The sequence below is a fragment of the Alosa pseudoharengus genome, unplaced genomic scaffold, assembly GCF_046254945.1.
Source record: "Alosa pseudoharengus isolate Yale_2024_CS ecotype anadromous, Long Island Sound unplaced genomic scaffold, YU_APseudo_1.1 YU_APseudo_1.1_scf_22, whole genome shotgun sequence".
In the NCBI taxonomy this organism is placed as follows: Eukaryota; Metazoa; Chordata; class Actinopteri; order Clupeiformes; family Clupeidae; genus Alosa; species Alosa pseudoharengus.
The window spans coordinates 13,091,028-13,163,116 of record NW_027468680.1 but is presented as its reverse complement, the minus strand read 5'-3'; the positions used below and the strand labels follow the sequence as shown (position 1 = coordinate 13,163,116).

The window sequence follows — 72,089 nt, the reverse complement described above, 5'->3', positions numbered from 1 at the left end:
CTGTGTGGATCTGATGATATGCAATATATCATCCACTGATTTACCTCACACATGGGTGCACGCATGCACGCATGCACGTACGCGCACACACGCACGCACACACACCTCACTTGAGCATGCTCCTCATGTCTCTGTGCCAGCAAAACCTTGTTCAAGCATTCAGATCGATGGAAATTTCCCCTATGAACAAACGTCAACAAACATGAGGCACATCAGCAGGTGGAGAGTTGAGGGATCACTGGTCTGTGGACTGATGGACTGGGTTAACCGGAAAGGAACCTCCTGTTGTGTCATTGCCGAGTAATCCCACTTTTTTGTGTGGGGAAAGACAAATATCACTCAATAATGCTTTAAAACAAGTGGAGAAATGCACTGGTAGACTGAACAGCTCACTGTAAATAAGTGTAACACATACAGTACCCTACATCATTTGTTGTGACTGTCAAACCGTCAACTGAGATCTTGTATCATGTAGCTACACTACTACACTCTGGGAGCATGTTCATGAACCCCCATGTTCATGCCCCCAGAATGTAGCGCTGTAGCTGTCTGGCAGCTCTAGCTGTTGGCTGCAGCAACTCAAGCTAGCTAATAATAATAATAATAATAATAATACATTTTATTTAAAACGCCTTTCAGGACACCCAAGGTCGCTTCACAGATAAAACAAATAGAAGAAAAAATATCAAAAAAGGAGAAAAATTATCAAAAATATATAGTCCATTTAGCCATATCATAGTCCATGGGCTAGTCTGAAGGCTAGGTAGAACCGATTATTTTAGTACCGACAGTACTCATCTTGGTAACCTTACAGTACAGTACAGTACAGTGCATTAGGGTAACATAGTACTTGGCAGTTAAGTACAATGGGTGTTGGAGGAAGTTTCCAAGCGTAGGTAAGTTTAGGGCCCTATTGTTTTAGTCTCCTATCAGAAACATCATCAGGCTGTTAGGCCAACTTAAATGAGAAGCATGCCTGCCTCACCCATTTTGTATATAATATTCATTTATCAAACAACATGGAAAGGGTGATGGGGAACATGAGTTTTTTAATATATTAAAGTATTTTTAATCATGTATCATTTCTAAAACATTATTGTTTTTTTTTTAGTATTTTTTAGGATCTAAATTAGTGGCTAACAGTATTATTCTGCAGTGTGTTCTCACTCACAAATTATTTTAAGATTTCATAGGCTAATTAATTATTCAGTCGATTTGATAGATTGCAAAAAATCTAATATATTTCACACCCAAAAGTCTCCGCATGGTTTCACCTCCTCCAGCTCAGTAACGACTTTCTTACAAAAGCAAAGCTATTACTGCAATGGCTTCACCAGGACTTTTTTCCCTCAGGATATTTGTGGGAAAGTATGGAGGCCTGCTTTTATCAAAAATTACAAGATGGACATTTTACCTTCTATCTGTCTCAATTTCTCCTGTACAGAGTATCATAACAGAAAGACTACAAACTCCATAGAGATCTCCATTTCCTAGATTCCCTGCAGCCTCATCCTCGACCAATCAACACAGAGCACATCACACTGCAATCAGCACTCTGGCAGATAACACAGAAAAAGGACTCTGTCCAGCTCTCGCTTGATTCCATTCAGGCAAACGAGTAAATAGGTTCATCACCTCTCCGCAGGCTGAAAGTGCATAAGAGAGGTAGCCAGTCTCAAGGCCATGTAACCTCTCGACCAGGTGCTATTGAGAGATGAGAAACAGAATAAAGATCCTAATTGAGAAGTTAAAAGGTGCCATGTGTAAGAATTGAGGTAAAAAAATCCAAAAAATGAGCTACACGCATCATAAGAATGAGAAGAAATAAGGGTGATGATGTCATTAAAAAAATGACAAGGTATAGTGCTGAAGAGATATCAACCTGAATTAGCATGCTAAATTACTAGCCACAGCCCGACAGGTGTCATAATACCAGTTTCGGCCATGGGAGGCGGTATGCGGGCAACATAACAGCCAGCCAAACTGCAATACATGTGTCTCGGTTGTTACTCTAGGGTAGACCAACTCACTTTCTGGAGGTATACTGCCCCCATCTTTTATGGAATGTGGAGTATGAATTGATTTTTTGGCGGACATTACACATGGCACCTTTAAGAAAGTGGGACATAAGGGGCAAATTCACTGTAGCCTTATGAGGTTTGAAGACACAGCTAAGACTCCCAGCAGGAGACGTGCACCAGGAGAGCTCAGGCAACCTGTGTGGTGCCACTGCCAAACACACAGCCTCAGCTACACTGATGAGTTTCCATGGCACTCTATTGATTGACGGAGCCTGTCTGTCTTCTCAGTGTGTGTGCCATTAGATCTGCACATAAGGATACAAGGATACAAGGATACAAGGAAGTTTATTGTCACATGCATATAGTTACTGGAAGTAAGAAATGCAGTGAAATTATGTCTGGTGTCAGCCTATTTGTGCATTAATGGGGGGGGGGGGGGGGGGTAAAAAGTGCAGTAGAAGAGGGGTTTAGTAGATTAAGTGACAAGGGCTGCATAAGAAAGGTGGGGGAGGATTGGGATTTGGGGGGGGGGCACCAACAAGGAGCACCCAAGAGTAACAGGGGCAAGGAAAAACTCCCTTACCAAGGAAGAAACCTTGGGCAGATCCACGGCTCAAGGGGCTAACCCAACTGCCAGGGGTCTTGGTGTGTGTGTTGGGGGGATGACAGGGGAGATGGGATAGTGTGCTGTGTATGTGGGGAGAGGGCAGTGTGCAATATGTGTGTTGGAGAAGCTCCCTTAATGAGACAATGTGCTGTGTATTGGGGGGGGGGGGAGTGTGCTGTAAGTATGTTGGGGATAATAACATAACCTAACCTATCGACCTGCAAATGTTGGGGATAATAACATAACCTAACCTATCGACCTGCAAAGCCAATATTCTGTATTTCTCCTCTGGTTTAAGTTCACTGCGACACTGATGAATGTAGGTAGGTGACTGACACAAGTCTTCATGTCATGCCCTGGGCCCTGCATGAAAATATGTCAAAACATTAATAGGAATAAGCACTTGACAAATCCATTAGTTGTCAAATGGCTCACAGATCATTTGTAATACATACACTCTTAAAACAAACGTGTTGTCCCTACCTGGACACAGAGATGTGTTAAAAACGCAAGTTGTGTTGTTTTCAACACATTCGTTTTGAGTGTACGTACAGTATGTCCACAGTGATCCACATTCATTGCAGTCATTTCCTTCTTCACTTCTTTAACAAAACCTTTACTATATGATGCTTATACATATTTTAGCCATCTAAGGTTAATGTTTCATGTTGTTGGGAAGTACCAACTTTTAGCCGCAGGTCTTTTATGAGTTGAATGAGCTCTCATGGGTACCAAATAGAGTGTGTTTGTTGTGAGTGTGTGAAATATTAACAAACTGAAAGCTTACAAGATTGTGCTTGTATGACACTGGCTGCACTGCATGAGATGATGTTAATACGTGTCTGGCTTGTCCACAGCTTGTCTTCTTGGTGTTGTTTTCAGTGTCTTCTGTTACTGTCTCTTTCTGGCACGCAGACCGCTTGTCCACGGCGTGTTTTGTCGGGTGGTGATGGATGACGGGTGCGTTGTTATCAGAGGCTCTTCGGTCTTTTCCCAGCAGTGCCCTGAACCCAGGTGAACTCCATTAAAAACGTTTCGACTCCTCGCCGGTCCATGCACTTGCCTCTCTCTCTCTCTCTCTCTCTCTTTTTTTCTCCCTCTCCCATACACTTTCTTGTTTTTTTTCTTTCTTTCAAATAGGGAAGACTGTTTAATCCAGGAGGAAGTAATTAGTTTTCACGAGCTGCACACACAAGATAAAAATGCATGGTTGCCGAAAAGCACTCGAGGACTTGGGGATTGGTGACATTTCTGCATATCTAGTAACAACACTGTTATTAGAAAGAACCTAATTTATAAATTCAATTATGTCTTATTCTTTCATCTCAGAGATGCAAGTGTTGCAGGAATGAGAAGAAAACACACAAGAAATGGAATCTCTAGTACAACACTATTTAATCCAAATGACAAAACTGGGTCTACTATTTCCATATCATTGTTGCTTTGATGAAATACAACAGATGGGAAGCGTTTTTCTGAGACCCCCTCTCATAGCACACTAGATGCGATGCTAAATTGCTTGTGTAGATAATTAGGTGGCTACACACAAAGGCCCGGCACACTCAACAGCCTCCACTTGTCCTCTTGGCCGGACAGAGAGGACATCAGGCGGCAGCATCGTAAATCTCCACAACCCTGGCCCCGAATGGCTTGGCTTGGTTTCCCACCAAACGGCAGTGATCAACAGGGCTGCCAGTGTGGGTTTCCTTTCACCGAGGAAGGGGTTATCACAAGGGCATCTTCCTTTACTGATGATGCTTGTTTCAATTAGAACTAGATGTACCGCAGAGGGGTACAAAATATGACCGCCGCCCAGTCCAGCACATTTTTTCCACAAAAATAAATCACGCTGAAAGGCCTATATGATTCTAACTGTCTCACTAAATTGCATTATCCACACTCAATTCTCACTGGTATCTGCTAGACAACAAGTACCAAAACATGATTAGTTCATAGATTTCACATGTAAAATTAATCTTGCCTGTTCATAATTCTGAGAAATTCTTGAATTGTGTGCATGTGTGCATGTACATGTTTATGTTATGTGTGTGGGTGTGTGTGTGTGTGTGTGTGTGTGTGTGTGTGTGTGTGTGTGTGTGTGTGCGTGCTTGTGTGTGTGCCTGCGTATGTGCCTGTGCATGCAAGCGTACATATGTCTACTGTGTGAGTATGTGTCATACATATGATTACTGTGAATGTATGTGTGTGTGTGTGTATCTGTTTGTGTGTATTCTGTCGGTTCCATGTTATCCATGTGGGGTTACATGCCCACCAAGTTTTGTGTACCCTGGTCTTTCAGTGTCCCAGGAATCCTTGTTGGTGTACGCCACTAAATGTACACATACATTATTTTATTGTAAGGCCCCCCATGAACGAAAGTACACAAAACTTGGCATGCATTCGGAGGGTGTCATAATGATCCTACACACAAGCGTGCAGTTTTGACCTTGTCAGCCAGAGATATTGTGATGAAAACACCTAATTTTTTGCTTTTTAATTTTTAACTAGGTGGCGCTATACATGAAATAAGTGGTCATGGGATGGGTTGACATGCCCCCTTAAGACCAACATACATAAAAAAGGTGGACCTCCTAGGCCCTACGGTTCTCGAGATATTCACAGAAAACTGTCTCCGGCCACCTACAGGCCAGTTGGTGTATAGTAACATAAATTAATTTATTGTGTGGCCCCCCATGAACGGAATTCCACAAAACTTGGCGTGCATACAGAGGGTGTCATAATGATCCTACACTTCCAATTTCGTGCAGTTTTGACTATGTTAGGTCACAGATACCTGCGATTACAACACCTCATTTTTACTTTTTTGTGTTTAACTAGGTGGCGCTATACATGAAATGAGTGGTTATGGAATGGGTTGACATGGCCCCTTGAGATCAACATACAAAAAAAATGGTCCTCCTAAACCCTACGGTACTCGAGATATTCACAGAAAACTGTGTCTGCCCTACCCTCCTTTTGGGGGGTCCAGTCCAGCGGGGGGGCTACAGATCAAAACGAAAAATGATGGTTCCATGCTATCCAAGTTTCGTGTACCCCGGTCTTTCAGTGTCCCGGGAATCCTTGACGGAAATTTGGGCATGCGAAAAAAAAAAAGAAGAAAAAAAAATCTGACTAAACCTATATGACCGCCGCTTCGCTGCGCGGCAGTCATAATTACTAAACAAAGAACTGGGGAAAAAATGGTGTAGTTTTTTACAGAATCGTTGCACAAACTAGAACCTGAGCAGTGAGTAGTGGCAACAATTCAATGATCTTTTCCAATTCTATACCATTTGCATTGGATGGTGAACATTGATAGGAAATGGAGAAGGTAGAATGGCTATTGGTACTAAAAATATAAACTCTTTGACAGCAGGGTCCTCTTACAATTTTTACAAACACATTTGGTTTTAACAACAGTGGCAACATCATTCACCACATGAGCATTGCAGTCGTCATCAGCATGAACAATGACAGAGACAATGGGCCTTATGCAAGAAACGAGATATGAATAGATTTTCTGTTCTTTTTATCCAGGTATTTGATTTGCTCTTGTTTTGTTAGTACCCATCTATTTCTGGGATTCACCAATGCTTTCTTATTTTTGCTTTTCTCTTAGGAAAGAGAAAATGTTAAGCATGGTCGAGAGCACTGTTACTCTTAAGTAGCGGTCATTTTTATTTATATATCGGCTTATATATTGACTAGTTACAAACATGACCAAGGATGGGCACTTTTCATCTACAGTGCACCCCCACTCCCCAACACACAAACACACACACACACAATGTTCCATCTCCCAGGACTGAACTGAATATATCAGGCACCAGATGAATAATGTTTGATTGGGGCATCATTACATTTTCCAATCAGACGCCCCAAACATGCACTGCCTCATGCCCTGGGTCCCAACAGGCTCTCTGTACTTGGTGCCTGCTGCAGTATTGTCTGTGGACATCTGGAGCGGCACAGCCCTGGGGAGCAATACCAACCCTCCATTTCCTTTAGCTTCATTTTCTGCTTATTGCACCTTTGCAATGAAGTGAGCAGCTACATCTGGGGACTGAAAGGATATGAAGCGCCATTGACTTTTCAAATACATTCACCATCACCCTTCCTGCTCCACCTCCTCCCCCCCACCCCAAAAAATGCACTCAGAGTCTCCGTGGAGCTCAGAGATGCAGTGATCTATGTCATATATTTCAACTCACATTGCCTTGAATCCCAAGGTATAATGGTTTTGTTTGTACTTGATCATTTGTTTTCCTCTGTACTACACATGGTAGAGTTGCCTTCCCAGAATCGAATCTAAGTCGCTCTGTTTTAACCTTTTTTTTTTCACCCCTCTACTGCCAAGGCAGCCAATGTTATTTTTAGTTGTGGTGGCTGTTCTTCCCTCCCACAAGATAACCGTTGATTTGTATTCTATCTAATAATGACTTGTTACATAATGCAATGGCTATATCAAAATAAAAGCTCATGAAGAAGCATTTAGGAAAGCCAGAGAACATGTGTATTGGAATGTCACTTAGTGCTGTTCTTTTTGACATGGTTTAGAATTCTTAAATGAGCTGTCTTTGCTCTCTGATGGCGATACCTAAAACAGGCAACACTGTGACAAGAGTTTCTGAAACTCTCTTGAGTTTTCTAATCAGCAGCTAAACATTTCAACTGGATGGAATACATTAACCGATAACATGTCTTTGTGTGCCTATACAGCACACAGAGGGAATACAGTGGATGTCTACACTGGCTGTCTGCTGAACAATTTCACTAAAAAAAGATTTAATCATAATTGAATTAGGTTTTAAAACATCCAGGGAGTCATTCTAAACCATGTCCTGTCTTATACATGGATGAGGTCAAAACCTCCACTTAACTGACATGACCCTAACAGCTATTTGCTTGAGAGGAACATTTTCAGAAAATGTTGTAACCTACTCAATGATCCCTAACTTTCTATCACAGATCCATCAGACACCTCGGGATAAATTACCCTTTAGTGACTGCTTCAATATTACATTTTTTTCCGGACTCTCATTTTATTGGAGTGGCACGGAATGGAAAAAGAGAGAGATGGAGCTGCTTTCCCTTGCAACTGTCTGGGGTGGGTGGGGTGGGGATGTTAATCAGAGTAGATACCCTGATCTCGGGGGCTGATAGGGCTGTGGTATAGAGAATCCTTATCACCTGGCCTTGGGCCTGGAGCTCTCAATGCAAATAGGCAATGAGAGGGAGGAAAAAACATTCAAGCATCCACCTGTAATTTAATACCCAGCTCTAGTCAGTGTGTGATTGAGAGGAGATCTATAAATAGTTCACTGCTGTGGAAATTGCAACAACCCCCCCCCCCCCCTTTTTCTGCTGCTGTGTCGTTTTCTTTTCCCTTCGTGTGTCTTGTTCACAGTTCCCTGATGCAGGGGTACTGAGGCTTGGCGCTGGGCTATTACAGTTGCAATAAAGAAGCCTGCTCTCTCTAGGGACTAGAACCATGAAGCCTGCTCTCTCAACTAGAACCTTTCCTCTTCCCGTCCCCTCCCTCCAAAAAAGATGAAAGGAAGCGAGTCTTGTCTTCCTTGTTGTGGCCATTATCACTTCCTCCATGATTGTGATGGGGGTCAGGATCAGATGGCAGAGAGAGAGAGGACAGCGAGGGGGACAAGGCAACAAGGATATCCTGTAATAAGGCCATGAGCGTCACCAAGAATCCTGACCCAATGAAATACCAAAACCTAATTACAACAAAGCCATCTGGAGGTGCAGCACCTATACCTGAAAACATGAGTTCTGCCTTAAAATTGCCATGGTAGGTATGGCTGTCTGTCCTGAGAAAGTAACTATAAGCACCTGGGAGAATAGTGTGGTGCATTATGGGTCCTTAAGTCCTTAATCTCCAGCCTGCATGTTTGGAGGCTGCTGTATGCTTGTGAGCAGGACACGACTCACCATCACCATTTTAGAGTTTGGTGATGTCTATGAGAGAGATTAACTAAAATAATATTTGGTATAGAATATTTCACTTTCTGCATCCTGAATCTAAGTCTATTATGAGAACAGTTTTTTTTTTGTCTTTTTTACATTTTTGCTTTATAAGCTTTATACATTTAGGTGATTCATAAGGAAACCGTTTTGAATTATCTATGTGTACTTACCCTGTAAACAAAGGAAGGAAGTTGATATGCCCAACTTCAGGGTAGCTCATATCAGATAAACTAATCACTAAGCAACCATGATGAGAATTTCTAAAAAGGATCGTTCCGGTTTGGCTGAATCATGTTCGATGTAAAATCCAGCACAAACATACACCTTGACCACATTTCATTCTATATTACCGCACTACCATAACTTGATACAAAAGTTAAAGTAGCTGCGTCTCGACATTGCTTGGCAACCATTCAGATAGAGGAAATATATTTCTTGTTGGAAATCTATGAATAAATCATCACATATCTCGTTGCTTTGCTTTTATTTTATGAAATCTTGACATATGTGGTAACCGTTTCAGAAAAGCAATAAGCCACTTGGGTCCGTAGGTTATAAAATTAACTTCAAGTATACTTTTTTGGTAAAGGGTGCGGCACTCTCACTCTTGCCATATTGCTTGAACAAAACTTTGTTTTTGCTGATGTACAGTAGCCTTTAAATATTGTGTGTGTGTGTGTGTCAGCTAAAAAGCAAGAAAAGACAGTATCACATGAAGAGGGAGATTAAATGGCAAGACAAAGTGTCAAGACTCGTTGCAGCCAATATTCATTGAGTTCAACCCATTCCTTATTGGTAAACTTAGGCAAACTTGCATGGTGAACACTGTATAACTGTATAAAGTTGTCTGTTTCCTATGTTTTGGGGCGTTCATTCTCCACTCCACTCCACACCAGAGTGACTGTTGGCAGTGTGACTCCAAAGATCTTAAAGTATTAAAATATAATAAAATATTTTTACATTGTATACTCTGTATATGTATTACTGTATAGTATTGCACTGGTAATATCTTTGCACTGTTTACTTTTTGCACTACCTCCATGGCACACACTCTACCATGACATCTCACTGCATCACTTCCACTGATGCATACTGCATCACAGTGCCAATTCCCTGCCAGGAATGTTGAATCTGGTAGATAGACCATCATGTTACAGTCTCCATTGTTTTTCATTCTTATAGTCTGTCTGTCTAGATAGTCCATCATTAAATAAGAAACCATGCCTACTGTACTTCCGAGATTGGCCAAGCTGATAGAATCTTACTCAAGTGTATTTAGGCCTAAATCTCACATTTTCACTTGTCCAGATACAGACGGTATAATAACACAAAGTGTAACTGTGGTCTATTTTTCAGGGGTAAATCGTTCAGCTGTGTCAATATGTCATTGCTCAAAAGAAGATCTAACATCATTGCACCCCCCTCCATTCCCATTAATGTTAATGATTTTTTCACAACCAAATAAAGTCCCTGTGTTGGACCTTGAACGGCCACAAACTCGATAAGTACACAATTGTAAGAAAAACGTTGCTCTCATAAATGTGACGAGATACTGAAATGAAAGAAATACAGTAAAATGTAGACAAAAAATAGTGTATTGATTAAATCTGTCCCTTTTCAAGTAAGAACAACCTTTAATAGAGCTGCATGGTACACAAAACCATGTCCTTTCACTGAAATCTATGCTCAACTGTGGATCCACTTGTCAGATAATGCATAGAGTACTTTCTGTGGGCACTCTTTCTCCAGTCTCCACCAAAGCACTTTCCCAAATTGCCTTCCTCATAATTGATTCTCTTTAGAAGAGGTACATCTGCTCTCCCTTCAATGATGTTCCTAAGTCGGTCTAAGAGCAAAAAAAAAGAGAGAAGAAGACGACGACGACGAAGAAGAAGAAAATGGGGGGAAATTATCTGTCGAATCCTGCTGTGGATTGAGACTCCAGATTCGGAGACGGAGAGGCTGAGATAGGCTCCTGATGGAGTGTCAGGGTCAGACATCGGCACTAAGAGCCTCACAGGGCCAGCCGTTCCACACCCTCCACCCTGCCACTGAAAGGAACTATGGGAAGAGGTCCCATGCCAAGTCAAACTTGCTGCACAATGGCTTTATTGAAAGACAAACCTCCTACACCACTCATTAATAACCCTGAGGAAACAAATGTGCTTCTTTTTTTACCATTTTGAATGTTATATGAGCGAGCATGTGCAAAAATAATACATTGTCAAAACGCTGGTAAATCATTCATTAATTGGTTAAAAAGTCGGTGCCTGAAGATGTTTTACATAATCTAAGAGCAAAGTAATGCTCTTTCTTACAAACGCGATAAAAAAGGTCACCATGTCCCATAGTGATCTCTTATGTTGAGTGTACTACCAAGACTTAAACACTTGATATGAAGGAGTATCGTCAGGACACAGAGAGATTCCAGAGTGCAAATTGTGTCCATGGGTGTCCTTGTTTTTGTTGATTAATTGGTATTGTTTGCATGGGTCTATTGAGTTCACTTAAATGTCAGCATATTTTATTCATGTGTTGTGAGATTTGGACCTGACAGCGTGCTCTCTCATTAGTCGGATCATACTGCTTTAATTGCTGCAGTAGCCAGGTCGTGTCTCGCTACTGAGTGTATGCTCTGTGTCCTGGTTGAGCCTTCTGAAATACACCCAGTATCACGTCCTATGCAGATTAATCTTTTCCCCTATACTAAAAATGAGCAGCCATTTTTTATAAATACTTTTGTAGCTAGAGAGGTGAGATCTCATTTTAATACTGAAAGGCAGGATGTACCCTACCCCCCAGTGCAGACAATACAAGCAATATGACATAGGTAATGAAAATAGATTAATTGGAGGTAGAATTGTCCACTGTATTTCCCTGCAACACAACACAGTCATGGTCATTGGAGAGCACATTTTAAGGACAGAAGTTGCTGTGCGTTCTAGGTCAGTACTTTTCAAACTTTTTTATTGAGTGACCTACATTTTCTAAATATTTCTGTAAGGGTTTCAAGACCATTAATATCCCTCCACATGCACAAATAAACTATTCATCAGAGCTTTTGTTTATAAGATGGATGGGCTTGTCTGAGTTGCATGATGCTATTCCAATATAGCCTATGGACTTTGCAGACTTTGTTTGCCTAAATTTGACTGAAACAAATGATCACCTTTTCTCAATTTGAATGTGTGTGTTGGTAAGTAAACATCTGCTCATAGCCTACAAATGTCATATTATATACGTGCATAAATATTGACCGTATATATAGACCGTAGCATGCCTTTAAAAAATTGGACGTTCATGTTTTTTTTTAATTGGTTACCATTTACATTTATCAGCTTATGTAGATTTCTTTAGATTTGACATCAAATTTATAACATGACAGATGAGTAAATGCTTCACCCTCTAGAGCCAGCTATTAGACCCATTGTGCAGCAGGCTGCTGTACCTAAAGGGAGTCTCAGACCTATTCCACTCTGCAGCTACAGCACTGTCCTCAATCAGTTTCCACAGTATACCCTGATTTCAATGAATGAGTGAGTGAGTGAGTGAGTGAGTGAGTGAGTCAGTCTGTCTGTCTGTTTGTCTAGCTTAAATAATAAAAAAAAACAGGTTAACTCATTGTAGTTTTGTCAGCATATAGAATTGTATTGCAAGTATAATTCAAATCAGGTACATCAGCTCAAGTTACATAAATAGTCCAGGCAATCTGTGATCAATGTCAGCTTTCCTCCTGCTTGCTCAAAATGGCTCAAGATCTGTGCAGTTAAAAAAATACCATCCTATATGAGGAGCCAGATACGGCTGCAGTAACACGTCATTTTCACATGAATGCTTGATAGCAAAATGTCACCTAGCCAAGATTCAAATCCAGGCTATTAGAATGCTCTAAGCAATGTTGGGCAACGTCATTTCTTTTGACATTCAAACAGAACAGAGAGCTAGCTCACTACTCCCTCCCCCTCGTGCAATTGAAACTCTCCTAAATGCGCATCTCATCGGAGATTGGCTGGAACAGTTTTTTTTTTATGCTCCAGGCTGGACCAAGTTGTTTTTGTTGCCGTTTTTGGAGCCTGTGTTGTCCACAGTGACTGCGTTTTTTTTTACAGTGTATTCAGGGCACAGACAGCTAGCGTATGGTGAGGTGATGTTTGCTGTATGTGACAAAAAATGTTTTAGCTTAGAAACCACGTAACATTGCTTAGAGCACCTTTAATTGAGTTTTATTCATGCAAACAGACCTTTTTAATCAAGAATGTTTTGTAGACTGTGCCACAGCTGCTGCAGTCTCACAAAACAAGACGTGTGTGCAGCTTGATGCAGCAACAGCACGCAAATGAACGAATGGCACAACACCTGGAGGTGTTGGAATGGTAAACCATTTGGACACATTCACTTTCCTTCTATTCTTATCAGGATGTCATTTAAAATGTTGCTATTAAGATGTCTTTTTTTCTCTTCTAATGCTGGAAGACGTTTATAAAATGGAGGCATATTGTTTAGCAATGAACTGAGCTCCTGGTGTCTGTATAAATGTGTGGGTGTGAATAAAGATATAAAAAGGACAAGTAACAAAGCGATGCTTTTATGAAAAAGTAATGCAAGAGGTCTCCCTGCCTGTTTTAACTGAAACATTTTCAATCATCTATGAATAATGAAAAGCCTCCTAAAGCAGCACTGTAGCCTGGGTGCCATTCCGAACTTAGTCCCGCCCCACGGGAAGTTCGGTCTGGCATTGCTCCATTGTGGTGGAAGTATGCTCGCCCTAAATCGGGCGGACCAATCAAATCAGCGCCTGGTCTATCACGTCATCTGAGCACACTTAGATTAGGCTTATGTTTGAAACAAAAACGCTGTGGCTAGAAGGATACATGGCTTTTAAGACCCCATATGGAAAAGTCATATTATTTAATGAGGTTGTATCACTGAAAACGATTATTTCTGAAAACTTTGGCCAAAGTTGAGATGTGGGAAAACTGGTGGTTTCACTTTCATCAAGGGAAAACAGCGCTGTTGCGACATGTTCCCTCGTTCGTTTGAAATCTCTGATTGACCACCTGTTCGAGGGATTTGCGACAGCCTTTCCCAGCTGTTTAACATGTTTGTAGCATATCACTGTTCAACAGAATTATTTTTAAAAACGGACGGTAAGCTATTTTGTTGCTCTGAATGGTTAGGTCTATCCAATTGAGTGCAGAGGCATTCCCCCCCCTGTATCGGTTGAAACACGCCCCATAATTACGTCCCAATGGAGCAGTATCAGACTCATATTCTGACTAGAATTTGAGAACGTCAGGCTAGCAGCACTGTGCATTATCAGAACACTTCTAACGTGACTCTATTAGCGTCTATTCTGTGCCTCAGACCACATTTGTAAGAACTGCATGGCCATCGGCTTGGAGCAATGCCTGGTAAGTCACACTTTTGATATGCCAGGCCCGAACACACCCAGACCGTGATTCTGCAGTACCAACTGTCTGGTTGGAAGAGGAGAGAAGAGACGCGGTAAGAAGAAAAGCATTGGACTGAAAAACAGAGGAAATAATACGTGAGAGAAGTGAAACAGGGAGGAGACATTAGAAGACAGAAAAAAGAAATGGGAGGAAAAGACATGAAGAGAAAAAAAAAACTGAAATGAGCTGGAAAGAGAAGATATTACAAACAGAGAGGCAAAGACAAGAGACAGGGATCGTCAGTAACTTGTGCTCTCAACTCTTCCCTCCTACACTCATCAGCTGTGAGGCGGTGTGGGGCGGTGCGGTGCGGTTCGAGGGAAGTCCAAGCCCCACGGCTGAGGCTTCATCTGCATACTAGGGTGGCTGGCTGAGGCAGAGGGAGCAAATAGAGCAGCTTCGGCTATGACTAAGCCTGCTGGCCAGGCCCACCCACCCACTCACCACTACTGCTGCTCCCAAACCTCCACTCAAACATGTCTTCAGTGTGTGTGTGTGTGTGTGTGTGTGCGTGTGTGTGTGCATGTGTGTGTGTGAGTGTGAGTATTATTTGATGCATATACATCAAGCACAAGGAAACTGCTTGGAACTAATAAGAAGGTAAAATTACTCATGCTTTGTTGAAGATTAGTATACTAAACAAGTAATAAATACATTTCCAACATCCATCACATTTGATGCAGCTGTTAAATCTCAATAGTTAAACCATACCTAGGTACAAAATCCAGATACATGAAAATAGGATGGGTGTAAACTAGGGTTAGCAGCACCTTTCTTTGCAACTATTTGTTATAAGAGAGCACATAGTCACTTGTTCATCTAATGGCAATCTGTCCATCAACACAGCCTTTATATCAGAAATATTAGACAAGCATACTCTTAACAATATGTTGCTATGAATCTTTCAATTACGCCTGTTTCAGATAATCTCCCTAATCTGCCTTGACCAGCTGTCTCTGAAATATCTCTATTAGCAGTAGCTAGAATAAAAACAGACAGACACAAAAAACACACACGTGTGGGGAGGATTGGGACAGACAACAGAGAAAGAACAGTCATAGACAAGCATCTGACCTTGTTGTCCTTCACCCTGTCCAACAGAAGGTATAGATGCGTCCCCTTGCACAAAGACAGAGCACTTTCTTCTGTGTCATTGCCTGTCCCCGTGTAGCTCAGCACAACTCCTCCAGGCCCATGTGGGTTTCCTCACCGAGAGCTCCAGCACAGGGGGAGAGCACAGCGACGCAGGCTGCCTGTGGCTGCAGCTACAGCTGCCTGTGCTCTGGCAGAGACAAGCTTGGAAGCAGGCCAGCATTGTTGCACAGGGATCACTGATGCCAGCAGTCACAAACACACACACACACACACACACACACACACACACACACACACACACACACACACACACACACACACATACACATACACATACACACACACACACACACACACACATACACACACAGACACACATACACACACACAAGTGGTGCAGCAATGAGCACCAAGGTCAAAGTGTTGTGAAGTTGCTAAGGATAAAGGCGTCAACCAAATGAATAGATGCAAATGGTTCCTATTGTTTGGATTTTGGAGAAGGTGGCTTGTCTCAAAGTGTTCCTACTGTAACCAACACATTTGAAAACATTTATCACACCAAGCACTCACAGGTGGGTAAAGCATATTACTCCCAACCACCAGGATTAACACTTTTGTATAAATTATAGATTTTGTAGAGGGGTTTTCATGGGGTTTGTTTTCAAATTCAGTGACTTTTGGCCTCAGTGCATCTTAATTATAATGAGTTGGATCATTTGAGGGCACATTGAGGACTCCACACAAGTTCCCTCCTCTGAAACTTAGGGTGTTTCGTGCACTTCCCTTGGCGCCTATCCTCATCAAGAGTGGGACTGATTTTAAATGCTTTGCTGTTAAGCATATTCTCCCCCACAACCACAGCCAGTCTGTAAAAAGTGTAATTTTGCATAATCATCTCCATGAGTCATGCAAGGTTGTTGTAGAGGGGCGGTGAGGACAATTAGCATATTTATGCCTTGCCAGGTAAAGCATATTGATATCATAAGAATTTTATTCAAATGCATTTCTGTCATCATCAGATTATGACTCACCAGTCTCAGGGAACACAGAGTGGGAGTTATACGAGATTCTTTGTGGAGGATTGTGTAACGTAAAGTTAGATTCACTGCCTGATTAAAAAAAAAACTATTTAAAAACCAGTGCTATTCACAGTGAGTGAATATAAGAGTAAAGCTGTATAAAGCTGAACATGTATCTGTAAATATAAACATTTTCATGATTACATCCTGTAGAAACACTAAATAGTTGGCTATGATCAACCCCCCCCCCCCCCACACACACACACACACCAACCCCCCCCTTCCCCCCCAACACACACACACCATTACACTTCACACCCAGACACGCACCCTTCCACACACACACACAATATACCATTTCAATTACTACTTTTAATGTATTTCTTTAAAGTTGAGTTGGCTCTTGAGCACAAGAATTTCATTACTTATGATTCCTTTTTGAGTACATGACAATAAACTACTTGAACTTGAACGGGAAGTTAGACTGCAAACATTGATGAGTCAGTGCAACGCTTCCACATGCTACACTATTATAATTATGATTTGAAAAACGTTGCTTGTTGATAGACTTTGCACTTTGCCTGCCATCTAAACTATGGCCCTTAGTGTGTGGCAGTAGAAGTCTGCATACACTGGGAAAAATAATAAAACTTGTGTAAAACTGCATTAACATTTTGGTATTACATCACTGGCAAGACTGCTCATATTGATTCCACTATTTCAAAAACAAACTTGAGCTTCGATAAGCGAACCGGGTCAACAAAGAGGTACACGAGGACAAAAACAAAGAGAGGGCTCTATGACTTCAGCTCTGACTCATTCTAGTTCTCACCCTATACACACCCACCCACCCTCTCTGGCTCAGTGGCTTTTCCTGGCCCCTCATAATTCCATTTCCTGTGATTTCACGCTCGCACCCGCTCCTCCGACCCTGTCTCTCTCCCAGGCTCGCTCCTGAGTGTCCAGCGTGAGGGATAAAATGCTTCCAGTTCGGCCCTTCTTCCTGCCATTCTCCCGCCACTTCCTCCAGGAAGCATCTGCTGTGCTCCCACAAAGACCTGGACCACAAGGGTAGAATAATACAACCAGAGTTGCAGGGCAGGGAACGGCCCTATATTGTCCAATGAAAGGGAGGGAAAAAATCAGAGACCTTGCTTACTAATGTCAATTGTCACACTGTTGGCATTACCACTGAGAGTCTACTATGTCTTTGATGTAAACTGGACAGAATGTTATTCTGGGTTTCTGATACCAAGGATCATGTTTCTAGCTTTTTTTTCCCCAATCATGACATCCTGTTGGCATCAATATTCTCAATTAAAAAAAAGGCCATTGGCAGTGGTAGTGGTAGTGGGGGTGGCAGCTTTTTTGGACAAAACAGGATATTTAGCTTTCTTACTTTTCCTAAACACCAATCCATTCCATGCTCTGTCCTTGACCATGTTTCCTCCTCTCCCATGCACACATTGCACATTGATTGTGAAGCTGTGAGGGCTCTCCTGGACCATGCAAACACGAAACATCAAAGAGGCCGAGAGTGGCCTGTAAGAGTTGGACCCATCGTTTATCTGACCTGTTATCACCACTGCTTCGATTCTCTCCCACTACTCACTTTTGTGTTTCACAGGACATCCATCATTAGGTCAGCGTATGTTTGGTCGGGAGGGTGTTGCTCAGAGCTTTTGGTTACATTGGGAGCTGATTTGCTTTAGCGCTGCTATTGTTTTTCCGCCCCGCCAACCCCTCTCTGGAGGAAATGGACGGCTGTATCAAGTTGGAGCACACTTCCTGTGCTTGTTGTCTTGAGAGGACCTCTTGGGGGTGGCTAAGAAAGTGGCCGGAAAGCAGTCAGCATTCATCAGTCTCAGGCAGTTGAAACCAGAAAGAGAGAAACACAGAGGGAGAGGCATACCAGCTTTCAATGTGCGCAGTGACTACTAGGCTTTGACATATCCTTGTGCCGTGTACAGGATCTCATAAAATGGAGAGCTGGATATTGTTGCTGAGCTTTCTGCAAGTTGTGTCTTGCTTGGACACTTTTCACTATGTCATTCATGGAGATGAGGCGAACTTTGAGGCTGCTACCAAAAACTGCCAGCATGAAGGAAACCTGACCAGTCTGTCCACTCGGAAAGAGGTCCAAGCGGTGCAACAGGCCTTGTCACGGCATCTTCAGTCAAGTGGGGAGTACACATACTGGATAGGTCTATGGAGACAGAAGCAAGAGTGTGTTGAACACAAAGCGAAGTTAAAGGGGTTCAAGTGGATGGATGGAGGCAAAGAAGCAGAAGAGATCAAGTGGAAAGAAGACCCTGAATCCACATGTACACATGACCGTTGTGTATACATTTCTATCAAATACGATGGGACTTCCGTCGTGGACTGGGGATTAATAGGAAGCTCGTGTAAGAAAACGCACCCTTTCATCTGTAAAGTCAAAGGCGAGAAGCAGACTCCTGCACCCAAAGACTGTACAATACCCACTATCGGGGGGACACATGACCACATACACAAAGTGGGCAATCCCTCCAAACTGGACATAATTTGTGACAATACAAAAATGTACAACCTAACTTGCGATACTAAAACTTTGGAATGGATCACAAAAGAAGGGAACACAGTAAATTTGTCGACTGTTTGTGTTCCATGCCCAAAGGGTTTTGAAAAGTCCTACACGGGTCAATGTGTGGATATTGATGAGTGCAAAAACCAACCGTGTAAAGACAATAGCAAATGTGTCAACTTAAAAGGATCATTTCAGTGCAAGGACTCAACAACACAACCACCCAGTGGCGTACTACCCACGGATCCCCACACTCACCCAACCCAGCCCAATACCCAGGGACCTTTCAACACCCAGGAGCCGGATGGTACTGCCAACCCAGGCAGCATCGTCCTCATAGATGTGACCGAGTCATCTCCGGATTATTCCCACATCTACATCCCCGTCATCATAGCGGTCCTGGCTCTGCTACTTCTCCTGGTGGTCATCTTGACCATTGTAGCATGCTGTCGCAGGAAGAAGAGGAAGCGCTCAAAGAACCTGTCTGGGCCGAAGGCTTCCAAGGAATCTATGGCACTCAGGGACTCAATGGAGAAGATACCTTAGAAGTGACCATACCGAATGGAGGAAACATGGGTGATGACATCCATTAGTCTTTTCTCTATGTGTTCTCAGTCCTGGCAGTCTACTTTACAATGGCTGCATAATGCTCTTCAGCTAAGTGACAGAAATAAGCCACTTGGACAACTGTTCACCCTCATACATGGCCTTAGGGGTATGAAGTGCTGTTATTTTATAATGTGCCAATTGGCTCCAGCTTTCTTGCACTTTTTGTTATCAGTGGCTGTCGAAGAATGTACAGTAAGTGAAGAATTTGATAAGTGTTAAATATACAGAAAGTTCTCCAGGAAAACTAAAAAAAAACCTGAAATGACGTAAGTTAAATACATTCCTGAAATGTGTTCATTTGTAACATAGTCATTCAGTCATGTTTGCAGAGTAAACATCGCTAATAATTTAGAAAATGTAATATAGTTTCTGCAGTTTATTGTAACATCATTTTTTCTTTACTGTTCATAAACGGGCATACAAACATGTGCAACCTCAGAAAAACGGATCATTAAGATCTGAAACATTGTACAAATAGATAATAAACCAAATAAAGGGGCGGGGGAATGAAAACATGAGGGATCTATCATATCTGTTAACACTGATAACTACAGAGAGCACATCAAAAGACATGAAACTAAAACTTTCCCCAGTTATCAGAGAGAAGCCGCTTTTTCATTTGTGGAAATCAAAGGCAAAGGCTGTAGAGCAAGACCCACAATCCCTAAAACAAAAACATTGTGAGAGGACACTAAACAAGATAGCTGAACTGATATCCGTGGGCAGGATGAGGTCATTTTGTGAGCGTAAACAGTACTTTCCTGTAAAAACAGCAGTTGCGTCTGCCCCACCCACCCTGTCGTGATGTAGTCAGTTAGCAAAAGAAAGCTTCTCACAAAAAGGTTTCGTGCGTAAAACAAACTATATCGCCGACCCTGTTCCTGAAACAGACATAAGCGACGTTCACCACAAAAGTGCTACAGTCACAGAATAAGCACTGCGGCCCCTTAGCGTCACTACAGTAGCAGCATAAAATCGCCTCCCTACTAAAGAGTCAGGCATGTCTTACGACTTATATGGATCGTTAGGCTACTTTTAATGATTAAGCTACCAATAAAACGTAGCTACTTCTATTAAACTTGGCTGACTTGGAGAAAGATGCTACTGGGCAATAATGCTTTGTTCATTGGTAAAAAAGTTACTCTGGTGGGACTTCGTCTTCTGATGTACATTTCCAAATACAGCTTAACGAAACAGACAAATACTATTCTGGCATAAGCAATGAAACAGGTAAAGGTAGTACAAAGCTTTGTTCTATTATGGACATTTAACATGTTCCTTCGTTTACAAAGTTGTAGTCCTGGAGGTACAAGTACCATTTCTATAGGTGCTATCTGATTCCATATTGTCCGGTTGAAATTCATCTACACTGTATCCGCGACTTTTCAAAGCAGTTGCGTAGTAATCGATAGGTTCCTCAGTTGCGTTGTCCATCCAGCGGAGACATAATATTCTCTGGAAGGAGCGTTTGAAATTGTCCGACAGGAATCCGTACAGTATAGGATTGGCGCAGCTGTTAGCGTAACCTAAAATTACCGCCAGCTGGCTAAGAGTGGCATTATGTGTCTCCACAAAGACATTAACAAGTTGTACGACGTGAAAAGGCATCCAACAGATCACAAACACGGTCACCACCATCATAACCATCAGAGTGATTTTTCTCTCGGACTTTTTGCGCTGCTGCCAGCCAGCTTTCAGCGCAACCACTCGCATCTTTACTATGATCAAGACGTAACACATACATATGGCAATGACGGGGAACAGAAAGCCCATTAGAAAGGCATATACTATAAACACTGCCATCCACTGCCTCTGTGGTTCTGGCATTTGCATATTACAAGCGACTGATCCGTCCGAGTTCGGTGCTGTGCTGGAAAATATAATAATTGGTAAAATAACCAGGATGGAAAATGTCCAAACTCCCAAGTTAACCATCTTGGCGATTGTAGGTCTCCGGTATCGGGCAGCTTTTATGGGATGCACTACGGCAATGTATCGGTCTATGCTTAGTACAGTCAAGCAATAAATGCTGGTAAACATATTTATAGCGTCCACACTTAGGACGAGGCGGCACAAGAAAGATCCAAATGGCCAGTGGTGAAGTAACGAGGATGTCACCAAAAACGGCACACTCAACATAAGTAACTCGTCCGCAATCGCCAAGTTCAAAATGTATATATTTGTCGCCGTCTTCATTTTAGCGTACCTAAAAATGACATAAATGACCATGGAGTTCCCACACAGCCCGACCAAACAGACCACTGTGTAGATAAATGAGATCAGAATTGCGCTACCGTGAGAATCGCTGTGCGTTTCATTGCCGGAGGAATTCATCAGGAAAAAACTGTCCTCTAAATTAAGAAGCTTGGACGACGTGTTGGGAAACATTCTGGTGAATTTTTTGAGTTCCAAGAACGATGTAAAAAGTGATGAACTGGCTTTTAAATAATCCGTACGAGCATTTTCCTTTGTTTTCCGAATAGATATCCCTCTGGTCGTTTTCGTGTTGCGGCGCACTTCGAGTTTCAGCACCATGGATAGCTACACCAGTGAAGGACCCCCCCTCATACTGGATTTCGCGACGCGCGTCACACGAAGCAAAATGACGCTGCCTGAAGTCTTAATCGATACCGAACTGAACTGATAGACATCTTCACAGAAATGCCTGTCAAAATATGGCTTCGTGTAAGTCTTCTGCCATTTAATTACCTCACTGCAAAGGCGCAGTCATGATTTAGCCTACTTAAGCGATCATTACGCACACAGCTGGGAGCTTATGGACCACTGTAAAACGCACATGTACATTTACAGTTAAATATGAAGACATTTGGTTTAACTCTCAGTGTCCAGACATTTTAAATCTACTCAAGGCCAGAGCAGCTTGTAATGAAGATGTTGATGTAGCATACACTAATTGTAAAAAAGGGAAAGAGAAATCTTTCACAAATTAAGCAATTATCTACAGATACATACAATACATCTATATCTACAGAAAAAAAATTGATACAACAAATAGAATAGATGATATGCTGAAAGTCCAATACTTTCAGCATATCATGTCATCCTTCAAAACTTCAGGTACACACTGGGCAAAATATCACACACACCACACACAAGTGCAGGAAACACACTGGGCAAAATATCCTGTCTGTTGTCAGGTTGACCACCAATGGACTTGAAGTGATCTCCCAACATGCCTTTGCACTGCCAACAAAACCCACACTGCCCTGCAAAACTAGTAAGCCTGCAAATAATAGTTATGACTTAATTTTTCGTATTTGTATTTCAGTTTTATGTACATGCCATAACTCCCAATTTGCTGAAATATGGCTAAAATGGGAAACAATACTAATCTCCCCCAAAGTCTGCTCACAACATCAATTCTTTTCATATTGTCCTATCCTTATTACAGAGCTTCAATCCATCAAATCACCATTCTCACAGTCATCTAATTTCTAGTTCCATCTAGTGGTTGGATTCCCTTTAAATAATGCTTATGAAAATGCTGACTGTTCATTGGTATAGGTAGATCGTTGTTAATAGATACACCACACTTTAAAGAAGGTACACACTGGCTGAACTTTAAAATGAAGCATAAAGGATTTGTTGGTTGAGCAGCTTGAGGATGGAGGCTGGTCAGGAATGCTTACCTCTCTCTCATTCAAGTGTAAATAACTACAGAGCAAACACTGACGTTCATGTATGGAAGGCTATGGTCACCTCGCAGCTTGTGCGTGCACTGAGGCAAGACTCATTTTGATTACATCCATGACATTATTAGGCTTGATAGGAAGGACAAAACTTAAAAAGAAAAAGAAATAAAAAAAAAAAAAACAAGCTGTGAGGAAATGGCATGAATGTCCTCAATCAGAGCGACAAAAATTTGAAATGTGTTGCCATTGTAATGAGCTACTGGTGCGGGCGAGCCTGAAATGTATTCTGGATCTCAGAGGGGTTTATTCTCTGTGTACTTTCATTAGCACGTCTACAATACTCTACATGTGAAAGGATGCCGGCCCCCAGTGCACCACATCTAATTTAAATGCGAATAATAAAGAATGAGGGACATTACAGAAGAATGCTTTTGTCGCTCGGGCAAGTTGCTCCCTGTTTCCGTTTGCCCAACCCCATCCAAGTGCCCCCACTTGCGCAGGGAACAGTGATGGCTGCCCTTGAAAGGTAATGAGTATCGGTTGGGCCACGGAGATGGCAGCGCAGATGGCTGTATTCGCACTCTGCTCTATCTCTCCCTCTCTCTTCCTCTCTCTCTCTCTCTCTCCCTCTCTCTTTCCCTCCACCTCTCCCCAGTTATCTGCCTGGCTCTGGAAGAGAGCCAGCTTTCTCTAGGCAGGTGTTCTGGTTTTCATATAACTCAAGCCTCTTGAAGCTGAAGGTTAATTTTTTCAAACAGGTCTTTCCTCACCAGTTTTTTCCAAACACCAGTGAATACTGAGGAGATGAACACTAAGAGGCCCGTAGGAAGAGCAGAGCCAAAGCCAGAAGTGATATAATCTCTCTCTCTCTCTCTCTTTCTATATATATATATATAGATATATATATGTATATATCAGTGTGTGTGTTCATCAGTGTGTGCTTGTGTGAGTGAAGGGTGGGAGGAATCAAAAGAAATCAGAACAAATCAACAATCATAATCATAAGGATTATAAGACAAAAAGGGGAAGATTCAGAGGTCTGATAAGTATCAAGTTCAGAAAGAACTTATCAGAAAGTGACACAATGTGGACAGAATCTATGTATATGACTCACTTGACATAAGGCTCATTTGAATTGAGTTAGACTCTGTCTAGTGGGTGTCTGCATTTCAAATAGTTTTCTTTGCAGGTGTTTTGTGTTGGTCATTACCACTCATTTGCATTTAGAATTTTCATCCTCTGACTTGACTCACACAGTCACAAGCAGAGCTTGCATGGGGAAAACCAATGTGTCTGGCCATTACAACGGTGTGAATCATCAAGCATTAATAACATGAATAAATAGCACAGCCGGCCACTGCACCAAAGAGTACATGAAAGGCAGATAGGAAAAGAGTCAGTGAAGTGCAAAAAGGAGAACTGAAATTGAAATGAGTATTGAAGCCAAATGGAAATGCACATATGCCAGAGGAAAACAACCCCTGCATCAACACAAACTAGATGTACCGCAGAGCGGTACAAAATATGACCGCCGCCCAGTCCAGCACATTTTTTCCACAAAAATAAATCACGCTGAAAGGCCTATATGATTCTAACTGTCTCACTAAATTGCATTATCCACACTCAATTCTCACTGGTATCTGCTAGACAAGTACCAAAACATGATTAGTTCATAGATTTCACATGTAAAATTCATTTTATACAACCCCACCCCCATCTTGCCTGTTCATAATTCTGAGAAATTCTTGAATTGTGTGCATGTGTGCGTGTGCGTTTATGTTTATGTGTGTGTGTGTGTGTGTGTGTGTGTGTGTGTGTGTGTGTGTGTGTGTGTGCGTGCTTGTGTGTTTGCCTGCGTATGTGTGTTTGTGCATGTGCATGCATGCGTACATATGTCTACTGTGTGAGTATGTGTCATACGTATGATAACTGTGAATGTATGTGTGTGCGTGTGTATCTGTTTATGCACATGTGTGCACATGGAATGGGTTAACATGACCCCTGGAGGCAAACATACGGAAAAAATTGGTCATCCTAGGCCCTACGGTTCTCAAGATATTCACAGAAAACTGTGTCTGCCCTACCCTCCTTTCGGTGGGTCCAGTACAGCGGGGGGGCTACAGATCAAAACAAAAAACGATGGTTCCATGCTATCCATGTGGGGTTACATGCCCACCAAGTTTCGTGTACCCCGGTCTTTCAGTGTCCCGGGAATCCTTGTTGGTGTACGGTCACTAAATGTACACATAAATTATTTTATTGTAAGGCCCCCCATGAACGAAAGTTCACAAAAATTGGCATGCATTCGGAGGGTGTCATAATGATCCTACACTTTCAATTTCTTGCAGTTTTGACCATGTCAGCCAGAGATATTGTGATGAAAACACCTTATTTTTTGCTTTTTAATTTTTAACTAGGTGGCGCTATACATGAAATAAGTGGTAATGGGATGGGTTGACATGCCCCCTTAAGACCAACATACAAAAAAAGGTGGACCTCCTAGGCCCTACGGTTCTCGAGATATTCACAGAAAACTGTTTCCGGCCACCTACAGGCCAGTTGGTGTATAGTAACATAAATTAATTTATTGTGTGGCCCCCCATTAACGGAATTCCACGAAACTTGGCGTGCATTCAGAGGGTGTCATAATGATCCTACACTTCCAATTTCGTGCAGTTTTGACTATGTTAGGTCACAGATACCTGCGATTACAACACCTCATTTTTACTTTTTTGTGTTTAACTAGGTGGCGCTATACATGAAATGAGTGGTTATGGAATGGGTTGACATGGCCCCTTGAGATCAACATACAAAAAAAAAAAGGTCCTCCTAAACCTTACGGTTTTCGAGATATTCACAGAAAACTTCGCTGCGCGGCGGTCATAATAAGAAGGCACATCTGCATGTTCAAAGGTGACCTGTTTTACCCACAAGTTCAGACACTGTGCTGCACTTAGATCCTGTTTAACATTCACTCAGTTGAAACACTATATTATTGACACACACATACTTTTGTTGTGTCACAAAAATATATTTTGCAGCGTAGATGCATCTTGATGACCATGACTGTTAGTGACTATCAAACCCCTACACTGCGTATATACGGAGTATAATTACGAAAGCTGTAGGGAACCTCTTAGAGTGGCATGTAGAGGTGGAACCTGTGGCCTCCAGCTTTATTGCCAGTGTAGATGGGGGGGGGGGGGAGCGGTCAGCGGGGAGAGGCTCCCGACTCCTCTGCCTCCTGGAGCTCCAACGCTGTGCCGTAGTCCTGCAAGGCCTCTTGAGTAAGGCCCAGGTGACCACGCACGTCAGCACGCAGTTTATACAGCAAAGCATCACTAGGCTGCAGTTCAATAGCTGCAATAAGCATGCACACACACGTACACACACACACACACACACACACACACACACACACACACACACACACACATACAGACACATACAGACACAAGTAAATACTATGTAAACACAACACACTGACTCATATAGGTATATATAGTGTGTATCTAAATGCACCCACTTCGCATATCTTTTTACATGTACAAACATAGCTGTAAAAACATAGCCTGGGAAGAGTAGAGTCTGAATAACATCTATGGGGAAAAATCATCTAAATACAAGTGGAGTGATATTGTGGATATTATCGCTGACAGGTTATCTGTTTGTGTCATGGAAAGGCATTTTTATTAGTCTTAATAGTCTGACACCCACAATAGCACAAAATATCAGCACAATCATACAACCTGCACATTTATTAAAGAAATAATACTCTGGGTTCCTATGTTTAAGATATGTTCTTTGAAAGATTGTTTCACAAACTGACCTGTAAGATTAACCCCTTTGTGACACAAATACCCATTTCATAACATGGTACCCCAAGTTGCTTTTGGGGTCTGATTAGGGCCAACAGGTGCCGAATCCCCTTGGATAAGGTCATTGAAGGTGTATACCTTGCCAGGGCTATGCTGGGAGGATTGGATTGGCACTAATTGAGTTGATTGAACAGCATCTGAGCAGACCAGAGTTCTTTTTAAATCAGGACAGAGAGCCATGGACAGAGAGCAATCACCTTTCTCTCAGCAGTCATTTTTATATGAAATACATGGCATGCCCAGTTGTTATTAATGACATTAATTAAGGTTCTAAAAAACTGAACAAAGACTTCATTAACATAATTTGTAACACACCTGTGCTTGCCTTACTATTTCATGTCAAAATGGCTGCTGTGAAGAAGGTCTAGTCAGCATTGGTTAGACAGGAACACAAAGGCGTCATGAGCCAGGGAGTTTTTTGCCCATAGGTGCTGATGAGCTGAAGACGCCAAGGAGCTCTTCCATCCTCCTGAAGAGTGCATTTAACTTTCTTAATTTGGACATTTATGGTTAAAGGAATCTGTTTTGCTTGAAAAAAAGAGAAACAGTTTCCCTCATTTGTAAAAAAAAAAAAAAAAAAATCTGGACGTTAACGATAAGTGATAGTTGGGTTAGGTTTTGTGTCTGTGTAGTTGGGTTAGGGTTTTCCCAAAGGGCAAGGTGGATTCAAGTGAGTTGTGCGGTAACTATAGCAACCTCTTGCCTCTAATCTTTCTTGAGTACGGAGCAACCTCGACATATCCAGAAAAACATGTCTCTGTTCCTGACTATGTAAAGTTTAGAGAGGGACCAAGACACCCATTTGCAATTTGAAACAGTATGATGCAATTTAGGCAACACAGAGAATACAGATAAAGTTTCATTCATATGATTGCTTAGTTGCCTTTTTGCTGGAGGCTGACAAAATGAATAATTGCAGGCTTACTGCTGATAAAAAGGCAATTTCTGTGTTATTATATGATACACTGGTTGCTAATAGAGCAAAGTTTCTCCACTGCAAATCTTGCTGTCTGGGAATACAATGTCTGCACATACAAAAGGAGACTGACCTACTTTTTCTATATCAAGCAATTAATGATGGGAATGCTGGTAGTGAGTAACTGAGATTTAAGATCAATGATTCAAGGTCCATAATCCTTCGTAGGTGTAGTAGACTCAAAGGCCTCAGATGTATAAATGCAAGCCTCTAAACCACAGATGCACAAACATGAGGGTAAGAGGGTGGTCATTATGAATATAGACCTAGAAAGCTTATTTGTTTCAAATCACAAATTCAAGGTGTTGAAATGAGAAAGCTCATTTGGTTACACTTTACTTGACAGTGTCGACATAAGAGTGACATGACACTGTCATGAACGTGTCATAAACAAGTCATAAACGTTTACAACACAACGCGTGACATTCGGTTTTTGTCATAACAAGTTAGAGTTAGGATTATGGTTAGGTTTAGAGTTAATGGTTAGGGTTAGGGTTGGGGTTAGGATTAGGGTTAGAGGTTAGGATTAGGTTTCATGTGTCATGACAGTGTCGTGTGTTCATGACAGTGTCATGTCACTCTTATGTCGATACTGTCAAGTAAAGTGTTACCGCTCATTTTTATGTCTCTTTGGTTCAGTTACATATTTTTCATGAAAATGTGTCATTTGTTTTATTTTTAAAGACAACTTGATCTATTTAAATCACTTTATCATATAAGTATAAGTAATCAAAGAAAAACTGAAAAAAAAAAAATGGTTTTGTTTAAGATAACAAAGATGATTGTGGAGTTGATTCAGCTACAGGGATTTGATTCCACAATAGTTTTACCTGGTGAAAGTCAGGTTGGATGAAATAAATAAATAGATAGCTAACATTACATCCTGCCTGACCCTGACTGGGAGCAGATGTCTGCTGACTGCTCCATGGAAAGCCTTAGGGGCTCAGGTGTCAGTCCCGGAGCTCCGAAGAAAAGAAGATAATCTGCCATGCTGGGGGAGGTCACACACACTGCCCTCTCTCTGAGAACACCCCATTTTACACACCAAAGACATAACCTCAGCCACAATTTCTAACGAAGAGAGAGAGGGTCAAGGTTTCATTTGACCTCCATCAAGTAAGGAAAGACACTAACCCTCTGTTAACGCAGTGATTATGGGCGGCAGGAACCATGGGGAAGGTTCTATGTTTCTCACAGTAGGCAGCAGGTATTAAGGGGGTATCTAAAGGTGCAAATCTTTTAAGGCACCAGTTTTTAGATTTTAGCTGAGTAGTGTTAGCAAGACTGAAAGCGTCATAGACAGAATGGTGCACGAAGAAAAGATAGAGGTGAGAATCTACATCTTGAAAATGAGCTGTAAAACAACCAGTAAAGGTGAAAAGAGTCAAAGAATGTGTGAGAATGATAGAGAGCACGGGGAGGGAGACAAAGCGGGCCCAACCTTGAGTGAGGTCCCTCTCTGCACTGCGGTATCTCCTTAGGGAGCAGTAGAGGTTGGCCCGGTTCAGGTAGACGTGCGAGGAGTGTGGGTTGAGCTGCAGGGCCAGGGTGAAGTCCTGCAGAGCTTCCGGAACCTTCCGCAGCAAGGTGAGCGTGATGGCGCGGTTGAGCACGGCTGACTCGTCCCCGGGGTCGAGCTCGATGGCCTTGCTGTAGTACTCAAGGGCCTGTAGGCACAGCGGCAGGAGCTTTCAGTCCTGCTCTGACCAGATAGGACATAATGGCCAACTAACCTCCAGACATGGGGAAAGCCAAACCATTCAAGCCTACTACACATTATGCAAAAGAAGACCTGCAAAGCAATGCTGAATATGTGTGTTACTTAGAGGAGAAATTCGAAAACAATCGATTTTACCTAGATCGAGTTGCTGCAGCCAACAGCTAAAGCTGCCACGCAGTGTACCGACAGTACTCTGTGACCTTGAGAAACGGAGATCTATGTAAAAAATCGCCGGAGTTCTCCTTTAACAGAGTTTGTTTACAAGCTGTGTGCAAATGCAGACTATTTACAGTGTATATAATAATTACCAGCAGGGGGTTAGTATTTCATTCATAATGACTGATCTACATAATAATCAAACATAGGGGTGAGCAATGCTATATTCTTTCCAAAGGTCCATCATTTAAACTGGCACCCCTGTTTACGTACAGTATATACATGACTGCAAGAATGTGCTCTACAAAATGTTATTTATATACAGTATAAATACAAATATATATATATGCTCACACATGTTAAAATAATTCCACACAAAAACATCATGGTCTGTATTTTGATGTGCAGTTACCGGCAGGGCAAGTAGCCCTCTTGAATCACTGAGGCTACCATTTACTGACAGTGCTGATGTAATCAAATGCAATTATCTCTGGGTGTGATGTTTTGCTCGGCAACTAAAGATGCGCGTGCCCACTCCAACCCATGAGGGGTAACCATAACGATACGCATTGCTGTCACAAACTGATACCTGGATGTTCTGTATTTTTTTTCTCCAGATTTTCTGCTACTCCCCAATGGGCTTAATGCTAAGCTATCAGAAAGCCCTGTGGTCAACAGAGCATGCTTTTGAATGAAAATGATCGCACAGGTGGTGAAAACATGTGCATGATAATTCTGTTATGCTCAAAGCATATTTTAAAGGAACTGGTTTTCACAAGAACGAGTACCCCCACCCTTGCTCCTCCAGTTTCAGCTCCAACTACCCCACCTTCAAACCTTCCACGCTGACCTCCAGCAACATACCCAGAATGCAATGTGATCTCTTACCTGTTCAAATTGCCTGTTGAAAAAGTAGAGGTTTGCGGCATTGAAGTAAGCCAAAGAGTAGCTGGGGTTCACACATATGGCCTTCTGGTAGTCCTTCATGGCAGTGGATTTGTCGCCTAGATACTGGCTGATCACGCCGCGATTGGTGAGGAGCTGGTCGTGCAGCGGGTTGTGCTACACAGAGGACAAAAAAGAAAATGAGACAGGAAAACTTCCAGCACGACATTGACAGATGTCGTCACACGGCCTCTTCAGGCTATAAATCACCGATTGCCATTTTATTGCTGACCTGTGAAGAACAGCAGGTGTGTCATGGCACCTGTAATTACGTCTCCTTTTGACAGGTTAAGAAAAATGAACGTCCACTGTAAATGTTCTTTGAGGCACTTTTATGAGAGGTACCACACCGCATGTGAAAGAGTGTGAGAACGGCAAAGGCCAGCAGGGGGGGCATCCATCATTAAGACAGGTCTGACCTTCATTACAGTGCGAAACACGGTGCTAAATAAATAATGGAGGTTAAAATATGTAGAGCAGTGAAATATAAGGGGCAACGGCATGACCAAGTGATACAGAGAAATGCCACATTTTTTCAGCTCACACTGCAGCCTAATGCTGTACCAACCAAATGGTTGTAGGGTAATTTAGCATCAAGTGTCTGTGACACTTGTACAAAGAGTGTTGATATTGGAGCTAAACATCTAATCAAACTACAAGACTCCCTTTTGTACTCCCGAGGCAAAGTGTTGATTGGCTGGATTAGCATGTCTGTCTGATCCATTTTGTTTCCCATTTACAGAGCAAAGACGATGCACAAATATTGTATGTATATATGTATGTATGTATGTATGTATGCATGCATGGTATTGTATGAGTATCCACACACAGAATGGATCCTGGTAAGACATTTGCTGAATTTGACAAAAAGTGCATTGGATTAGAATCACAGATTGCTTCTTTAACTAAAGGGGAACATGCGTTAAACCTAGTATGGAGGTTCACAATCCAGCATGTCTGATCCATGAAGAGGCATACCCTCAGTGCTTTGCTGATGTCCTGGAAAGCGGCGTAGAGATTCCCCATCTGCAGGCTGACCACAGCCCTGCCTTCATAGGCGGCCCAGCTTGAGGGGCTGATTTCCAAGGCAATGGTGAACTGATTCCAGGCCTTCTGGAAACATCCAAAAACCTTGTAGGAGAGGAGGGGAGAGGGAAGACAAAGGAAATCAATGGCACTTAGTGAAAATCAATGTGATACGGGTAAATGAGAGAAGTCGGAAACCATGCTCAGAGATATGTTGCCCCTGTTGAGTGGGGAGATAGGGATAATTACGCAGGATCCTTGTGTGTGTGTGTGTGTTTGTTTGTGTGTGTGTGTGTGTGTGTGTAGGATGGATGGTGGTCTGATGAATCAGATATAACTACAAAATGCAAAGCGCATCTTTCTAATTCGACAGTCAGCACTACCATGGTGCAGCTGAGCCAAGGTCAGTTGCTTTTCACATAAAAAACAGAGAGGTTCATGCACAAATGGGAAGAGATGAACCGCTTTGATTTAGAAAGTGTTCACCTCTTCACTGCATGTTTTATTTCAAAAGTGGAGAATTCTGCAAAAGCTGATTATGTCTCATAAAACTCTCTCTCTCTCTCTCTCTCTCTCTCACACACACACACACACAGACAGACACACACACACACACACACACACACTACACACCACTCCTGTCTAAAGCTTCAGCACTGCAGTTATTCGATGGCTAATAAAGCGCCTGTCACGATTTGTCAAGTTTTAACAATCGCACGGTCTCATATCTCATATCCTGGCAACGTGCACACACAGAGTAATGTAGAATAGGCAATTTTGAGACATATCATCAGCTGAAGCATATTAACCAATGGACATGCTATAGATCAAATTAAATATCCATCTTTCTGCATCAGAATATATTCAACCTCATGAAGAGCAGCCTTTTCATGAGAAAGAATCTATTTCGAAAGTCTATTTCTGTGTGGCAAAAAATCCCACAAAGCCTGTAGCTTAACAAATAGAGGAACAGCACTAGTGGAGTTGGCACTGTCATGCTCTCCACATTGTGGAGACATCAGGAGGTTTCTTACAAACAAAGCACAAAAATTGTAGTTTTACATTTAAGCAAAAAGCCCTGAGAGGCCGTACGTTACACGGATTTTAGCTAAGGGGTGTTGTTAGGCACGACGCGCTAGCATTGTGAGACAGATATATGGTTTTGATTTTCCATCCTAAAGAGACTGTTGAGAAACAATCTCATTGCATGCTTCAGCTACTGCCAGCTGCCAGTCGGGGTGCTGTTAAAGGTGGCGAGTTCCCCTGATAATACTTACAATAAATGCTGGGAAAGAAGCCATTACAAGTGTTACAACAGGCAGAACATACAGTGCATACCACAAAAATGGCCATTAGACTGGTATGTCTGGTATGGTTATGTGTGATATGTTATGGTTTGTCTGCCTCTGTGTCTCTAAACAAAAGCTAGAGAACGTAAGTTATGTGTGCAATATTGTACAAGGCAGCCTTGAGATACAAGCAAATTATTATTATATATATTTTTGTATCTGATTGCTGCAAAACTGTTCAAAAGAAATGGGAGAGTGGAGTGTTTGATTTCCATTGTGGAACTTCACCATTTCCTTGAGAGTCACTTATTCAGCTTTTGGGCACAGAAGAGCCTTGTAGCACACAACATCACAGACAATGTGAGCTAGCTTGAACTTTTCTGTTTCCCCTGGAGAAAATAATGGCTGTTTTTGTAAAATTCTAGATGCTATGATGTTGAGTCATCAAACCACAAAAAATGCTCCCACTTTTTTACTGTCCATCTCTGATGAGACTGAACGCAGGAAAGGCTTCTGCTTTGCTTGGTAAAGACCTGGGGCCGGTTCCCCGATAACGCTTACTCTTAGCGCGCTAAGAAGACTCAAAATATATATCTTACCAAAGTTGTTTATGTTCCTAAGTGTGTTCCCCGAGGTGATCCTTAGGAAGCTTCTTTACACGCTGCCTCTTACGTTCGACGTTACAAAGGCGCTGTCCCAAGTGAAGGTGCTGAATTAGTTGACATCGATTGCTCAGGAATCGATTTTCTACTTCACGTGAAGGTGCATGACGGCGTTAAGAAACACAACACGTTCTATGCAAATGAAACATTCCTCAAATTATTCCAGTAACATTTATTTTAACATAGTTTAAGTTATCAGTAAAATATAAACTATTAACTAAATTATCAAATTGTCAGTAATATGTTCACACGATATGTTGTGACTGGTAGACTAACCGGGTAGGCCTATCGCTCGCTAATCATCCACCCTCCTTATCCCGTTGTGCCACTTGTGCCGCTTCTTGACATGGATTTAACAACTTCTTAAAATTATGTAATACACTTTTATATTAATGGTAAGGTACCCTACAATTATAATTGATTGGCAAGCAGCTGCAGTTACTTCTGTTTAATGTGGTATTGATAGATAGATAGATACTTTATTGATTCCCCAGGGGAAATTCAAGGTTCAAATAAAAAAAAATGCCATTGGTTAATGTTTTCAATAAGAAGCAACCTATCTACAATGAACAGAGAGAGATTTAGATACAGTATGGTGGGGAAGCAACGTAAAAAAAGGGTACCAAGCTTCTCGTCAGAGGAACTTGAAGTTTTGCTGGACGAGGTGAGCTTGCGCAAGGTGACACCGTTTTCCAGCTTTCGGAATAACTTGTGCAACAGCAACAAAAAAGAGCTATGGAGCGACATGGACTACACGGCGTTTTTGATTCAATACAAGGACACGTTGGATCGCTGCCATAGGCCTAGTTGGTCGCTTACTGGACACCACCATGCTTACCCATTTATAGATCTTAGCCATTTAGAGGCAAATTCTTTGCCAGCTTTTAATTATCAAAAGTGATTGCCAATTTGAACGCTTTAATGACATTACTAAATAGCCTAGGCTAATTACCACCATATTAGTTCTGAATAAAGTAAACTTCATAAATAGGCCTGCATCCATTGCAAACATATTTTATTAGTCTTAAAATGTCCATAACATAAAATCATCGTTGAGCCACAACATTGTCAACATACTGTCGGCCTACAGTATGTTGACTTGTACTGAGCTGCGCTGATTTCTAAAGACTGCTGCACAGTGGCGGCGACTAGCGTCTTGAGAGCTCAAACAACACTAAGAGAGAGCTTACGAATGGTCCAGACCAACCTTACGAACGTGTGACTTACAGAAGATATACTTAGCGTACGAACGTGTCGGGAATCGTGCCATAACGTTAAGAGATAGGTTAAGGAATAGGGAATAGGTTAAGAACTACTTAGCGATAAGAACGTTTAGGGGAACCGGCCCCTGATTTCCATCTCAGGATGCATATGAATGCTGTAGACTGAACAAGGTTTACGGAAGTATCTCAGCCCACATCATGATATCAATTAGAGATGGATTTGATCTTTTTAATACAGTGACCAAGGAGGGATTTGAGACCACACACACTTAGTGGATGCCTCACCCTTTTTGCATCAAAATATAAATGAGATTCCATAAATCATATATCATACAGCTTTAGTATGAAATATGTGGAATTCTTATATATAACAGTGTTTCCCACAGAATTGGATTCAATTTGTGGCGGTAGCAGACTTGGACAACGGGGTGGGTCTAATTGTGTAGGTCTAATTGAGTGCCTGTCACTTTCACGTTCGTGAGGGAACCCTTGCAAATTGCAATTTTAACACAGTTTAAAGGCTGCTGATGTGTGGATGCAATTCATAACGTTTTCTACATAGTTAAAATAAAGGTTCGTACTTCTCCTTGGGACAAGCACTTTTGAATTTTGGAAAACACTTTTCCATTTACATCGGGATTTTGCATTCAGTGTCAGAGTCAATAAAATGAGCCCTTCAACGAAATTGACAAGCAGCTGTAAGTAGGCTAAGCATGCTAAATTCGACATCCAAACAGTATTCTAACGTTAGCTTTGAGATACTGCTTGATTGCATAACTTAACTTAGTTTAGTCTCTTCAATGTATCCTACTATGTTGTGATAAGATCTTAGCAGAGTTAACTTCAATGCAGCAGTTTTGAACAAATTTGCGTAGCATGGTCACGATGCTAAGCGGATTTAATAGCAATTTAGCCAGACGTCTTCTATGCAATGCTTCTATGTGGCTACAACAATCCTTCAACAATCGTGAATATTTTTTTAAATGCACATGCAGAGGAGGGGCAGCAGGCTACGAGAGAGAGCGGGGCGGGACAAGGAAAGGCTGTGTGCGTAAAACGCGCAGGTCAATGGCAATGCAAGGATTTGATCTTATATTTAAATTAAATTAAATTAAACATTTAATTTAAGAATATTTATGTGTGGCGGCCGATTTTTATTTCGTGACGCCCCGTCACAGATTATCCTTATATATATATATATATATATATATATATTAAACTCAAATAAAACCTGAAAGGTTTCTGCCACCAGCCTTTCAGGACTGTGTTGCTGTATCTCCATGCCTTCAGCAGGAGGACCAGGCAGAAGCCTACTAGGAAGTGTCTCGGTTTTCACAATCAACGTTTTTTTTCTTGCTGTTGGCCAGTTTTAAGCAAGCCATTTCCACAATTTCAGAAGGAAAAATGTCCATCATTCAGTTTGAATACCTACGTATGTACAGCTCGCAAACAATCATGAGAAATGACCATCCACCTGAGTGCTAGACAGCTAGAGCATGCCGCCAGTAGCCTGACATTGCTGTTACAGTTGCTGTGATTGGACCTAACGTTGTTTGGGTCCGGATGCGGACTGGAGACCTCCTATTGAGTGCCCCTGCTCTATCGGCATCCATTAGGACCTGAGTCACTTGGTTTGACTCCTCTCACCAATTGTACCTGAAAGTTGTACCCCAGGCATATGCGGGCATTGAGGCAGAGTGGATTGAGGTGTAGGGCAGACAGGAAGTCCCTCTGGGCCTGCTTGTTGGCCTGCGCGTGGCCATAATCCATGTAGACACTGCCGCGGCCGACATAGGCGTCCAGGGAGAAGGGGCTGAGCCGCATGGCCTCGGTGTAGGCCTCCACAGCCTCCTTCAGCTGGCCCAGCCTGCACAGACAAGGGAACAATGGGGTGGTCATCCCTGTGAGGCTCACCACACAAATTAGGTTACTCCTTTACACTGCTGAATACTGTTATGTGTTACTGTACACCGCTGATATACTGTTGTGTGTTATTTTTTGTGTGTGGTGATTTCTGTATCTTAAACTGGAAGGCATGTAAGAGATAAGCATATATCTCCCAGCTTATAGATACATATCACATACAACATAGAAAATGTTTTTTCAATGTCTTGCCACTTTGCATTTATGACCACTTCTACATAGATAATCAAATAATTCTTAATTAATTAAATCAATTATATATACTGTCAGATAATCTCTAACAACACCTGCAATACTGTAAAGATTAGAAAAATATATTTCTAAAAATATCAATAACAACATCAATAGGTCCTATCCAACCCATTTAAAAAACACTGGTCATACACATCCATCCAAGTCTTCCAGTGGCACTCCTTGAAGAACAGCACTCAACAACTAATGGCACACCACTAACTCAGCAATGCAGTGAATTTCTCATGGCTATACACCACCACTTATAATCATCCTCTGATTGATTGCAAGATTGCACCTGGGCAGGGTGAAAAGACAAAGCAATTGTGAGTAAACCATTTCACTAAGCCCCTTGCTGAGCATGGTTTGCGATGCTTGTGAAGTGTTTTTCACTTCACTTAAACCCCTTTACGTAAGTCACGCTGGTTCACTTTCAAGGACAAGGAGAAGTTCAGAGAGGCCCAAAACAATTGCTCACTGCCAGGAGCTCAGTAAATACAACTCTCCTTTTATACCCCCGCCCAGTGACAAAGAGCTCTGTGCACACACACACGGCGCAAGCAAGATGATTTCAAGCATGTGTCCCTGAATGAGATGTGACCAGTGTGTGCATTCATCTGGGGGTGTGTGTGTGTGTGTGTGTGTGTGTGTGTCTGTGTCTGTGTGTGTGGCTGTGTGTGTGTGTGTGTGTGTGTGTTTGTGTGTGTTTGTGTGTGTCTGTGTGTGTGGCTGTGTGTGTGTGTGTGTGTGTGTGGCTGTGTGTGTGTGTGTGTGTGTCCTATTCCAATCCAGAGACCGTTTTACTGCTTATTTTGATTGCTTAGCCTGTGTGGGCCAGTGACCTGCATTGATTCTCCACCAGATCAGGCCTAGATTAGAACAATAACCTGGAGAGTTAATTGAAAGCATCCATCATTATGCATCACAGGGTAGCCCGGGTCTATGATCCATATTCTTGTCCTCTGGTGCTGTCTCTCATTCTGTTCTGTGGTCGCACCCAAGGGACCACAGAGCAGGAATGCACATTCAGTGGAAGTACAAACAAGGACAAATAATTTTCCAGGAACAGACAATTCACTGGGAGATGGTGCAGTATTTTATTAGGATGTGATTAGCGCCTGTTGTTTCTATAATTCAATACCGTTGATTTGCATGGCGGAAGCATTTTATTGTTGAATTTGTGTGCCAGGTGTTAGCTATCTCTATCTCCCTGATGTATTTTCTTATGTCTCTGAGAAATGACAAATCCATCACTGATGGCTACCCACTGGGGACAATTTACAGTGTAATGAAAACAAAACTAAAAAAATCAGTGAGTGTGTGTGTTTGTGTGTCTGACTGTCTGCATGAGTGTGTATGTAGCGATGTACGGGTATGCATATCTGTGTTTGCATATGTTTTTGAGTGTGTGTGTGTGTGTGTGTGTATATGTGTATGTATGTGTATGTGTGTGTGTGTGTGTGTTTGCGTGTGTGTGTGTGTGTGTGTGTGTGTGTGTGTATGTGTGCGCTGTAAGGCTCTGACCTGTGGTGGTACACTCCCAGGGCATGGTGGATGGCTGAATCCTTTGGTTTTCTCTCTGAGGCTTTTACGAAATCCTGATTTCAAAGAGACATACAAAGACTTACAAAGACTTACACCATCGCCAGTTTTCCACTGATTCAATGGCGATGCATAAATACCAGCACCACTTCACTTCTTGCACCACAAACAGCTCTTGTATTGAATAAGATGATTGTTATGTATAAGGCATACCTCAGCATTGAGCTTTGTAAATAAGGGAGATTTCCCAGGATCTTGACCCAAAATACAGGAACATTTCAACATTGGGCTTTCTGTTGCTGTCCCTCTGCTAATAGCAAGAATTCACTGGAATTCACTGCTGCACTAATTGAATGAGGTGTGAAGCTAGGTTGAACGTGACTTTGCTTAATTGGTGTCAGGACGTGTTCTCACAACAACCACACATTTATAAATAATATCACTCATAAAGATGCACATGCACCTTGAAGCAAGGAAAATTATGGTTTTCTGCTTTGTCGACATCTGTTTCACAGGAAGGGCAAGGGGGTAGCAACAGGACATCACTAAAGAGACTGACAGGTCTGAGGGTAGCTTATCTTGTAAGAGCATTGAAATACAGAATATTTATAGGAAGACTGCTGTAAAAAAGGCTAAAATATGTGAGAAACCCAGACTAAGTGGGAGGGTTGACAGGTATGGATTATGGGTTTCACTACTGAATGGTAATCATTTATTAGAGTGACATTCTAGCCAACTACCAAAGCCTAAAAAGCGGAATTTCTCCGAAGCAATATTTTGGGAGCAAGAAAATATATGTTATTACTGTTAAATTGTTCATCAAATTGTTCATACAATTCATAGTATTCATAAGCACAGACTAAAATATTGAAAGCTATGCTGTTTAGCCTTAATCTCTACTGAAGCTTTTTCACTATCACAGACAGATAACTGGCATATTTCTCTATGACCTCAAAAAAAAAGATGAATTCTGGTATTTTGCAATGGGATGAGATGATGAAAATCTTCAGAGGATTCAACAACTGCAGACAGTTTTGCCCTACCCTGCTTTTCTGCAATGTCTCTTAAAGCCTTCATCACTTTGGTCTATATCCTCCCCCCTCTGCCACACACACACACACACACACACACACACACACACACACACACACACACATACACACACACACAAAGCCATCTCTCTTCTCAAACTGCTGAGATGTGAACAGCGGCAGACACTGAGGCGAGGCTCTTGACAGTTTTACACCATGCTGAATTGGAATTTCTCCATACCGCCAAGGCATTGTGATGATCATTAAGTTCCACATAGAGAAGGCCGCGGTTGATCAATACTTTAAGGCTGATCTCTCTCTGCTCAGGGAGAAGCAGGACAATGCTGTAGTCTCGCAGGGCCTGGCAAAAACACACACACACACATACACACACCCACACACACACACACACAAAACACAGCCATGTTTGCAGCAGTCGAAAGGAAGTGAAATGAAATATTGATGGAAAGGTTAAACTAATGTGCATGGAAATAGCAGCACTGAAATGAGAACTGAGTAATTAAGAGAGAAAGGAGGAAAAAGACAAGAGGAGAAAGGAGAAGAGAGGAGGAGGAGAGAGGAGGAGAAGGGGGCAGGACAGTAACATTACCAGCTCGTATTCCTTCATCTGGTGATAGCACACGGCTCGATTGTAGTACGCAAAAGAGCAGGTGTTGGCCAGTTTGATGACTGTGGTCAGGTCCTCCACTGCTCCTTGGTATACCTGTGGGGGAAGTACAACTGTGAACTGAACATAAGCATGAAAAATATTTTAAAGAAAATCTGAGGCACTGACGAGGATTATAATGTTTAAAAAGTCTTAATCTCACATGGCTATTCGGTTAAAACATGCCTACGCGTTTCGACATCAACGGCTGTGATGCAGAAACGCAAAGGCATATGCACACTAGAACCCAGGGGGAGTTTATCACAACAATAAAATCTGCTGTGATTTTTGCAGTAACTTTCAACCCATATGCCTTTCTCTGCGAACATTTATCTGGAACCTACAGTCTATACTGACAGAAAATGAAAGTGCCAGGTGTACCTTTAAATAATCAAGTTGATCATCAACAAATGTCTGTCCATCATAATGTGCAATTTCAAACATACCATCCACACCGAATATAGCTGAGCCCATGCTGCTATCACTAATAATGAATTTTTTGAAATACAGATGTCCAGTTTGGCCTGTAGCTAAATTCAAACACTCAGGTATTTCTACAGTCAAAAGGCCATTACCACCCCCCTGAATGCCACAAGCAGTGATGTGAATAAATTCATCCAATTCCCTTGTGAAGCTACATAAAGATACACACACAAGGCATGAGGGTTTATTGGAAGAGCCTGACTGGTTATGACTGGCTTGCTGACAGATTCATTTGTCTTACTCACCTTCAAGAAGTATTTGAAAGCACCCCTGTACAGATACGCCCTCACACTGTTCGGCTGCACCTTAATAGCCTCGTTGCAGTTCAGAATGGCCTTCGAATATCTGCCTCTGCTCCCATAGAAGGTTGCACGACTCAGATACACCTATTTGTAAAGGGTTCAGAGAGGTCAGAGAGAGCAAGATCAGCCAGATTCATCTGTTATTTTTAGTCGTCTATGAGAAATAAGGCTGGAACGGCACAAAGATATCAGGGTGCAGTTCATACCAGTTTGGTTTGGACATAATACTTTAGTAGGAGTTTGATTCAATAGAAAAAAAAAAAAAGACTTGACCTCTATTAGGCCCTAAGAGAAATTCTGTGAACGGTCCTGATCTTATGGTTGCCATGCAATGTCGAGATGCAGCAACTCCAACTCATGTATCAATTCATGACATTAGAATCAGAATCAGAATCAGCTTTATTGGCCAGCTTTGCGTAAACAAACAAGGAATTTGACTCCGGTTAATCTTTGCTCTCAAAGTACAACACTCACTTAACATATAAGAATAAAAAATAAATAAATAGAAGAATAAAAACAGAACAGTAAGAATAGAATGGAGGGCAGTAGAATATGGCAATGTGGCTATGTATAAGTATAAATACAGTATGTACAATTGCAATAAATAGAAGGGGGGGGGGGGGGGGGGTTGCAGCTGGGGACGTCCGCCTCCTTGTTGTCCTTGTCAAGGTTGCCATGGCTGTGGACACCTCAACAGGCACAGGCAAGATACAATATACAATTGAAGAGAGGGTAGGAATAGTGCAATATCAGTATAGACTGAGATTTAAGATTTAAATATAAATATAGTGCAAGGCAGTTCAGTGCAATGATAATGTATTAATAACAATATTGTAATTGTAAGATTGAAGCATACATGAGGTAGATGAGCAGAACAGTGTTGATGACTTTCTTCAGTGTAAGGGTGGGGGCTATTTCTGAGCGTTCAACAGAGTGACTGCTTGTATTGGGGGAAGAAGCTGTCTTTGTGTCGGCTGGTTTTGGCGAACAGGTCTGCAGAGATTTTTGCTGCCCTTTTCCTGACCCTGGACCGGTACAGGTCCTGGATGGAGGGAAGCTCAGCTCCAATAACCTCTCTGCAGCCCTAATTGTCCATGCAGTCTGGCCCTGTCCCATAACATAACATGATAATATAGAATGAAATTCGGTCAACGTGAAGGGTTGCGTTGGCATCTAACGTGATTCAGCCAATCATAATCAAGGGCCGGAACTATACGTTTTAGAATGTGAAGAATGTAATTTAGAATACGTTTTGCATGAGCTTGGCTAAGCTGAGGATTCTGCTGAACAGGAAATGAGCAAATTCTCCTGTAAGTTAAGTGGTCAACCACTCAAGGGACCTTCACTAAGAACTACAAAGGACTGTTTTTTCCTAGAACCATTTCTTTCATAAAAATACAAATTTCTTACTAACTAACCTTCAAGCACATTTTGAAAAAAATCCTAGTGTTTACAACCAACAATTTTCAGAGAGCCCTGGCAAATAGCCATTCATTAGAGGGTTCTACAAAAAGCTTTTGAAAGCACACAGACACATCAAAGAACCCACAAGGAGTCTAAAGCCTACCTCCCTTCCTTCCTTCCTTCCTCGTGCCAACATAGGGTCAATTTTCAGTAGATACTGAGAAAGAACGTTTGATAGTTGGTGTAGCTTGTATCTAGGATGTTTTTTTTTTACTCCACAAGGCAAAGGTATGTGGTTCCTGACCGAGACCTTAAATTACTTGAATTTCCTGATTTAAGGCTTGAGCAAAACAAACTCACCTTCCCTTTTTGTAATGTAGTGTCGAAATGATTGTGTTGACCATATTAGGAAAATTATGCCTTGTTATGTCATCTCTTCCATCAATACACACAGTATGTTTGAAAACTAGTATTTTTTAGGTCAGAATCGAACACAAATGCTTCCTACCTGGAAGAAGTCGGGGTTGAGGGACAGCGCCCGGTTGAGGTCCTGAACACTCTTGCTTTGGTTGAGCCGCATGCGGCACAGGCCACGCTGATGGTAGGCTTCGGCGTAATCTGGGTTGATCTTCACCGCATTGCTGAACGCATCACAAGCCTGGGATGGAAAATTCACATTCACCCACATAAAAAAAAAAACTTCATCTGAAGCTCTCTATTGTATGCTGTTATCCAAAATGAATAGGCATCCTGTACATCCAAATGAACTGATTTAATGTGACTCCTTGCATGGGCATAGATTTTCAATGAGATTCCATTGCTTATATCTGGTTCCTGTGACCTATAAAGGCTACATTCACTGAAATGTTACTGTTTACTTGGAGGCTGATTTACAGCACACAAAACACATAGGCACTCAAACAACGCTCGGCTGTTCCTTGCTGTGCTGCACCATGCGAGACAGCGTGTCACTCTTGACACTGATGGCACAGAATGGGCACCTGATGCAGGAGGTCCTGCGCCATGTAGCACATCCCCATCAGGTGGTAGATCTGCGCAGCCTCTGAGCTCATCACCTGCTGACCCTCCAGAATCAGCAGCGCCCTTTTGAAGCTCTCCACGGCCTCCTGCACACAGCAAGTGAAGAACAAAGTGTAAGACACAAAGGAAGGGGTAGCAGTGACGAGGGACAAAAGGTAAATGCGTGCTGAGCTCACAAGGGAATGTTTAGAAAGCCCCACAGAGAAAATGGTCTTATCCATTCCCTGCCATTGTTCAACATCAGACGTTTCTATACCTGAAAGATTGTGATTACTGTACATTGACTGGTAAGCAAAAGCACTGATTGCATCTCGTCATGTGGCTATAGTAGCTTGTGTCCATATTAGGCATTTCAAAAAACGAGAGCATGATTAGCTTTAGCCACTTATGGAGAGAAGAAAGCCCCATGAAAAGAGAAAAAAACACTGAACAAGGGATTCTAAAGAGCATAGTAATTACTGTCTGGAGAAAATAAGCACTTTCATTTAAAGCACACGTCTCAACCTACACACTTCAAGGGCCTGTGTGAGTTAAAGACGAATTGTATCACACCTCAACGCAGTAAATTACTTACTTACTGAAAGGTTGCATACCTCATTTTAAAGGCGGCAACTTAATTTCCAATTAAAACGTCCACACAATTACAGTCTTCAGTCTAATGAGTTTTAGATCTCACAGTCTATATGTGTAGCTCTCCTAGAAATAATTCAGGTACTGCAGACTACACATGCAATGTATGGAAGGTTATGAAGAAGAAACATTATGATTTAAGCATGGTCTAGATAATGTGTAAAATGGTAGACACAGACAACACAGACATGACACACAACATACATTAACCCATTTACTCCTAAAATGTCTGCTAAAAACGCCTATAGAATCCTATGGCATTCTAGACTAAATAACCTTATTTCCTGAGGGTTTTCTGAAAACATACTAAAAATTGTCAACGTCTACCAAAATGTTATATCTAAGCCTCTGTAGCACCTAAAAACATGAAATAAAAAGCATGCTGCGCTACGCAGCATCCAGCGGGAGGGTCAATGTTGCGCTACGCAGCATCCAGCGGGAGGGTCAATGTTGCGTCATGCAGCATCCAGCGGGAGGGTCAATGTTGCGTCATGCAGCATCCAGCGCGAATGGGTTAAAAAGGAAAAGGAAAAGAAAGAAAAACAAAAGAAAGAGAAGAAAAGATCATTATACCAGTGTTTCCACAGTGATCACTGGTAGGACGATGACTGCCAGCAACATAACAATGTTATTCTGGGAAACGTTATCACCACTTAGTTTATTAAACGCATGGTCACACAAAGAAAAGATACACACCTATTATCCATTGACAGTATTTCAGACTGACAACTGAAATCAACACTGATATGTTCAGTAAGGCCTGATACAAAGGGGGCACTGTGAAGCTGCTCTGGTGTCAAGTCATGTCATTTTATTTTTATAAGTTCCGGTCCTTGATTATTTGATTGGCTGAATCGCGTTCGATGCCGTTGTAAAATCCAGCACAAACATACACCTTGACTGCATTTGGTTCTATATTACCGGTCTACCACAACTTGATACAAAAGTTAGAGTAGCTGCGTCTCGAAGTTGCTTGGCAACCATTCAGATAGAAGAAATATATTTCTTGGTGGAAGAATGATTATCTATGAATAAATTGTTACATTTCTCATTGCTGTGCCTTTATATTACAAAATCTTGCCAGATGTATGTAGTAACCATTTTAGAAAAGCTATAAGCCACTCGAGTCCGTAGGTAACCTATGGCCTCTCGGGGCTTATTGCTTAAGTATGGCACATTTAGAAACAGCACAGTTGACACAAAGTGCTTGGGTCAACTCTGCGTTGAGGTGAGCAGGTCAGACACTTACGGGGAACAGGCTGGCCTTCATCTGCGTCTTCCCCTGGAGGATGATGACGGGGAGACGGCTCTCCCCCACAGCATGCGTGAGGCAGGCGATGGCCTTGTCGTTGTTCCCCAGGAAAGACTGCACAGCAGCTTGCTGCAATGGGGACGTCCCCAGAGCTATGGTGGAGGTTGGGGAAGGGCAAAATCAATTGAGTGTATGCATGTACAGTTTTAATCAATTAAAAGCACCTAGGAGATATCCATTCAATCTTTCAGAAATACTTGATGTTCATCATAGCAGATTTACATATACTAGCAGGTAAAGATAACTATTTAATAATCTCATGTATAATGTCCCTTTTGGTGTATGGATCAACAAAGTGATGAGTAAATGTATAGAAATATAGACAAACGTCAAGGGACCTTGAAAAGAAATATATATTAAAGATATTGTTAATTGTTATTGATATGAAATTAAATGACAGAAATAAATGATATTAAATGAATATGTAGCTGCACATCAGCGGCACATTCTGTAGCATAACTGTTACATAAGGGATGTATGCAACACACATCTTACCTTGGTTCATCTCGGCTGCATACTGAATACAGCGGGTTGCCAGGCTGAACAATCCCATGTCACATAAGTACTGTGCCCTGTGGATAGAGACCTTAAACTCATAATCACAACCTCCCATCATTTGGTGAAGATACACTTATATAGACAAATTAAAAAAATGAAGTCACACAAATCATGCTTTGTAGCAATTACAGATCAGATCATTCACAGAGGGTGCTGCCTTACCTCAGGATATAGAGCTGCTGGGCATCTGGTTTGATGTGTGTGGCACAGGTCAGGTCCTTCAACGCCCTCTTTAAATTGCCAACCTGTTTATACAGGATCAGGAATCAGGGTCAAAATTTAGCCACACCTGGTCAATGCTTCTTCTGTTTTTGTCCTCAGCTATCTGACCACAAACTCTATTGATGGCCGTTGCTGCTGTGAGCAGATTTTCATTTTGTCACTGTCTTAATGCTCTCAGCCAAGATTTAATGAGTGCTTACAATGTGGAAAGCCTTGGCACGGCAGATGTAAGCTCTGTAGTAGGTGGGGTTCACTTTCAGCGCATTGGTAAACATCTGGATGGCCTCATGGTGTTGGTCCATTTTCAGCATATAAATCAGGCCCAGGTTCACATGAGCTATAGCTCTAGAACTGCCAGACCCAGAAAAGAGCTAGATCAGGTTAAGTGTTAAGTTTGCCTATAACTGAGAAATATTACAAAAATGTGAAGAGTGTCACCATAAAAAGAGTCGGTTTAAGTGCAATCTAAGCATTCAGAGATGATTAGGTACAGAAAAAACTACCAATAAACAAAAAACAAAAATGATATATACTGTACATGTCCATATCATGAAAGGGACACCAGGCAACGTTTTCGTGTTAATCATCTTCGTAAGTCGGTATATGGTTAAATGACTCATTACGGGGCGAATGAAGGCTCTCTCGCCCGCCCCTACTGCCTGTAGGAAGAATATCTCACTTGCAAGTTCGGTGTATCCTACCCGCCGACCGAAGCAGGATCAGTTTACAGCACAGAGGCAGGCTAACGAAATGCAAGAGATTGTTGCAAACGTGTGTATAATGGCAGAGCCGGCGAAGAAGCAGCGAAAACCCTTGACGGAAGACGCAAAGAAAAGGAAAAGAGCTTCAGACGAGCGAGGGGGAGTTTCATAGAGAAAAAGCATCAGGCTTGCCTGGTGTCCCTTTAAGTGTATTGTGTTGACAGGTAGAGTAATTAACTTTTGCCAGGGAAGGTCATTATGTAATGGTCAAATGTGTTGAAAACAGAGTAGATGACGTGTTATCCCTTTGATTACATTGTTATTCTTGCGTGGGACACTAAAAAAATGTGTTACCAAAACATTTTGAGGAAATCAATTGGCAGGACACCTTCATTGTGTTTGCATACTTGCTTCCTAACTATGCTTCCTATCTAACATTAAGTCAAGCATAGCAACCCAAGCACTCTGCCAGAGGCATGCAAAAACAAAATTATTGGATGCATTGGAGTGCTTTATCTCTGAGTTTCTGATTTGTTTGACACAGCACTAACTAAATGTGAGCCCTATATCAAGCTGCTTTGTGGATAATTCATAAGATTTCTCATGCTACTTTTTTGGCCAGTTATTTGGAACAAACTTCAAACACCACTTTGACAGAGGGCTGAGAGGCTCCACTCTCAAAGCAGGGGAGAGATGGGGTGATGGGGGTGTGAGAGGGCTAGGTAGGGTGTGCGGCATCACCTGTCCAGTTTGACCACAGTTTCAAAGTCAGCCAGTGCCTGCTTCCACAGCTTGAGGTCACAGTAGACCAGGCCTCGGTGCAGGAGGGCGCTGAAGTTCTCCTGGCCATCATTGATCAGCACTGCGACACAAACACAACTGATCAGCATCTCCTGTACGTTGGGGTGAGAGGGGACACTGTAAATCGTACAATAAATCATGGATGGATGTGACACGTTCTTTATGTTTTACCCTTCAACTCTTTGTTAACCTCACACGTGGTCACTGGCCAGCCATTTGAAAGTATTTGCATCTGTTACTACAGGAAGCTGAACGCAGCCGTTATCATTTAGGAGTTCCTGTAGAACTGCTTTTACCGTGTTGTGACTGTGCACTCAAAATAATAATAATTTAAAAAAAACAATGTTAAAGTGTGCAATAATTAAAAAAAAAAAAAAAACCTTCAATAAAGATTTTCATGAAGAAAATCAAATGGACTTAGGCATTAGACTGATCTCTTATTGTTTTAATTCAAACATGTGTTTTCAGGAGGATTATTAGACGCTGTCATCATAGAGAATTTTACTCTTACAGTCTGTCTGGGCTGGACTAACGCTACCAGTAAATTGCAATTTTTCCATGAAAACATTTCTTTTTATTTTAGATCACTTCAGCAGGTCTACTTGTACCTCAATTCAAACTTTCAGTGCATATAAGTGCAAATAAGCACTACTGTGGGATTATTAAGGGGCTTCTGGAAAAATCTAAAGGTAGAATGAATACGCACTGAGTGACTCTGATGGCCCTATGGAAACACCAAGTTAAATAGATCAAAGAAAAGGGCCGGCCATTACTCCAAACACTCACTTCAAGCAATCATGATAACAAAAATCCTCTTTGATGATCACTTTTATGCATCAAGCAGAAGCTGTATGAAAGGCTTTGAGTGACATGGTGCTTTTCGTGAGCAGAGATGGATGAACGAGAAGCCTGAAGGTGAAGTGGAATTGGTAGTGATGCTGAGGGGACTTGTGGTGGGGCATACAAATGACGATAATCTCAGCTCGGGCAAATGAAACTTTTCTGCTTAGATGATGGGGAGATTGAAATTAGCTTCGTGACTCTTATGGTGTGTGTGTGTGTGTGTGTGTGTGTGTGTATTAGCCCATACTTGCAATGATCAGTGATCACGGCTATGCATGTAAGCAGGTACAGTATGTTGTATGTTGCTAATAATGGTATTTGGCAGTCTGGGGCAAGCAAACAGCTGGCAGAATTCTGCTCTACATTAGTTGTTATAGGTCTTCTTGTGTGCCGTATAGGTGATGCTCTCTGTACCCATGGGTGTCAAAGCTGTATTTCACCTTGAGAAATATTTGAATCCCTTCTGTGAGAAATGTGGTGTGTGTGTTTCTGTGTGTGTGTGTGTGTGTGTGTGTATGTGTGTGTGTGTGTTTGTGTGTGTGTGTGTGCATATTTGCTGTATTTGTGTCAGTGCATCCCCTCCATATTCATGAATTTCTATTCATGGCCATGGTGATGTGGTTCTTTGTATAATGCATATTGTTTGTTTCTGCCTGTATGCATTTATTGTAATTTGTGAGTAAATGAAAAGGAGTAGATGTATTTGACAGTGTGCATACATAGCGCCTGCACGCCTGTGAAAATGCTACACCTGGACCCACTCATCCAAGACCAGAACAGCCATTTGTTCTTCTAATACAGACATAATAAGGACTCACTCTCACAATAGCAATAAGCAAATCCCTTGGTAAAAGGTCACAACAGAGACTCCTAACAGCTAAGGACACAATAATGCTGATGCTCTGATGAAACTGCAGAGGTCTAGTCCATCTTGTGACAAACACTAGTTGTCCTTTTCATACAAAATACAAAACCTCGAAGTACTGTAGCCTTCAATCAGTGAAAAAAATATTTCTTTTGTTTCATTTTTAGTTTATCTTTTTATAATACCTGACAATGACAAAGGGATATGAGTTGTCAAGCCTCTAGATCCTCATGAATTTGAAAAAAATATATACTGTTCATTCTTAAAATATGAGATTTTAATTTTAATTTACTCTAAACAGACTATCATGCTACAAATGCAAAAGTGATACAAATATATTACATCCTGGGATGGAACTCATCAATCTACCTCACATCTAGGACAACACAACAGGAAGGTTGCTCTTCATGACATATCATTTCCACAACCTCCGTCTCTATTCCAATTTCTTTGCAGAGATAGCCTCCAACCACATAAAGGCACGTGGGCAAGGCAATGAGACAAGCTATAAGGCATGTCCCACAAACACAGATAACTTGCAACATGCCACAGCAGGCATAAGCCACAAGAAGACGTCAACGTATCGATCCCATATGTTCTAATCCTGCATTCTACTCATCCACTTTTTGCAGAAGAGGTTTTTGTTATTTATAACACATGAACTCAAGAGAGACTGTATAGACGCCTCACTAACATATATGCTCTCAGCATACCATAATAACATCCTAACAGTGACTCCTCTGTGATGCCGCATTGAATATGATTGTGGTGTCATTCCTGAAGCCTCGATCACTCTCTTGCTGAGTGATAGAGCTGTATTAAGGCCAGGGTAGGATATTTCTGTACCAGATGTGCTCAGATCTCTGAGAGCTGTCTCGGGCTGTCTCTTGCGCAGCAGGCAGCCGCGGTGGTAGAAGGCCAGCCAGTCGTTGGGGTTCAGGTGGACGGCCAGGGAGAAGTCCTCCACGGCATTGTGAAATTGACCCAGCTTGGCATAAATCTGGCCCCGGCAGGTCCTGTTGTACAAAGAGGACTGGGTGAGACAGTGACAAAAGAGTGCTTGCTAGAGGTTATGAGATGTGGCCATGATGCGGCCAGAACATATGTGCGTGTGTTTGTTTGTGTATGTGTGTGTGTGTGTGTGTGTGAGTGAGAGAGAAAGAGAGAGAGAGAGAGAGAAAGAAAGAGAAGGAGAGACCTTGTGGAGATCACAACTTTTAAATCTGTGTTATGGCTGTAGTGTGTTTGTGTTTGTGTATGTAAGTTCTGCCTCTCTGCCACACTGATGAAGCCTCAGGACAAGGCCAGTGGGCCAGATGACACCATTAGTTGAAATTGTTATGTTATACCTCCTCCTGACTGCTCTCGACATCAGAACAAAGTCATAACAACCCGCTGTAAAGACTTGACTCATTATGTGTTTGATGATGTGGTGAACATGTGTGGTTTGTTTTTTACATTTCACCGATATGTTTTTTACATTTTAACCGATAGGAAACAGCGATAAGCTTTCTTGAACAGAAAATAAAATGGTTAAAAGATTCAGTAGTCTTTGGGACAGGGTGTCGGGGACAGGGATTGAGTGGTTTGAGGTCAAGGTCAACCATCATTCAGCTCTAAGCACTGGGTAGTCATCTACAAAATGATGGCCAGGCTACACTAAAAGTGCAACTGAAGCGGATCGATTGTGTCGCACAAAAAATAGAGAAGGTTTTTTCCATGCTCTATATCCATGGCACATACACGCTGCTTTCACATCTAGTGTAGCCAGTTCCACTGATTATAGTGGAAGCTAACTGTTGCAGCAAATGCTCCGCCAACGTTCAGCTTTTAGGCGGGGATCACATTAGCCAGCGGCAAGCAGCAGCGACAAACGTAACGCAACGCTCAGACCATAATAAGTTTTGTCTCGTTCCCAAGCAACACAAACGGTTTGTCAATCAAGCAAGTTCAACGCTCAGTTTGCTCAACGCTAGCGTTACGCCAGCGCTGTCACCGTTCCGCTGCCGAACCATAGAGAACAATAGGAAACCTGCCGCTTGCCACTGGCTAATGTGATCCCCGCCTTAGTGTAGCCCGGACCTGACCCTCAAGTGCGGTCAGCGCCATGTACTGCTGCCTGGAACCCTGGTGGCCCACCTGGCCTTAGCGTTCCCCGGCTCCTGCCGCAGCACCGAGGTAAAGTCCGTGAGCGCCACCAGCAAGTTGGAGTTCCGGAAGTAGTGCTGCCCGTGGATCATCAGGGCGTCTGTCCTTTTGGGGTTTGTGGCGTGCGTCTGCAAGTTTACAAAATGCAAATGGATTATTTTAAAAAGCACTTGTGAAAAAGTATTTTCAAAATAGAGTGAAATAAGGCAAGAGGGGAGACTAGATAGTGCTCAGCACAAATAGAACTGTCAACTGTAGCTCTCAAAAAAGCACTCTTCCAAGACATTCCATCATGCATCAACGACCACAAACATCATGAGTGCATTTCAATTTAGATTTAAGTCACCAAAATTGTACTGCGAAAAAGCACATTTTACACAGACTTGGACATGGATTAAGCTTGTATGAAGAACATGTCTTGTCTGTGATTTCACTGTGTGCAGGTCTGTGTGTGTGTGTGTGTGTGTGTGTGTGTGTGTGTGTGTGTGTGTGTGTGTGTGTGTGTGTGTGTGTGTGTCAGTGCATTGACTGTGTGTGTGTCTGTGTGTGTAGGTTTGTGAGAGTGTGTGTGTGTGTGTGTGTTTGTGTTTATCTCTGTATGAGTTTGTATGTGTGTGTGTGTGTGTGTGTGTGTGTCAGGGATGGAAATTAAGTATTTTTCCCACCTGCCACTGTGGCTGGTGGATTCCAAAATCTACCAGCCACTCACAAAACTACCCGCATTTGGCGGGGGGCGGGTGGCTAATTTCCATCCCTGGTGTGTGTGTGTGTGTTTATCTGTGTATGAGTTTGTGTGTGTATGTGACGATGTACTTTAACATAGTCTTCCATGGCCAGCACTATCTCGTCAGTCTGCATGTACATCTGGGCCCTCCTGAAGTACATCTCATCATCTCCTGGCCTGCATCTGATGGCATGGGTGTAGTTGATGATGGCCAGAAAGTGCTGCCCAGTAGCTCTGAAGATTTCAGCCCTGGACTGAAAGGCATCTGGATAATCAAAAACACAAGTGATTAGCACTGATGACTTCAGGTTGAACCAAATAACTCGTAATTTAATTCAACTTATTGATAAAGTGTTGTTAACAACAGATATCGGACATGTCACACAATACAACAACTTCCTAGGGTTAGCACGAAGGTCACAAAATAAACAGTGAATAATAAAAAATGAACAGGAAGAGCACCTGAGGGTGCATCAGGGAGTCTTAAGATGAAGGGGTCGGTTTGTTTGCAACAACTTTAAAATCACACTTACCTTTTATAGATTACCTTGGAAATAAACATATGTATTACTGTGTGAATGAATGTCAGTTGACATTATTGGGTTGGAACATCTTTTCAATTTTCTTAAACAGAATTTTTTTTTTTTTTTTTTTGTGGCTTTCCTTGTGTGTGTACTTGTGTGTACTTGTGTGTACTTGCATATTGTCTTAGGTTTGTGTTCCTTAAGCCGGACTGTTATTACCCTTGCCTCTCTGGTTGGACAAAGAAAAGTAAAAAATCAGCATAACAGAAGCAACAAGGAGAAGAAGCTGCAGTATGTCCTAATGTAACACCCAAACTCTCCCAGTGAGCGCCTGAGGGACAGGCCTTACTAATGCATTTCGCCAGTGAGCAAGAAAACACAGCATCTGCAGTCTTTACCACAAGCCAACACAAACACATCAACACAGCATGTGCAGAGTCTCTACCACAAACCAACACAAACAAATTAACATAGTATCTGCAGGGTCTATACCACAAATCAATACAAGCACATCAATCAGCATATGTGACATGATTCAGAATTATTCATTCCAACCAAATAGCTGATTAACACCCTTCATAACAGTAAAATCTACTGCACGAAAAAGCCAAATCCCCAAATTCCATGAAAAACAGGTCACACATTAAGGAATTTTTCAAAATGGGGTCCCATAAGGTCTTCAGTGCAAACAGAAACAAGCACCACCAATAGAGCTGAGGCTGAGCTAACCTCGACCTACATCGACATAGGGAGACCAATCGGAGAGGTTGGGGCAATAATGTGTAGTCTGAGACCAATGCTATGAACTGATAGTCACGCCAGAGGGACACGAGGCACTGACCCTGCGACTGATGCCTGTACCCAGCCGCCAACCCTCGATCAGTTTCACCCAAGTGGTATCAAGCTTTCAAAAGTTTGTGATTTTTATAACCACCTACAGCAGATTCTAATAATGTGCAAACTGCAGGAACACAATCATATGAGGAACTGAATTATTGAAGCCTGTGTGTAACCCAATAACAATCATGATTCAGAACATCGCTTTTTTCATTTTTCAATACACCCTCAAGTCACAGTAATTGTGTATTGAACATTTATTATCTGAAACATTCTCATCAGTGTACACACACACACACACACACACATCTGTCCATTGACCTACCAGCGTGCTTCTTATTGTGCTTGATGATAAAGTTGAGGTCCTGCAGGGCATTGCTGTGGTCATTTCTGAGCAGATAAATGCTGTGTCTGTGCCAGTAAGCATTCAGCAAGCCCGGCTCCAGGGATATGGCCTTTCACAGAGACAAACAATGGCATGTCCAGCCTTAGAACAGCACAGACAAGTGGTTTAACAAAAACAGACCAAAGCCCTCTGCTATGTCTGGCTCTCAACTGATAAGCCCCTCTGGCCTGAGCATCTAAGAGGTCTCCAGAATGTGACATTTTTAGTTATTTTTAGAAAATTCAGCTTCATTTTTCATAAAGTCATTATCACATTTAATTATAATGCAGGAACAATTGAGGACAGGGGGCAGCAGAGTTCACCTGGTCCAGATCCTCCAAGGCCTGGTTAAGGAGGCCAAGCTTCTTATACAACGCCCCACGGCGGCACATGTCGAAGGCACTGGCGGCCGTCTGCTGGGCCATGGCCTGACTCAGGGCCTCCACTTTGGCCTGCAGGTCGGCCACAGCGTCCCTGTCGGCCAGCTTCAGCGACAGGTCCTCCTTCTCCAGCTCCCGGGTCTCCTCCTCGGGGCTCTCCGTCTGATCAACGCCGATGGCTGCGCCGTGCTTGTCACTCTCCGCCAGCGGCGGGAAGAGCTCGTCGAACCAGGCGTCCCAGATGTCCCGCACCCACTCGCGCGCCGCCACCTCTGGTGCGATGCCCCCGCGCTCGCTGGCGAAGCTCTGGAAGTCCAGCTGGGTCGGCAGGCTAGGCCAGCGCAGGAGGCTGCCCGGCTGCCCGTGGCACAAACCCCTCTGGGGCGGGTGGCCAACAGACTCACTCCTGTTTAACAAACACACAGAGAGAGAACACATCACCTTTACAAACTAAGCTAAATGAATATGTTCCAAAAAAAGAAAAATCTAAATCACCGCACACTAAAACGACGTTAATAGTGATCAGTGTGCGGTGATTTATATTTTTCATTTTTTGGATTATACTTACCTGCCTCACCTGCACCTGTATCACTACAGGCTTGTGCACAGGGACACCTATGGACCTAAATGAATATGTGTTAATGTAAAAACCAAACACAAATACTCCTTGGAAAAGAGCCACTAATGCAGAATGTGGCTTTGCGACATTCTCTACAATAGAATCGGTCAATCCAAGTTTGAGTCCCCGAACCAGCCGTTGCAAGTCTGCGCTGCTTTGAATGAAAAGCATCTGCTTTACCAGTACCAGTCAAATGTAACTTTTACTTTAAACTTAGAATGTGCAAATAACTATGACTACAAATGTATATTCTCAATTTATAACATTTGGAAAGGCAGAAATTATGCAAAAGCATTATGCACGAGCATGTTTAAACGCAACACAATGCTATCACAGATGAGAATCTGGGTGGTTGGAGGCAGCCCACTGAGGGAGAGAGAGAGAGACTAATGACGACCGTGCTGTTTATTTATAGAACAGAGATTGTTACAAAATGTGCCAAATGGTCAAACTGACAGGAGAACAGATGCAGCCATCAGCCAGCAGCCAGCTTGCTTAAAGCACTTGTGTCGGCAATCTAATGACTAATAAACACGTCTCAGTTTCCCAGGAGAGTTGGAAACACAACGAAGAACAGATTTTTTGAGCTGCCTTGAAGACTATCTTTGCCCATTTCTAAGGCTGTTTCTTTTTCAGAACCTTAAATAGACTGTGTCCTTTCCCCCGGTACTCTCAGTGGCCTAGTTTCACCCTGCATTTTGTTCCAAGGTGAGGTAATTGGCGGTAATGCTTGTTATTAGCGGAGAGTGCTGTTTACCAGTGTCATAAAGCAATTAGATTTGATCAGGAATGCATTTTCAAGCCTGCCTTCCAGACCTTAATGTTTTTCTCTGGCTGTATCTCTAATGAATGTTCACCTCACTCATTTAATTATTAAAAATGTATAATATTTCTTGCTGCTCATTACAGGAGAAGCTGCAACAGCATAACAGTGAACATCAAACTGCTGTTTTTCAGGTATCAGTGCTTGTTTCACATTGTATTCGAGAAAAATGTGTTTGTGTTGTATAATCCACATCGTTGGCCTTGATTTTAAAACTATTAAAGTTATTAAGTCTCTTATGTATAAAATGTGAAGCACATTAAACGACCACTGTGTAAGGTAATGTGTTCTAATAAACGTGAACTTGGTTGACATGCCCTGTGTAGCAGCAGCGCCACTCTCACCTAAGCAGCGTACGAGGCTTCTCCTTCAGCTCGCTCAGGACCTCCGCCAGCTTGGCGGGCCTCAGCTTCCTCCCTGCCTTGCTCGCCTTGCCGCGCCTGGCGTCCAGCAGCACCCTGCCCCGTGCGCCGTGGGCGTGGCGGTGGTTTTGGCCCTGGTGCCGCGCCGGGACCAGGTGAGGGTCTGACCCGAGTGTCTCCTCCGCCTTCTTGTCGGACCTCAGAGAGGCCTCCGCTTGCTGGGCCTGGGCCTGGGCTGGAGGAGGATCTCTGGCTTGCTGCTGCTGCTGCTGCTGCTGCTGTTGCTGCTGGGTTTCCCTGGTGGCCTGAGGCTGTCTGTGCTGCCGCATCCCCTCCAGCTCGGCGGTGATGGGGCTGAAGTCGGCCCTGATCCTGAGGCCGGCTGGGTCCTCAGTGCCGGTGCTCGGGAGTGGGGCTGAGCGGGGCCGTTGTAGCTGGCCACAGGGACAGCAAACAAAAAAAAAGCATTTCCATTTACACTGACATGGATTCACTTCGCTCGCTGACACGTTTATCCAAAACAACTTCAAAGTCAGGAACATTCAAGCTAACGTGCAATAGCAGAGCTGCATTTTATAAAAATAAAGATAACCAAGACAAAACAAGCATGGATGAACTGAGTAGAAACAAGATACAGTTAAGAGAGATGCTAATAAAAGAAAATAAGTGCATGCTAAGTGTGAGTTAGCCATTTTTGGTTTGTTGAGATGTACTCTAAGGTCGACAAATTACGGTAGACTTCATGACTCACTCCTTAATTATTAGATCATATATTACATTTGGTGACCAGAAAATGCATCGAAATAAGAAAAATAAAAAAACATCCTAGTCAATGTTATTTTCACCACAGGATATCACAGAAATAAAGCAACTGTTAACAAGAGAGATATTTCAACTCTATTTTTCCCCTCTCTTAACTTAGGCAATTTAAAAGCAAATTAGTGATCTGACTGACAAAAGAAGATTAGCCAATTAATCTGTTTAAGCCTAATGGAAAATGGGCTGAAGTGAGTATGAAATGTGTCACAAGGTTAATGCAGTCAAAACAACAACAGAGTAATAGCTCAGTTATGCAACCACAACAAAGGAAGATGAGCGACTGCGAATGCAATTAGAAGGCAGCAGACACATGCTCAACTCGACTGTCAAAAAACAATCTTGTTTTTTTTTTGGGATGAGGGCAAGTGAGTCCAGGACCATGTGGAACAGATGCAGGGATATCTGACAGACATTTTTCAGCTTCGATATCTGATTGACTGAGAAAACTGAGTATACGGTGCCGTTAAAATCTTGCGCTCTTGCAGGGCACTGACCTGAGCTGTAGCAGACCCCTCTGGTTGTGTTGATTCATCTGGCCTTAGTTCCACCATTGAGTTTGATTTCTGGCACAGCACATTTTCCTGTGTGTGTGTGTGTGTGTTTGTGTGTGTGTGTGTGTGTGTGTGTGTGTGTGTGTGTGTGTGTTAAATAAGGGAGGGTGTAAGTAAGTGTACACAACATTCTAGCAAACATTCTTTTATTCAAGCCAAATATTATGTCTTTATGCCTTATGTCTGATTATGGCATTTCATAACACACTGCAAACAAATATCGTTGTCCACTGTACTAGATGATCTAATCAAAAATTATTTTGTTCTTATAAAGCCTGCTTGTCTCTTATAGGCCTATTTGTGCAATTTATGAAGACATTCGGTTCAATTTTGGATGCCAGGAAACAAGGTTACAGGTGACTTGTATTTTCAGTGTGTGACTGTGGATGGTTTAGCTGGACTTTAGGTGGAGAACTGACCACAGAGGTGCCGTGCTGCTCTGCAGCGTGGAGGGAGCCAGAAGGGGCCTCTGCCAACTCCTCCAGCTCACACAGAAACTCATCACCATAGAGTCCTGACCTGGCTGCCTGAGAGCAAGCACACACAAACACACACACACACACACACAAACACACACACACACACACACACACACACACACACACACACACACACACACACACACACACACACACAGATAGAGAGCTCTAGTTTAAATGCTGTTCTGTAATTGGTGTTTGACATGCTTGATTTAACTGGCTAATGCGTGCACACACACACACACACACACACACACACATACACACACACACACACACATACGTACACACGCATACACACACTTAAAAAGCAAAAAAGGCCAAATCAAAATGATTTGATAACATAATAACATACAACAAAATAAAACTACTGCCTGTGATAAGGCATAAATGACTAGCATTTGCAAAGCACGTGTCTATGCTGCAGTTGGCGTTCAATTACTCCCTGCAATCACTCATTAGAGAGGGCCACGGGGCTTAACTCAGCCAGGTCCGTGAGCCAAGCCTGATCAGCACTAGAAAACACACACTCTCATCGCTGATCTACCTGAACAGAAAGGTATAAAACACCATGACACTTCCCCTTTAACAGTTCCTCACCTATTACTACTTCTTTTAGAAACAACAGTGCCATTGCATATGGAGTTGCTCTTTCTGCTGACAACACTAGTCCCTACTGTGAGATTATAGACAAGAGCCCACCATGCCTGCTGACCGAAACAGCAGAGCACAGATGGACGTAGATGGCTTTGTATTCGGCTGCCAGTGCTTCTGTCAGACATCCCAAGAAACAGTGTTTGTGTGTGTGTGTGTATGTGCGTCTGTGTGTGTGTCTCTCAATGTGTGTATGTATGTGGATGTGAGTGAGTGAGTGTGTGCATGCCTGTGTGTGTGTGTGTGTGTGTGTGTGTGTGTGTGTGTGTGTGTGTGTGTGTGTGTGTGTGCGTGTGTGTGTGTGTGTGTGTTTGTGTGTGGCTTGATGGTGATGAGAGTGGTGGGTGATGGGGGTGGTTGAGCATGCATCCATCTGTTCAGAGTGGAGTGGAGCAGTGCATCGTGGGTCTAGTCAGTCACTATGGGTTACTACACTACCTGGTACTTGGGGAAGAGCTTGTCCTTCAGGGAGATGGGTGCACAGCCGAACTTGGGTGGAGCCGGACTCCAGAACATTTTCATTTCACGTTCGCACATTGGAGTCTGAGAAAGGAGACATAAATGGGTTGAACCTGTGGTGGAGGACATGTTCCCTCAGGCAAAAGCCTGGTTGCACTCCTGATAAAGCATGAGGAAATGGATAAAAATCGTTCTGTAATGCATTCAGATTGTTCCTTCACAGTGCACCAATATTTACGAGGATAAATTGTGTGTGTTTTTACTGCCATCTAGTGTTCATTTCTTTATTAACAGGATAGAGGATTGTGGAACATTAGCCTAATGCCTGTCTTGTGTGTCTCTGTGTGTGTGTATACGTGTGAATGTGTTTGTGTATGTGTGTGTGTGTGTGTGTATACGGGCATGCGTGTGTGCGTGTGTGTCTGTGTACCTGTGTGTGTGTGTGTGTGTGTGTGTGTGTGTCTGTGTGTGTATAAGTCTGCGCATGAGTGAGATGTGTGAATGTGTTTGTGTATGGGTGTGCGTGTGTATACGGGCATGCGTGTGTGCGTGTGTGTCTGTGTACCTGTGTGTGTGTGTGTGTGTGTGTGTGTGTGTGTGTGTGTGTGTGTGTGTGTGTGTCTGTGTGTGTATAAGTCTGCGCATGAGTGAGAGTAGGGATTCATCTGGTGGTGAGAGTGTGCATCTCAAGGAGAGTGAGAAAGACAGAGACATAGAGAGTGACCTCGAGCATGACCGTGCCTGTCCGTGTCAGTGTGTTAGTATTCTTACAGCATGTCCGTGCATCAGGATGCGGGGTCTCTCCACGTAATATTCAGCGATGCGTTTCCAGTCCGACAGAGCCAGGGAGTTCTCGGGATCCAGGTGAGACACACAGTCCTCCTGCTCTGTGTCAAGGAGGGCCTCTAGTGGAATACCTTCACTCACAATCCTAAAGTAAACATCAACACCCCAGTTACTCAACAAGAATATTCAACCTAGACACCTTGATGCTAAATGCTATTTACCGTAAAACTTACAATTTGCTTTAATTACTTATATTTACCAGAGCTCTGCGATTATAAGAGGCCGGCTTTTACCTCACTGAACTGACAACTTCGGTCATTATGAGTTATTAACAGTGTCCCCAACAAAAGACAAGAAAACGCACTGGATAAAAGCATTAACACTTAAGTAGCCTGTTCCAGTTGCACATTCTTCGCCTTTTCTCAGCAGGATCATTTCACTCAGAGAAAACGTTTTATTTTAATTTTAAACCAACGTGCAGTCCTTAGCCAAAAAACAACAGGCCAATTCCAAACCAGTGTGTTATTTCATTTTTTTAGATAGAAGGAAGAAATAGAAAATAGAAAAGTATTTTAGCTTATTGTTTTTTTTTATGCATTTAATTATCCTAGTTTTTATTTGAGGCAGGCGTTTATATTTCACTACAAATATATACAGGTTTGTTTATACCTGTGCGCGTCCAGCTGCTCTGAGCTATGTTTCAGTGCTGCCCTCTGCTGGAGAGACTGAGGTATTGCGTTGAGCTGGCTGGACGTGTGACAGACCCTGGACACCAGCTGCAGTTCCACAGGCAGGACCTGGCTGGCTGGAGTGGTGCACAGGTGGTGGATTGTCTTATACTCCTCCGTGCTGTGACAAGACACAAACATACAAGACACTGAGGTTGCTTACAGCTATTGCCAGGCCCTCTCTCGCCCCAAATGACAACATTGTCATCAGGATAAATCAGGATCAGTATATACTTCGGTCTGTCATGTTCTCTCAACTGTAAATGGAGGCCCATAACCTATAAGGATAACTTTAAACCTCAGATTATGAGCCGGGTTTGATATTGTAAAATGTTTATTCAGCCTTCCCCTGCATGTGAAATAAAAATACTTTGTAATATGTTGTTATAACACACCTCAAAATGATATATCATAACAAAAAATACTGACTCGAGGACAATAGTTGCAGATTTAATAAGATTTATAACAATAAGTTGTGGAGACTTGGAAAAAAACACCGCTTTGGTATGACTGCACATGTGAAAACACATGACTCATAATGGCAAAATGACATCTATGTGTGTTGACCAGTAGCATGATTGAGGTCAGGGGTGTTTTTGTATCAGGAGAGGATCCCTCAGAGGATTGGCAGAAGAGCCGCAGGTTTATTTACTCAGGTCCGCTCTGCCATAACTTCTCACTGCTCTTTGAACCGGTGAGACAGAGCCAAAAAAATAAAGAAAAGAAGATATAACAGGCATGGATAGGAGAGAGGTAGGCGAGAGAGAGAGAGAGAAAAGGGGGGATGAGATGAATAACAGAGAAAGAGAGGGACAGGGAGAGAGAGAAATAGGGGAAGAAAGAGAATGACAGACATTGGCACTGTGTGTGGGCTAAGTGCTAGGGCTCGCAGCAGACAGTCGGCTGGAAATGGAAAAGTCTCTTTCTCTCTTTCTCTCTGTCTCCCTCTCTCTCTCTCTCTCTCTCTCTCTCACTCTGTATGTCGGTGTCTCTCTCATTTTCTCTCTCTCCTCCGCACCTCCGCGTCACGCTCCAGGTCTGACAGGGGCGATTTATGGGCACTTCTCCGTTCATCATGGCCTGTCAGCCCTCAGATTTATCACCTCTCTCTGGGCACAGATAAAGCCTGGCGACAGACCTGTAAGGTCACCCCAAAGTCATCTGCTCCGCCGCCTCTGAAAAGGGGAACATTCCTCCACGGCCATCGAGCTGAGCGCCAGAGTCCCACCCTGTTCCCAATCCATCTAGCCAGAGTCAGGCGGTGGGGCGGTGGGACTTCTGAAAGCCCCTCGACCGTGACCTGGTGAGGCCTCTTGGTAACCCCCAGCAAAGGTACTAATTAAAAAGCACTTGTTTTGAGTGAAGGAAGAGAGACAGAGGAAAAGAGATGGAGAGAGAACCAGGAGGGGGCAACAACAGACAGACAAAGTCAAAGAGAGATAGAAAGAGAGAGAGAGAGAGAGAAAGAGAGAGAGAGAGAAAGAAGAGAGAAAAAAGAGAGAGAAGAGAGAGAGAGAGAAAAGAGAGAAGAGGAAAAAAAAGAGATGCAGAAAACAACCTGATAAAGACATGGGGTAAGACATGAGTGGGAGAAGGAGTGTCAGTGTGGTTAAGAGTAAACAGACAACCAGCGTCGTCACAGGTGGTAAATCTGCCCACATTGACAGGTGAGCTGTGCAGGCTGAGAGCATCCGACCTGTGGGAAGAGAAGGAGGAAGAGCGGGGAGGAGTCGAGTGGGTGTGCTGGCTCCAGACGGGGCGACGGCCGCCCGCGGAGCCCGGCGTGACGACTGGGGGGGGGGGGGGTAATTACTTGTTGTCTGTCTCCAAGACTCTTGAACGGCGGCCGGGGACAGGAGGCTGTGATTAGAGTCCAGAGTGCTGCAGTGCACACAGCCTACCGGAAACTCTGAGACAAGGATCACACTGACAATGCCAAAGTGCCAGCGCTTAAGCCTAACGCAATGCTCAGACCATAATAATTTTATTAATTCAAATAAAAGTCAAGCTGATTGCTAAGTGATTTCTGTACAACAGAAAGAAATATCCTACCCCTAAGAATGGTACTGCTTTGATTGGTCAGAATGCCTAAAATGTTCCTAGAATGTTCAGTGTGATCCCCCCTTGAATGCCTTTGTGGTCAAGGCCACCCTCTGATCAGCAATCCCTCAACAGCACCGCAATAACAAAGAGAAAAATACAGAGATACAATTTTTTCTGCACTGTGAAAAGTATGAAAATCTAAGACGGACATTCTTTCCCAAATTTCAAGTAGGTATCTCACATTTTAAAGATTGTAACAACAATGAGAAATGGCCATACTTCTTGGCAAAGGGCCCTCTGCTGCCTTTATCTTGAAATTGAGGGACTATGATACACAAACACACACACACACACACACACACACACACAGACACACCATCCTATTCTTACTCTTGTTTCTTACAGCTGTTAATTCTAGATCCTTTACCCCACCCCTTCTTTTTATGTATTAATTGTTTTATTTATCTTTTGTTTAATGGTCTTATTATGTGTTATTGTATGTTACTATCAACAACAGCTTTGGCAATACTGTTTGCATACAGTCATGCTAATTAAGCAACTTTGAATTTGAATACAGAAAGAGACAGACTGAGAGAGACAGACAGAAACAGACACGAGTTGCTTTCAGACCTAGGTGTAAGTCTGCATGTTCTGCGGATGTCAAGCGGTTGGGCCGTATCTGAACAACATAACCGGACATTTGGAATTCCGAACTTAGCCGGCTCTTACACTACTCCCCTCCTAGTATTTCCGACGGACCTTATGTTAAAGAGCGAAGAAAAAACGAAGTGACGAACATGCGGAGATTCTGTTCATGTGCGTGTTCGACCACGTTCAACCTGTTCAACCACACAGAGGTTCTGTTCATGTGCGTCGGTGTCGTTCACACATAATGTCCGCATGTAAGCATCATATCTGAATCACCCGAAGGGTTGGACATCCGTTTGACAAAGATCCGCATATATTGCGGATGACATGTCTGAAAACAGCTCTAGAGATAAGAGAGAGAGAGAGAGAGAGAGAGAGAGAGAGAGAGAGATGAAAAGAGGGAGAGAGAGAGAGAGACGAAGAGAGAGAGAGACAAAGACAGACAGAGAGAGAGATCCACTGATAGCGAGTTGAAAGGGTCACTGAACGAGGTGAGGCATTTAGTCCAGGTAACGTGATTCACCGAGGACTCACCGAGTACACTGGATGGGCTTAAGCAAACAATAATGTAAAAGAGACAAATTGTCCTGGTACATCATGAATCAAAACCTTCCTGTGCATTCAGTGCACTATTGTGAAATAACCAATACTACAGAGCATGTTTTTAGAGCTATCACTTAGTATTGACTGTGACCACGTGTATCCAAATAATCGTGGGGCCGTATCAATGCACCCAGTTTTAAGGAAATCTATCTTAAAACACATGTAGGACAGGTTTAAAACTGTGTGCATGAAACTAAACGTATGCTTGCAAATACAAACTAACACTATTCTGAGAGAGATTACAGATCTTCTGCATCTAAATGGCAACAGCCAGTCCAACACTGGAACGTGACGCTTTTAAAAGATACAGTATGCATTCTCACTCACTCTGTTTTTGGAGCCCAGGTTGCCAAATGAGCGAGGCCCTGAATGTTGCTGGGGAACAATGGAACCCTTGGAGGCCTCCTCATCAGTGGAAAGGTCTCTCCTTTAGCTTCTAATCCATCCATGCTGACATCCTTTAACAGCAACAGAAACAGGTTACACACAGGTCAGGCACTTCATGTACACACTTTACACACAAAGATACATTTGCAAAAGTTATTAATCATTTGGGGGGTTTCCACTACAGGAACTTGGGGGTAGTTTATTCATTCGTGTGTGTCCCCATGAACTCAATGAACCGCCCAATAAGGATAATTTTTGAGAACTTTTACGGGGTAGAAATAACTAATCAGTGCAGCCCCAAAAAACTCCTGCAGTTGTGTGAGATGTTAACGAGGCATGAGTGGAAGACAAAAAGCGAATTTTTTAAGCCCAGCAAGGCAGACGTTACAGCTAAATCAATTATAGGTCAGGCTACATTAGCTTGTTGAATGAGGTACACTTCATGAACAAACTGACGTCTATGCTAAAAAGTAGCTAAAGCTAAAAAATAGGCTTTAATTCATCAGAATTGTGATGGTATATTCATTTATCAAGTAATTACAAATGAAACCAACATAAATGCAACATTTGAATTTGGAACAGCATAGGTAGCCTGTTGTGTCTATTGACTTCTGTTAACTCCATTTCAAAAATATTTGTGTAAAATAATAATAAAAGAATAGGCTAGCTGGTGCAAAAATGTTGATGTTTAAAACCAGCACAGATGTTTTTAGCCTTCAATGTGGATACTTTAGGTAGTAAGAATGTTTACATCAGCTGAAAGAGCTGAATAACGGGGATTCCTGTACATGTTCCTTTACCCGGGTAGTGCACTGAGTCCCTGTAATGGAAACCTATTGGCAAAGGCCACATTGACAAAGCCTAGCTGTCAAGGGTTTGAGGACACCCACAGACTGTGTTTATCGCATTCTTTGAGTGACTGGACATGGCACAGTATATTTGGTTAGTAAGGCTAGTCAAAAACAGCAGAAAAATCTGAAAGCAGAATACTGCAGAACACAGCAGAGTACAGCAGACAACAATCAACAATCTTTATGAGCAATTCACAGACCAGGCTGTATGATCTGATCTTGAAAAGGAAACGTTTATTTTCAGAAGCAAAATGGAAAAAGGAAATAAAGAAGTATGCTAATCCTTTCCATAAATGCTACTGTATAAATCAAACTGAAGCTTCCTTTAAATATGTGCCTAAAAGATGTCTATGGTTGATAGTCAAAATTATGAGTTAGATTATGCAAACCACATTCCCATACTTCTGGCAGCATCAACAACAGTGACACCAGTGGAGAGGTAGCTTTGCAAGTAGCAGGCTTGGCAAAACATACATCAGAATCATTCAACAGAATCTTCTCCATTTTAAGTTGATTGAAAATTAGATGACTACAGAGGCAGCCAAACTGTATTTCCACTCAATGATTTTAACCCACTTTTCATATTGCTTGACAACCTGGTCTCAAGCAAATACTGTATATTTACAATGTCAATGATTTACAAAGTATACAAATAAGCACAGAAGGTTTTAGACAAGAAATCATGCACTTATCATCGCTGTAATTGTATACAGAAATATGCTGTATTTACCTTTGACAGTTTCCTTTTCTTTCTTTCTACTTTTTAATTATCATTATTAATAATTAATAATTGTCATTAATTAGGCACTCAGCCTTTGGTCAACCTGCCTTCTCAGTAAAAACATCCAGTCTGTGGAATTGTATTCCTGTTAGCAGAAAGTTCTACATTCACTGCTTTTAAAGCAAGCTTTAAGAAGTGGTTGAAAGCAAACCAGCTATGTAACCATTTTTTAGTCTTTATTCCATGTCTAGTTTTCCATTTTTATTCCACTTTATTTTTTTTACTTTGTAGGACTAATAATAATAATAATAATAATAATAATAATAAACTTTATTTGTATAGCAATAATAATCTGGCCTGGATATATACGGTGTCCCTGTTAAAAAAGCGTTTAAATCAAATAAAAAAATAAAAAGATGTTGTGAGGCTAATGGAGGTTCACGTCTAGATCAATGTCTTTATTTGGTGTTTTAGCATAGACCATGGCCAAGAGACAGGACCTACCCTCTCCTTAGCAATTGTCATAGGACATAATGTTGACCTGGTATTCAGTTTAATTGATTGCATCACCTGCATAGAGTAGTAGGCCTACTTGTAAAGCTCCCAGGTAAAATCACAACAACAGTATCAACATCTTATTGGTTTGTTTTCCTTCAAAAGAATACAGATGACATCAACACTTGCCTCTGTGAGTTTCAAATCAGGCTGCTCAGGTATGCCATCCATCTTGAAGACTCCCTTGGGCACAATGTGAGATGAGGTGAAGGTTCTAGTGGGACTCCTCTGGATTGGCCCACACACCACTGGTGGTGAACTAGGGCTATACTTCACACAAGAACCCTATGACAGAAATAAACACATTCTGAATTTTGTTAACTAATGAACTTGGGTCAAAAATGATCATCTTCATTCTTTCAACGCAACAACTTCGTATTCATCGAAATATGATTTTCATCTTTCATGTCATCATTCTAGCCTATGCTACTGCACGAGCGAGGAATTATGAGAAAATACTGCGAAGAAATGATTTCAAGACGCTCTATCATCCGCACCAGGTACTCCAACTATAAAGTCATTTGTCACTGTGCTAGGCCCTCCGCTGCGACACCTTCCAGACCCAGCTGGAAGCCCTTTGTCCCAGCTCCACTAGAATGTTAACAAGGCCATGAGAACAGTCCTGTTCTCCGGTGGAGGTATTTATGACACTTGTAAGCCATCCCGGTTTGAACAGCTTAAGTGACTATGATAAGAGCCTGTGAAAAGAAACAACACTGCACCCATTTTCATACAGATATCATACAGATATAGACAGATACCATTATGATAAGATCGTACCAATGGCTCTGCAGGAGGTGTGGGTCTGTCACTCTTTCCCACGTCATTTGCTTCATATGTTGATGATTCTTCCTGCAATTATATTTTGAACACTACATCAATATACAAAACATACATAGCATTGTAGAACTGTCATGATGAACAATATATTGCAATTTTAGACCATTTTATGCTAACTGTACAATAATGTACACGGCCTCTCTCCACCTGCAACTACAGTTGTTTGTTCCCAGCTCAGAAAACTAAATGTGATCATGTTTCAGGTGAGCGACTGAAAACACAGACTTTTTATGAAAACAGGATTTTCATGAAATTGTATTTTAGTCCCTCATTTAGATTCAGATCTCGGTGCGATTTTGTGCAATATCCTGAATCCTATTGTGGTGCTGAAATGATGCACGAGCAATGGAGAACTGATTGATGCTTGATGGGCTAAACATAGTTGGAGTGTGTTTTCTGATATTCAGACAGTAACAGTATTTAGCCACCAGAATTATAAAAATTTTGTTGGTGAGATTCCTCCGAATCCCCCTCAAGGTTCTTGACTCTTGCACCCTGACTTTAAAACTCATTCCGGCACCGCTGCGGACACCTCAAGCAGCTGGTACTTCTTGTGGGACACGCTTCAGTGGGCCCAGTGGACCCATCACCATCGGTGTGCACCCTTGACTCAGTTTAGTCAGTGTAGGTTGAGTAAGTTACTCACCATCATGAATTAAATAACCCCCCCCCCCCCCCCCCCCAGGCAAGAATAGGAATGGAACCCATGTCACCTGCTTGGACATCAGCAAAGTGAACTACTGTACCAACAATGTTGTGGGGTCACAATTGTCCTATTACTGAACTACCGATGCATGTTCTTAGTAATACTGCCAATTTTATCACCATGGAATTCAATTGCATCAGTTGTCATGTTAATCAAATTTACTTTGATCTTTGTCTAAAAACAAGCTTTGTTGGGTCCTTGTATTTTTCGAGAAAAATGGCTTTGAATTTTATGTTGAGGAAAGAGTGGGAACCCTGAATTATCGTGACAGGGCTAACTGTATGATTAATATTGCAATATTGCAACTTATATTATCAGTGCAATATTACCTTGGCCTAATTCCAACCCTAAATCAGTATATTCTCCAGATATAGCTTCTGAATAGGCTACATGTAATAGATTTGAGGTAATCAGTCATGTTCAAATGCAGGGATGGTACATGTATTCAAAGGGACAAAGAAAATATGTCACATAATTGGGCAACACTTTACTTGACAGTATCGACATAAGAGTGACATGACACTAACCCTAAACCTAACCCTAATCCTAACCCTACCTTGTTATGACAAAAACCGAATGACACTTAATGACAGAAGCGTTATGCCGTAAACGTTTATGACTTGTTTATGACACGTTCATGACAACGTCATGTCACTCTTATGTCGATACTGTCACTCTTATGTTGATAAGTGTAACCCATAATTAAATAGAGAACAAACTGTAGCATCACATCTCTACATTGGGCTTACCTCATTGTCCGCAAAGTAGTCATCCCCAAGCACCTGTTTCATCAGCTCCTTGATCATATTACCAGAGGCAGAGAAGGCAACGGTCCCACTCTGTAAGGAGGCTATGATTTCGTCGACTGTCCGGCGGCCTGTCCTCACCAAAGTTTTGGCTGCAGCCTCCTCCTGACTTTCAACCTCTTTGCCAGCGATGTTCCTGGCCTCCTCCAAAAGCTCTGTGGCAGATTTCACACTGTGGGGGATAATGGGTCCTTTTGTCTTCTGGCCTAGGGGTGTTTTGTCCGACTCTGGTGAACGTGCAGGTCGTGCTCTCCTTCTTTTCCTCCTCTTCACCTCGCGGTGGGCTCTGGCGGACTGACCTGAGCCTGAATCATCACTGCTGTTGCTCTCACTTAAGTTATCAGAGCTCAGTGTGAGGCTGTCTCGCTGGAACAGGTGCCGTGACGTGTATGCCTTTGCCTCCCTGGTCCCGAGGGCAAGTGCCTGCACAGAGTGGATGTGCGTCTTGCGCACCTTGGTCTCTGTCGGGGGCCTCTCTGATCGGGGTTTTGGTGGAGGCTGCGGCCTCTGTGACATGGACACCGCTTTGGTGGTGCCGGCAAGCTGAGCTATAGCTGGCTTGAAGACAACAGGGCTGTCAGGAGCATTCACAAGTGGGTTTTTAGATGCCCTCTCATCACCAGGGCTCTGAGGCGTGCTCTCTTGACTGGGTGAGACTGACATTTGCTTATCAGGGAGGAGAGCAGAGGATGGGGGAGATGGCAAAAGATCCGCTCTGAACTCCATAAAACCAGGTGACATAAGACTCTGCGGTTCCAGTGGTTTCGGTGGGGCATGGTCTGCACCTTCGGAGGTCACAGGTAACTGGTCTGACCCCTGCCAATGACAGCAGTCGGAAGGTAAGGTAAGGCTGGTAGGCCTACTTTTTTCTTGCAACCGCTTGGCCTTAATTTGCTGGTATTCCATCTTGGACTTCTTGAGAAGCACTTCTACTTCCCTCTTCATCCTCAGCTCATCATAGGGCTTCAGTATTACCTTTTTACTGGGCATATTTCCCTTTTAAGGTAGGCTAACTATTAGAGTGTGTGTGTGCGTGTGACAGAAAGAAAGGAAAGAAATAAATGACTGGCGTTTTTTTAAGTATAGTATGTTAGGCCTATTTATTATTTTTTCTTCTATCGCTTATAGATAATATGTAACTTAGGCTTAGCTTATTTGGAATCAGAGAGAAGTGTTTATCAGTCCTGACATCTGAGTAACTCTGTGTCTTGGGCACCTATAGCTAAGCTGATTTTCTCCTTGTCAAATCAAGTAGGCTACAACATCAAAATAATACTAACCCATAAACCCAAAGAATTCACAACGGAACGACATTCTAAGTTAGTAAAATATTAGTCATAGTGTATCCACTTTCTGCAGGACCATAATTAAGTTCATATTTTGCACCACTTCAGCTGTGACGACGTTTTAAAATGACGTGTCAAGTAACCTAGTGGACAAGTTATAGCCCACTTACCTGTTAAGAAATGTTCTCAAAGATGTCTTCAAGGATTTAATAAAGCTGTTTTACTTCAGTAGGATAAATAGTGAATTGATTTCAGTGGGACTACTAGGCTAACGTTACTGGTGAGCCTAAACTACTGTGCATGCTAACTTTCAGTAAAACGACCTGCATCTCCTAGCAACCAAAGCACACAGGCGAGGAGCTGAAGAACTTCCTGGGGGAAAAAAGTGAACCGTAACATCAAAGATTCTAGAATCTTGTGCGTAACATTGTACAATGTAACATTGCGCGTGCGAAGATGGCCCGCAAGCTTTATTGATAGGCCTACAATATTTCCGACGTTATCGCTTAGCAATGTAATAAGAAATGTGTATTTTTACATAAACTGTATAGTGCTTTAAGTACTATTTAGGAGAACATAAATAAATACAAGGTTTGCCATTTGTCAAAACATTGGCAAACGTTAACAAACTAAAATAGGCTAATGATTAAGAAATGGCCTGAAATTAGGGTATATCTACGATCAGGAAATCAATATAACCAAAGCCTATATGGGAACATTACAGAATACAAATTTACCTGTGGTCTGTCTGAAACAAGACTTGATTATAGCAGGGTCTACATTGTTGATCTATTCTAGATCTTAGGATCGGCTAAATAGCCTATAAAATGCAAACCATCCCCTGGTTGGGAGTCATGATTTAGAATTTAGGTGCCAATTAATTTAGTCATTTGTTTATGGGCATTTGAGTAGGATCGTAGGAGACTTGTCTACGCGCATCCTTTGAGTGCCTACCACCAGGCTTAATTTCCCGTGCTTCATGGTTCGGGTAAATCGATTTGTCCTCTCTAATGGTGTTAGAGATCACTTGGAGATAATCCCCTAGAAGTGGATAATTATCGATGTCATTCGCTCATTAACGGGTTTACAGGTTGGGAAACTGTAAATCCATGTCAGCAACAGCACGCGACTGGGGAGTCTCGCGCTCTCTCTCTCTCTCTCTCTCTCAGTAACCACCGTGTGTGTGTGTGTGTGTGTGTGTGTGTGTGTGTTAGAAAATTAGTGCATATCAAATTATGTGCTCCGATCGGAGTGACAGTTTACGAACACACCCAATGTCGTCATATTTTGTTCATGAAGAGCTAGGCCCATCTCTGATAGGAAAAAACGCAGGCCCACTACAAAATTGCATATAGCCTACCACTGCATACAACCAGACAAAAAAAACAAAGCATATGTTTTCAGTGTTCATTTTGATCACAAAAAAACTCCTACAATGCAAAATAACCAATCCCCTTTAAACTGTGGTAGGCTTGGCCTGGGTAGAACTGACAGCCTGCTTAGGCTATTCACGGTAACTTACCTGCTTTCCTGACGTCATTGTGCCAAACAATGTTTGATTTTTTGTATTGGCAACTGTAGGCGTGGATACACAGTTTCTTGTCAGAATAACAATGACAGGAAAATGCACTTTGGCTTACATTCTGAGGATATGACACATGCAAAAACACAATTTACTCCTCTGCACATTTTTCTGTTTCAGGCGCATTTACAAAGGCTATCTGTCAGGCCCTGTGAATTTTGCGTCACACATTCCCTTGTATTTGTACAAGAACAAGAATAGGCCTAAGAATGCAGAATGCCAAACAACTGAGAATATACATGAATAAAATGTGAATTGTTCGTACATAATTACACCGTGATTGTATGTATTTTTTGTGAGAGTGTGAGAGTGCATCTTCAAATAGTCAGTAGGGCTACTAGTAGCCTAAG

At 42.4% G+C, this 72,089-nt stretch overlaps 3 protein-coding genes across 3 annotated transcripts; 1 reads left to right on the top strand and 2 right to left on the bottom strand.

The window, feature by feature from the left end:
- Nucleotides 1-18,031: 18,031 nt before the first annotated feature.
- On the top strand, nt 18,032-19,862 carry clec14a (C-type lectin domain containing 14A). Its single transcript, XM_076300605.1, has one exon. The coding sequence runs from the start codon at nt 18,159-18,161 to the stop codon at nt 19,284-19,286; it is 1,128 nt and encodes a 375-aa protein (XP_076156720.1). The 5' UTR covers nt 18,032-18,158; the 3' UTR covers nt 19,287-19,862.
- Nucleotides 19,863-20,633: 771 nt separating this feature from the next.
- Nucleotides 20,634-21,737, bottom strand: sstr1a (somatostatin receptor 1a). Its single transcript, XM_076300606.1, has one exon. The coding sequence runs from the start codon at nt 21,735-21,737 to the stop codon at nt 20,634-20,636; it is 1,104 nt and encodes a 367-aa protein (XP_076156721.1).
- A 1,645-nt stretch (nt 21,738-23,382) lies between these two features.
- Nucleotides 23,383-61,785, bottom strand: ttc6 (tetratricopeptide repeat domain 6). Its single transcript, XM_076300129.1, has 28 exons — nt 61,730-61,785; nt 60,653-60,832; nt 59,969-60,128; nt 59,177-59,281; nt 58,025-58,132; nt 56,218-56,669; nt 54,375-54,837; nt 53,992-54,121; nt 52,395-52,570; nt 51,573-51,709; nt 50,280-50,449; nt 47,666-47,786; nt 46,424-46,574; nt 46,164-46,246; nt 45,939-46,015; nt 45,381-45,535; nt 43,462-43,587; nt 42,969-43,118; nt 41,000-41,140; nt 40,215-40,328; nt 39,846-39,965; nt 38,556-38,629; nt 36,534-36,744; nt 31,644-31,808; nt 30,621-30,779; nt 29,298-29,523; nt 26,244-26,362; nt 23,383-23,430 (listed from the first exon to the last, which is right to left on the bottom strand). The coding sequence occupies exons 1-28, from the start codon at nt 61,783-61,785 to the stop codon at nt 23,383-23,385; spliced, it is 4,377 nt and encodes a 1,458-aa protein (XP_076156244.1).
- Nucleotides 61,786-72,089: the final 10,304 nt, after the last annotated feature.

Bases quoted from the DNA above. Each gene is read 5' to 3' on its own strand.
- clec14a (XM_076300605.1), top strand. From the start codon at position 18,159: ATGGAGAGCTGGATATTGTTGCTGAGCTTTCTGCAAGTTGTGTCTTGC.
- sstr1a (XM_076300606.1), bottom strand. From the start codon at position 21,737: ATGTTTCCCAACACGTCGTCCAAGCTTCTTAATTTAGAGGACAGTTTT.
- ttc6 (XM_076300129.1), bottom strand. From the start codon at position 61,785: ATGAACGGAGAAGTGCCCATAAATCGCCCCTGTCAGACCTGGAGCGTG. The intron at 60,833-61,729 runs GTGCGGAGGAGA...GTCTTGTCACAG, and splicing joins ACCTGGAGCGTGACGCGGAG to CACGGAGGAGTATAAGACAA. The intron at 54,838-56,217 runs GTGAGAGTGGCG...TTTGTTAAACAG, and splicing joins AAGCCTCGTACGCTGCTTAG to GAGTGAGTCTGTTGGCCACC.